Here is a 56,603-nt window from a genome sequence, read left to right on the forward strand (position 1 = left end):
CAAGTGAATATCACATAGTATATATGCATCACATGTTATAATAATTTTTTGTGCTGAAGTATAGCTAAAATTGTTAAATAGTTTGTACTTTCACAAGTATAATTCAGCTTGCTTTTTTTATTCAAATCCAGCTTCAAACACTCACTAACTATGTGACCCAGGACAAATCATTTAACCTCTGTCTCAGTTTCAACTCTAAAATGGGAATAATACCAGCATCTACCTCACATGTTTACTATAAGGATCAAATTAAATAATATTTGTAAAAACTGATCAGCACAGCACAGACTAGGCCCTATATAAATGCTTGTTCCCTCCTCCCCCCTCTATTCAATTAGATTTCCTCTATGACCCCAATGAACTTATGGAAATTTAAACACTTCCTTCTTGTTTAGTCATTTATGCTTACTCATGTGCAATTTCCTTTTTCTCCTCTTGATTCCTCTTCTTAAATTTCAGAGTTTCTTCTCAGTTCTGACCTTTTTTTCAGGAATGCTTGAAAGTACTCTATTTTATTAATAGCTTATCTTTTCCCTCTATAAGATTGTAATTTTTCCAGGTGAGTTATATTCTTAGTTGTAAATATATATTTTGCCTCTACTTAGAATATCACATTCCAAGCTCTCTCTTTTCCTTATTAAGGGTGGCTATTAAATCTTGTATGATGTTGCTTATGTCCCCTTATTGCTTGAATTCTTTATTTCTGATTGCTTGCAGTATTTTTTTTTGACAGAGAAAGTTTGGATTTTGGATATCATATTCCCTGGAGTTTTCATTTTGGGGTTAGGACATGATGGTAAATCTTTTCTATTTTCATTTTCATAGTTCTAAGAAAACTATAAAGTTTTACTTAGTGATTTCTTGAAATATGATGTCTAGGCCTTTATTTAAGTTAAAATTTTCTGGTAGTTCAATAAGTCTCAAATTATTTTTACTTGATCTGTTGATTTGTTATTGTTATTATATGTAAGATTCCTTATATTTTTTCTTCTATTATTTTAGCCTTTGGTTTTATTTTTAATATTTTTGTTGTAACATTTAACTTCTATTTAGTCATTCTGATTTTCAACAAGTCTATTGTTTGTGTAAGGTTTTCTACCTTTTGTGACAAGCTGTTAATTATCTTTCCAAATCATTCTTTCATTTTTCATTTCTTTTATAATTCTTTCTTCTAAATACTCTCATTTTGTTTTTAAAAAATAATTTTTTTCACTTAACTTTTGCTTCATTTTTTTAGGAATTCTAGTTTAATTTGTGCTCAAGATGTGTTTTTCTTTGAGGCTTTGCTTGTGAATATTTTGGAGTTCTCTTTTCTGGGTTTGAGTCATGGGTCTTATTTTGTGTCCTTTAAAGTCCTAACACTGCTTTCTTGAGGTGGTGGTAGGTTATGTTCTTTACAGATCCCAGGGTCAATGCAAAATGGGAATCAGTAAATTTTCAGTGTGCCCTAAGCAGTTTAATACAGAACATAGTCTAATTGCTGTCTTCCTCTTCTTAGTTTTGCAAGCTCCCAACTTGAATTTGGGCCTGAACAACACAATTGTGGTCTTGTTCTTGGTTGGAATTCTAATAAACTTTTGTAATACTCTGTTACCATAAGCTATCTAGAAAGCTTTGAATGTTCAGAGCAACAGAATTATAAATTCCCCTTTAATCTGAACTCCCTTCCCTGGTTATTTCACTACAGTCTTCATACTGGTCTGGAGGTTGGATCTGAAAACCCTTACTGGAATCACAGAGCTGCTTTTCACTTCTATTCCTTGCAGCATCCTTGCCCTGGTCCAAATACCCTTGTCTCTGGAGGAGGATTCCAGATGGTACCTATTCTTGCTTCCTATACAGTATCAGACTTCTCTGTCTAGGACCAAGGACCCCTTCTGGTCTTGTTGCATGATCACATTCAATTTCTGTACTGGAAGGCTCCAAGTAGCCTGCTCTGACTAGACCCCACTCAATGTCCACAGACCTCTCTATCTCCCTGTGTGAAATTGGAACAGAAAAATAACTCACTGTGATATTTTTTATCTTGGATTTCCTAGGAGTTGTTATGGAACAGCAACCTAACTCAGTTCTGAGAAGCAACCTCAGCTCAGCAGTTGATCAACCAGATGAATGAAACACTGTGTCCTATATACAAGGAAACAATTTTTTAGTGGTCAGAATATACTTGGATGTAAATTTGGTGGGGCAAATTTTGGCTGCAAGCACTTAAGTTTGAACCCATTCCTTTCACCCATGGGTCCAGGAGACACTGTGTCCCTAGTTTTTTGGGGGGATATCTGTTTGTACTTTTATTCTTGCTTATTCTCAGTAAATATTCCTTTGCAAAAGCTAATTGATATTAAGTGCCTATGGATGATATCAAACTTGACCTTAACCAGTTACATATTATTGAGGAGATATTGACACATACCAAATTATATTGGGGAATTAATCATTCATGATTCATATTATGGGAACACCTACCAGAGTGGGCTTGAGCCATAATACTAGAGGAAAGCCATAAACTTTTAGGGTACACCTATAATCCCAAGTGGGAAGCAGTGGCCAAGCTCTTGCAACTTGGTTCACCAGTGCTATTGGGAGTTAGAGGAGGAAACCCATATCCAGTAATTCCCTATATTATGTAAAGTGTTTTGCAAACCTAGAAGTGCTATAAACATGTTAGTTATTATTATTATTATTATTATTATTATTATTAAAAATCAAAACTAGCTTAGAGGAATTGAGCCCCCTGTGCAAAAAGACCATTATTTGCTATTTGTCTAAATCCAGTAAATATTGACAATATAAGAAATTTGTAACAAAGACCAAATAGGAAGAAAAGAAAGCCAAGAGATTCAAATAAAAAATCACAGGGTAAATAAAGATACTGACAATGGGACAAGGCACCAGGCAAGAGGAGATTCTAGAAGAGAAAGATGGGAATTTTTTTTTAAGGAATTGGTTTCTTGGGACAACAGAAAGATGACATTTCCTTGTATTCCCAAGAACTAAAATAATCCTTGTTGACTGACTAAATTGAAAGGGGGGAAGTAAGGACATTTGTGAATCATTGATGATTCCTTCCTAGGCTCTGAGCTGGCAACAAAGTGGAAATGGAGGCCCACAGTGTCAGAAACATGCACTCAAAGGAGTGGTGATCAGGGTCCAAAGGTCTAGAATAGTAAATTTGGCTTACAAACCAATAGTTTATTCCAGATTCTCAGATTCATTCTGTGGGTCATTAGATAATGGAGTTTTCTCTGCTCTATAGGAGTATATTTATTGAGCGTCTACTATTTGCAAGGCACCGAGGAAACAAAAAAGTCCTGACTCCTTCTAATCAGGTTATCTTGAAACTAAAGAGCAGTGCTGAATTTCAATAATGTCAGTTCCCTTCCAATGTTCGTATCAGGATCAGTCTAATAAGAAAACTTTTCAAGGATTGCTCTTGTCACTCTTCAGTCACAGCCCAACCCAGGCAGGAAGTGAGCAAAGAGAGAGAGTCTTAGAAACTCAACCAGGATGTTCAGCTAATACCCTTCAGGAAAAAAGATGTATTCTCTAAAAGTCCTCTCAAAGGTCCTTGCTCTTTCCATAGACATGGGCTCTTTTTCATTGTCCCTACAGATGGATCTCATCACTTCCTATCCCCAAAGCTGAGACCTTGAGGTTACACTAGATTTATCTCTGCTGATGGTAGCAATAAAGTGTGTACAGGAGTTATCTAGAATTAGTTCTTGAAACTGGATTTCCTATGTTTATTTTATTCTAAAGCTATAATCATCAGTGTCACCTGCAGAAGAGAAGGTAATCTTGTATTTGCCAAGAAAACCCTATATGGGGGTCACCAAGATTTGGACATGATTGAGCATCTTTGGGCAGCTCAGTGGCAGGGTGGAGAGAGTACTGGGCCTGGAGACAAGAAAACACCTTTTCTGGAGCTCAAATCTGGCCTCAGATACTAAGTAATCATCAATAATTCCAATGGCTTAGAATTCCCTGGCATACAGCCCAAAGTAATTGAGAGTGAAATTTTCTTGTACCCTCAAATAATGAGGATGGACTGAGCAGGGCCTTGCCTAGAGGATCAGTAAATGAAAAAGAGTCAGGGTCAAATAAGCAGCTTTTTTTTAAGTTTTTGCAAGGCAAACAGGGTTAAGTGGCTTGCCCAAGGCCACACAGCTAGGTAATTATTAAGTGTCTGAGACCGAATTTGAACCCAGGTATTCCTGACTCCAGGGCCAGTGCTTATCCACTACAGGGCCAGTGCTTTATCCACTACGCCACTTAGCCACCCCAATAAACAGCTTTCAAGAGGAAAAATCAAGTAGACTTAACTCTGTTCTCCAGTAGAGAAGACTGAGATGTGAAGAAGAGGGGTGTATGTGTGTGTGAATCATAGTCTATCTTCCCTTCCCCAAGATCAGTTTGATTTGCTTGTTGATTCAACTTCCACACAGTAATAGTTGAGCATTGTGATTTAATGGCCTTAGGAAGCCCCTGCTACCTAAAAATGTCAACCCTAGACTACCTTACATTCTATCACATAACAGGTGTTATCAAGCAAATGGTGGAGTATTATGTTGTTTATGGCATAGCAATCGTTCACACCTCAGTATGAAATCAGAGGAATTGAAAGTAGTGGAAAAGTGACAGGTTATTTTGGATCAGAGATGAGAGGCTGATAAAGGAGAATGTAGATAGAGCAGAAAGGGATAGTCTTTAGAGGAGGCTTGATGGAGATCAACTACTTAAGCTGTATAAGAAATCGGTAGCAAGTAGGTATAGGGGCCAGGCAGAGGAAAGAGTGAGAATGAGTATGGTAATTAGTGAAGGGACTAAGGGTTGAAGTTTTGGAAGATAAGGTCTAAAAAAGAGAATATGGCCTGATTAAAGAAGATCTTTAATGGCAGGCAGAGTTTAGATCTGTAAAGGAAACATTTGGGGATTTTAAGCCAGGAACTGATATTTTAGGAAGCTTAATCTATCTCCTAAATGCTAGATGCTTGAAGAGAGGGCAAAAATAGGAGACTAAAAGATCCTGACTATGCTGGTGGCAGAGGAAATGCAGAGAAATAGGCAAACAAGAGTCAACAGAAACTGGTAACCAATGGAAATAAAAGCAACAAGTCATTCATTTATTACACAAATATTTATTGAACATCCAATATTTGCAAGGCACTGAGGGGAAAAAAAAGTCCTGACTCCTTCTAATCAGATTATCTTGAAACTAAAGAGCAATGCAGTGGACTTGGAGTCATCTGTCTGATATTAAAATACTATATTGCCCTTTTTTTTTTTTTTTTTTTTTTTTAGTTTTTGCAAGGCAATGGGGTTAAGTGGCTTGCCCAAGGCCACACAGCTAGGTAATTATTATGTGTCTGAGGCCACATTTCAACTCAGGTACTCCCGACTCCAAGGCCAGTGCTCTATCCACTGCGCCACCTAGCCACCTAGCTGCCCCATATTGCCTTTTACTTAGCCTGATACAGTCTTGGTGCTTACCTCAGTTTCCTCATCTGTAAAATGAAGGGATTGGACTAGATGGCCTTGAAGGTTTTTCTAGCTCCAAATCTTTGATCTTCTGTATAAAAATAACTAAAAAAGAGCACTTATTTATACAATATTTTAGAGTTTTATATACTTACTTGAGCTTCATTGTTCTATGAAGTAAATAATATTACCTTTCTCCCCCAATTTTAGAGATGAGCAAACTTGAGGTTCAAAGAAGTGACTTATGTATGACTACTCATTCAGCAAATAGAAAAGGAACAAAGGCAAGATTCAAATCCAGACCTTCTTCAAGTACAAGTACTCTGCCACACTGCCTCTAGGAGGAATTGTACAAATAAAGCTTTTTCAATATAAATGAAGGCAGGAATAGTGCAAGAAAAGAGAGAGACAATTTACTTGAAGGTGAAGAAATCAAGAAGGGCTTTATTGAGAGATGGAACTTGAGGTGAGTCTTAGAGTAGTAGGATTTTAGTGGGCAAAGGTAGGATGATAAGAACAATCCAGGCAACATCTGCTCCTTGAGTCAGGAATCAGAGAAACAGTGCAAAGAGGAGAGGGTCAGGGGTTAACAGGGAGTTCTGGTTGGAGGAGGAATCAAGCCAGGTAAGTACAGTGAAACCAGACTGTGGAGATGCTTGAATAGTTAGGCTGAGTTTGGACTTAATCCTATTGGCAGAGAAGACCTGATGAAATTTTTGAACCAGAATGAGAAACATTAACCTAGCAGCAGATGCAAATGGACTGAATAAGAGCCTCAAGGTAAAGAAAAGGAAAGCCCCAATAGAAGGGGTATGAGGGAATAAGAAATTTAGAAAAAAGTTCATTGGTATGGAAGGAATGGATATGAAAGGAAATGTAAAGGAAAAAGATTGGCCCTCATCCAAATGATTTCAGGTTTTGGATTGGACATGATGGAAATGGGTTATTTGGGAAGTAAAACTGATTTGGCTTTTGATGTTCTTAGTTAATAATGAAATGAAATAGCTGGTGTTTGAGGCAAGACAGCTTATCTCCAATACATACTAGTTTCATGACTCAGGATGTATATTGAACTTCTTGGTGTTCAAGGGGCAGCTAGGTGGCACATCTGATAGAGTACCACTAGAGTCAGGCAAACCTGAGTTCAAATGGTCTCAGACACTTGGGAGCTGAGTTACCTTGGGCAAGTCACGTTACTTGTCTCAGCTTCCTTATCTGTAAAATAAAGATAATGGCACATCCTCCTTTGATTGTTATGAGGCTTGAGATATTTGTAAAGCACTCTGTAAATCTCAGAATGCTACCTAAAAGCTAGCTATAATTTCTATAAGTTTGAGTTTAGTCTAGTAGTAGTTGTCTCATCAAGTAATTCCCTATTCCAGTGAAATCTAGATCTTAGTCTTCTAAGTTTAAAGTGATAGAGGAACAACCAAATTAAGATTCAGCTCAGGTAGCTGGCATAAATTGACACAGCACATGTGAGAGATTAAGAAAGCAGACTGTAAAGACTTAGATTCTTAATCACAAATCCTTTAAGATACCAGAAGAAGGAACGACTGCCATTCTATCTTGCCAAGTTAATAGAAGGCCACAAATGCCCTGGTCCTATCATATCATGCCAACTTATATCAGTCATGAAGAACTAAGAACATTCCTCAAACACTTGCCTTCACATTCATGGATATGCTCACTTATCCCCTTAGATTAAGCATCTTTGTGACCTTTGCATCCTACACTTGGCCAAAACTCATTATAATTGCATGGAAACAAACTCAAACTTTGGTGCAGCCCCAGCTTTCAGTAAGACTGGCTGTGTTGATTGCAGTGGTTGCCTAGCTAAATGAATCTCTTAACTTCCAGGTTTACCAGGTTTTATAGCAGGATTCCAACATCACTGAAGAATTGATAACAAGAAACACAATAATACAACTGAAATCATTAAGTGGCTTCTCCTAAAGGAGAAATTTGGAGGGATGAAACCAAGGGCCAGTCTTTAGAGAAAAACTTGCTATAAGCAAGTATATAATTGGTGGGAGGCATGAAAAAGTGAGGTTGTAATATTATGGAAACATAGGAGAGTTTAAAAGCAGCAGTCAAAAGTATCATATGGAGTAGAAAGGCAGTAGGTAATGAATAAAAGGCTATTGAATTTTGATGGAAGAAAACCACAAGTAACCTTTGAGAAGAGTTTCAGTAGAAGATAAAGGATTAAGATGTGAATGGGTAATGAGAAAGTATAGGCAAGAGGTAGGTTCAATTGTAATAGAGAACGGTGAGGCTGGTATCACATCTGTCAAGAGTAGAAAGCCAACACTTAATAAGCCTAGAAGCAAGAGTAATTGAAGCTAATAGATAGTGGATCAGAAATAGTAAGTTAGGTCTGAAAGCTAGAGTTTATGATAACTGAAGTTTAGAAAGGCCAAAGTCCAAGAAAACCTAAGAATCAGGGTATAGAAGTCCCAAGTCAGAAGTGAAGAGCCAGATCTCAGGCAAGTTGGTAAGTGGCACAGAATGGAGTCAAAAGTAGAGTTGGAAGGCTTATGTGTTGACTGTTGAAAGTATTTACAGCCCTGCTATCAAGGTTTCCAGGTTCTTAAAGGGTTGATGCTTTTTGGTTTAGGTAGAGGGTTCCACAGGCTTGAGAGTCTAAACCTTCAACTAGTGTGGGGCCCAATACAAATTATCACATAAGGGAATATGTATGTATGTCCATGAGGCAATTGGGATTTTCTTTCAATATCTTCAATATCTTTTCAATATCTTTCAATATCCCCTCCCATATTCCCCTTTATGATGAGCCCTAACAATGACTAGGGAATATTGGTTTTAATGGTGTTCTTAGACCTACATTTTGCTTTTATGATGCCTGACTAAATTTTTATGGTACCTATTGGCCTTTTGTTCAAGGAATTAGGAAGCAAAAGAAAGGGGGGGGATAGAATAGCAGCTAAAAATGGTAGCAGATTTAAGAAACATGTTAGCTAGACTTCCCCATTTTAATATTTTAATGGGGTCTCATCCCATCTTAAATATTGGCAATAGAATAAAGTTAAAAGGATAAATGAAATTCTCCACAAATTCATAATATTCCCAGAGTTACTCTTTGGCATAACGTCGTTGATGCTGGATAACAGATGATTTGCTACTGAAAACCTTTCCACATACACTACATTCATAGGGTTTTTCTCCAGTATGGGTTCTCTGATGTCGATTCAGGTGACTTCTTTGATTGAAGGCTTTCCCACATTCATTGCACTCAAAGGGTTTCTCTTTACTATGAATTTTCTGGTGTTGAGTAAGGGATGAACGGTCAAAAAAGGCTTTCCCACATTCATTACATTTAAAGGGAGTCTCTCCAGTATGAGTCCTCTGATGTCGAATAAGGGATGAGAGGCCAAAGAATGCTTTTTCACATTCATTACACTCATAAGGCTTCTCTCCAGTATGTGTTAGCTGGTGTCGAGTAAGTATGCTTTTTTGACTAAAGGCTTTCCCACATTCATTACATTCATAGGGACTCTCACCAGTATGAATCCTTTGATGTCGAGTGAGAGATGATCTGTCAAAGAAAGCTTTCCCACATTCATCACATTCATAAGGCTTCTCTCCAGTATGAATTCTCTCATGGACAGCAAGGGACGAACGGTCATAGAAAGCTTTCCTACATTCACTACATTCATAGGGACTCTCTCCTGTATGGGTCATCTCATGTCTCCTAAGACTGCTGCTGTGGCTGAAGGCTTTCCCACATTCTTTACATTCATAGGGCTTTTCTCCAGTATGAGTTCTCTGATGTCGATTAAGGGAAGAACGATCAAAAAAGGATTTCCTGCACTGGTTACATTCATGGTCTCTCTCTTTAGTGCTTTTTTTGGTAAGATTTATTGATATTTGCTTGAAACCTCTCTCATGAAAAAGAGATTTTTCTCTTGTTCTCCCTACAGAGTTTTGCCTCTGCTTCTCCACTTTGTCCTGAGGTACAGAAATCTCCCCTCTGATTCTTTCTGTTAATGTGCCTGGTAATCCTTCTTCTTCAGAAATATTCTGCTTTCGAATTGTTTCCTGGATTTCAGGGATATACTCCCAGTCTGAAACCAAGAGAACATACAAATGTAATTTGTGATAAGGACAGAATATTCTCTTTCTGGAAAAAAAATAAAATGGTGTAGTGGAAAAAAGGAGACAAACTACAAATAAGAAGTGCTGAGTAGTCATGTTCTTGGCTAGATCTCTATTGTCCAGCAAGTCTTGTAAACTGTGGAAAGTCAAGGAAATAGGAAAAGGAAGGGGAACAAAGGACAGAGCCAGTGAGTGATTATCAATGTGAGCAGAAAACATCAGAGAATCCCCATCTAGGACTATGGTAGCATATTATTGTGGTCATCTTTAAGTGGAGGGGAAGGTAATGAGTAGAAATATCAAGGAAAGAATAAGAATTAGAATGGAGTAGGAAGATACAAAAGTATTAAATAAGGAAGAGTGGTCTTTGGAAAAGATGAAGAAAAGGAAAGAGCTGGAATACCATGAAAAGAGAAGCACAAGAATGACAACTGAGGGAAAAAAGAGACTCTCCACCACCACCCCCTAAGTCATAAAATGTATGAAAACTCTGCTATCTGGGTCCATTACAATAGCAATCTTATTGACCCTTGGGATAACAGAAGAAATCTCTCTCATTAAACATCTGGGCTGCTATTTCCACTAAGTCCTATCTGTCTGGTTCACTTGCACAGGCATCTGGTGGCACAGCTGTAATATTTGAGTTTGGAGACAGGAAGACCTGAGTTCAAATCCAGTCTCAGACACCTACTAGTTAAATAATCCTGGCAAGTCACTTAATTGCTATCTGCCTCAGTTTCCTCCACTATAAAATGAAGATAATAATAGCACCTACTTCACAGGCATGTTATAAGCATAAAATGAAATATTTGTAGAAAAGTGATTGATATAGTGCCTGGCACATTAGTAGGGCTCTAATAAATACTTATTCCTTTCCTTTTCTCCCTTTAATTTACTTACCCAGAGAAGTATTTCTTGGGGCTGCTTTTTCTTCAGTTCCATGCAAATCAAGTGTCCATGGTTCTTGCCCTTGCTCCAACTGGAAAATCACATCAGGTTTAGAAATTGGAAGCCCTGTTTATAGAGAAGGGAATAGAATCTGTCCCCAAAGTCTGATATATACCCTTTTTTTGCAAGGAAAGACAAGGCAAATACAGACTTACACTGACAAGAATTTGAAAGACCTATACAACATCTAGACCATGTTCCTCTTATAGGTCATGAAAAATCACAGGGAATGACCGAAAAAATGTAGAAGTAGTAGCAGAGCTTTTTGAAGAAAACTTAGGCTTGTGTTTCTAGGGTTTTAAAGAGGTATAATGAACTACCTGTTTTCAATTCTATGAACTGAAGAACTTTAATTTTATAAATAGGAACAGAAATACCTAGTCTCAAAGGCTAAAAAAGAATTGAAATTTTTGACCCGAATGACACGTCAAAACTCCAAATAACCAAGTTTGAGGCTCCACAGCCATTACCAGTTTTTAAGCTATAACTCTACCCAATAAGCAGGTGATGTGGTGGCCCTTCCTTTCTCTAAATAACTACTCTCTAGACCCTTCCTGGTCTCCTTTGTGCCTGGTGTTTTATTATCCTCGTTTACAGGTACAATTACTCATACTTTATTTAGTCTAGCTTTCATTTGACCAAAAACTTGGTCACACTGCTTTTCTATAATATGCCCTTCTCCCTTCTTCCCTCCTATTTGGTTTTAAATAGAAGGTTTCTCTTCTATTTTTAAGGTCCAGGTTTCCCCAAAAACTGCAAGGAGGAAACAGACACTTTGGCTACTTCTATCTTTTCTCACTATCACTGGTCTCAGAAAATTCTATTTTTTTCTACTATATTATCTCATCATAGATTTTTACATACTTTCTGCATTTTCCCTCCAAGGTCCATTGTATATTATTACACATTTTTGTCTGTCTAGTTCAAATTTGAGGAATTTGAGGGAACTATTGATGTCTGTAGAGCCATGATAAAATTTCACCTGTGTCTCTTCCCAGCTCTGGATTCCTTGCTAACTTTCACCCACTTCTTAATTTGTGTGCTTTTCCTACCATGTTGTTGTTGTTTAATCATTCTAGTAATGCCCAATTCTTTGTGACTCCATTTTAGGATTTTCTTTGCAAAAATTCTGGAGTTAATTGTCATTTCCTTCTCCAGATCATTTTACAGATGAGGAAATTGAGGCAAATAGGGTTAAGTGCCTTGCCCAAGGTCACACAGCTAGTGAGTGGCTAAGACTTTGAGGATTTGAATTCAGGTCCTGACTTCCTGACTCTATCCACTGTATCACCTGGTTGCCCTTTTCTCCCATAACAGGGTACCTAATCCTCCTGTTATCACTTTTAAAGCATTCACATCTTTTGAGATCCTTGTACTCTCCAGGACCCTATTCTTTACCTATTCTTTGTGTAACAATAGGATTTGTAACCTTCATGGATAGATAACAGTCAAGTAGTTCAAAACATTTCCTCTGCAAAACAAAATTAACTTTAGTTAATGTAGATTAATCTATATACTATATAACTGGTATACCTGGTATATATCAAGACCAGTCCTGGAATATATAGCAAGCAGGCCACCTTCTGATCCCCATTCAGGTGCTCCCAGGTGTTACTGCTCTCCCCCTCCTCAAATTATCTGGTATTTCCCTCTTTGTGTTCGGGCTGTACCCCATTCTCCTAGTGGCTGCTTTTTGCTTTTGCCTTTGTTATCCCTATTGCCTTGCCTACATTAAGCACTTAGTGAATCTTTACTGAATTAAATGTACTTACTTCCATTTAATGAAGAGCTGTATTTTCTTACTACAGGGCAGATTTTGAATCACAGGGTAAAGCCATCCTTACCCAGTGAGATGAGGTTTCTATAGTTCTCCAGCATCACATCCCTGTAGAGGTCCCTCTGTGCAGGGTTCAGTTGCTGCCACTCCTCTTGTGTGAAGTTCACAGCCACATCCTTGAACGTGACTGATTCCTGAAACAAACAGATTCTGGTTCATTTTGGAACCCCACACTCCTAGGGGAAGGGAGTCAATTAAAAGTATGTAGATAGTTTAGACATATGAGTGGTTTTGATGAGGATAAAGACAAGTCTTGGGTCCTGTGGAATAAGGTAGAGGCATGTGACCCAAAACAAAAAAGTCCTTGTCCTCAGGTCATTGTGCTTCATTAAGGAAGAGCACCATAGCAAAGAACCCTTCTTAGAATGTGCCCAGTTACTAGGAATGAATACCTGGGGGTTCTGATCCTTGGATGGACTACAGCTGGTTGGAGAAAATTACTGATGAGGGAAGGGAAAATATATACGCTCAGGAAAAAGGGCTGAATTTCAAGAGGGAAAAAAGTCCAATTCACCTGGGACCTGGCTGTCAGGAACATGGGAGCCATTTCTTCTTTTTCTTCCTCTTCTAGATCTACCTCTTAAATAAAAGGCACACTTGAGAAAGCAGGGCTGGGGAAAAAGAAAGAGGATATGAGGGAGCTGGTCTTGACTAAAACTCAACAGGCCAGAAATCTCAGGTGAGGAGCAGCTAGGTGGTACAGTGGATAGAGCACCGGCCCTGGAGTCAGGAGTACCTGGGTTCAAATGTGGCCTAAGACACTTAATAATTACCTAGCTGTGTGGCTTTGGGCAAGCCACTGAACCCCATTGTCTTGTAAAAAATAAATAAATACTAAAAAAAAAAAAAAAAGAAATCGCAGGTGAATGTGACTTTCTTACCTTTTCCATGCCCTATAAAAATGGAGGTCAGACAGAGCATAGGAGTGGGCTGCATCATCTTCTCTTGAGATCATAGAAAAGAGTCAAGAATATTAATACCTGGTACTTTGACTCTTTGTCTATGCTTACAATATGCTTCAGGGGAAGAAGCTGTTTCTGAGTTAGAACATAGGGCTGATATGTAACAAGACTAGATCTTTCTGTGTCTCAGTCACTTTCAAGGGAAAGTATTCCTACTCTCTTCCCTGTTTCAAATGAGACACAAGGAATAAATGTTTTGACTTCTCCAGATGCCTCATGGCTATATGATATGAGCATCAAAGAGTAGAATAAGAACAACGCAGAATTAAGAATCAGGACACAGCTCTGCATGTGTAGGGATGTGATTTCAGGTAAAACACAACTTCTCTTCTATATTTAAATTGGGGATGACAGTACAACATGTGGTTAAAAAAATGAGTATTCCTGCAACCAATTCATCAAAATCATTGTTAATATTCTTCTTAGGAATGCTTCATATCAGAGAATCTCAGAAACCCCTGAATCTAATCTGGACCTGAACAAGAACCCACTCAACCACACACTTGACAGGGTTTATCTGATTTATGTCTGAGAATTGTATTAAGGGGAAACTATCCTAGCTCTCCAAGATGCCCATTTCACTCTTGCATAGGCTCTCATGAACTTTTCTCTTCCTTTTTCTGAGGCCAAGACCTTATCTGCTCAATTTCCTTACATTCCTCTGAGTCCTGCCTCCTGGGTCCTAGCAAAACCAGCTAATGCTTTTCTAGAGAACAGTTCTTCATGTTTTACTAAAGACTTCAGCTCCAGGCTGAGTCCTTCCCCAATTCCTTCCAGCAATCCCTACCTCACAGGTTTTCCGGAAAGCTCTCCTTATTGTGTTTCTTGTTCTCCTAGACAGATTCCAGTTTATTTAAGTTGTGTACCTAGAACCTAATAAAGAACTTCATATATCTTGACCACATGGTTTGCCTCTCTGGGGACTTTGCCTATTCTGTTGCTATTAATGTTGCATAGGATAGCATTAGCTTTTCGGGAGATGTCATCCAGTGGGCCCACTTGAGCTTGCACTAGAAAGCTTCTCTACTTTAGGCTTTTGTACAGTGCCCCCTTCCTGCACATGGACAGTTGATTTTGGGAACTTAAGTGAAGAACTTTATTTTGTCTGTATTAAATATGATCTTATTAAATATAAGCCACTGTTGTAAGTATTCAAGGTCTTTTTGGTTTCTGACTGTCATTCTTCATGTAAGCTATCCCTCTATAAATTAACATGCAAACCTCTTATTCCTTAGTCAAGTTATTGGCACAAATATAGACTAGCACAAGGTTAAGTACAAATAATGAGCATCTCATTAGAGAACTTCACATAAGTTGATATTGGCCTATTAGACTACTCATTGGCCTGTCAGCCAGTCCCAAATCCATATCTACCATCATCTAGCCCATATTTCTCCATTTTATTTACAAACCCAGCATGAGAGATTTTATTAGATGTTGTGCTAAAATTTCAGCATATATAAAATAGCTGTTTGATCAAACATTCTTTTTGATAAAGCAAAGAATAGAATTATACACTTGTAATTTCATCTGTATAAAGAATGCCTGGTATATAAACACATTCCAGTAATTCAAGTGATTTGTCCAAGATCATAGAGTTAGAATATTTCAGAAATAGGATTTGAACCTAGATCTTCCTAAAGATGGTCCTATTCATTATACCATTTGGCCAGAGTTATCCTGATGAAAAGGAAATGAGATTAAGTTGTCATGAACCCAATGAACACTGTTTCCCTAAGTAGTCTCATATCATTTGCTTTATCTAAATTCTAGAGTTTTTACCAGGAATCAAAGTCAAACTCACTTCTCTACAGTCTGCAAAATCCATCCTTTCCTCTTTTTTTTTGGAAAATTGAGACATTTATCCTCCAATTCTCCAAGATTTTCTAAAGATCCACAATGAGGAATCACTCAGTCTAGATTTTTATTTTGAATCATTTTTTGTTGGATTTCCAGTCCAAAGATTGTCCTCCTTAGAAAAATGGTGAGAAAGAGTTGAGTAGTCCAATTTTCTTGCTTTTGTCTGTTATTCTACCCTTCCAGAGGTTCTTTCCTTCTTTGAACTCCCTCTTGCCTGCAACATTACTGGGGGAGGGGGGGATCTTTTATGTGGTTCTTAGCCTCATTTCACTCAGGGACTTACTGCTCTTGCCACAGTTCTTTTGTTATCATCCTTGTCTTCAAAATTTCATAATTTTTTTTAAGTTTTGTTTTTTTTTTTAGATTTTTGCAAGGCAAATGGGGTTAAGTGGCTTGCCCAAGGACACACAGCTAGGTAATTATTAAGTGTCTGAGGCTGGATTTGAACTCAGGCACTCCGGACTCCAGGGCTGGTGTTCTATCCACTGCACCACCTAGCCACCCCCATAATTTCTTTTTTAAGATGCCTTTTCAACATGACAGACAATTCTTCAACTACTGTGAAAACATAACTCTTCCTTCTTCTAGGATCAATATCTCATCCCTTCAACAAATCTTCCTATGGCTTGGTAGCCCTCTGGTTGGACACATCCCATTTTATCAATTTTCTTTCTTTTTTTTTTTTATTTTTGCAAGGCAATGGGGGTAAAGTGACTTGCCCAGGGTTCCACAGCTAGATAATTATTAAGTTTTTGAGGTCGAATTTGAACTCGAGTCCTCCTGACTCGGGGGCTGATGCTCTAACTACTGCATCACCTAGCTACCCTTTTATTAATTTTCTTATTAAATGGGGTGCTCAGAACTGAACAGAATAGTCCAGATGCGAACGAACCAGGGCAGAAGCCAGTGTGACGCTCACTTCCCTCATGACAGTGCCAATGTACTAGAATTGAAGGATTCGGGGGCGCCCTGCCCACCAAATCGCATTGTCCGCCTAGGGCTGGGCGTTGCTCCCCTCGTCCGGCAGCCCGCCGGGCGCGCTCTGGCTGGCATCAGGCGGCGGGCTGGCACCAGGCGGGGGAGGGCACGGAGCGGATGCTGGCATTCTCACAGTGACCATCGGCTCCCCCGCGGGCAGCGGGCGCCATGCACCGGGGCAGAGACACGCGGACCCGTTACTTTATGCGCCAAGCACGTGACGTGCTTGTCCTAGCTTCGGGGAGGCGCTGGCACGGCGGGTGCCCGCTCGGGTCCGCGGGGCCCCGGGGCGGGGCAGGCAGGGGAGGGAGCCGCCGGGCAGCCCGGGCCCGCTCTGGGCACGCCGGGCGGGCACCCGCGCGTCTCGGCGGCGCCGCTGCCCGGGCACTGCGGCTTCAGTGACTCGGCAGGAGGGGCCGGCGCGCTCCCGCGGGGCTCCGGCTGCCCACGCCCCGCACGCTCCCCGCAATCGGGGCGCGCTCCGCGAAGGCCGCCTCCCGCGAGGACCCACGGACGGCCGCCCGGGAGGGGCCACCCCGCCCCGCGCCCCGCGCCCCGCGCCCCGCCGCCCGCCGCGCTTCCTCTCCCGCACCTACGCAAGCGCGCGCCGGCCCAGCGGCCTTTACCTCCAGACCAAGGCTGGGCCAAAGTCCTACACTGCGGCTCCGACACGCTACTGCGCCTGCGCGCCCGGCGCCTCGGGCCGCCCCGCGATGGCTCCCCGGACTCCATTTCCCCCAGGGCGCTAGGCCCCGGGTGAATTCTGGGAAATCGGATCTGACTGGGAAACGCGGCCCGGTGCATTCTGGGAGGTGTAGTCCTGTCCCGCTGCGCGCGGAGAGGCCTTCCTGTGAGGATGGGGGAGAGCAGCACGTGTTTCTGCTTCACAGGTCGCATTGAAGGCCCTACGACAGCTTGGAGATTCTTTAAGGAGGGAGGGAGGTTGGGAATGGAAGAGCCTCAAATGTGAAGGACTACCGCTGCAGCCGCAACACCACTACCAAGACGAGCCTTAACTTTCTTTGGCTAGACAATTAAAAAAGTTTACCATCAAAAAACCTATGTCCAGTCAACCAACGTAAGCCTTGCCTTGAACTAAGATTGTTTTTTATCTTTGGATGAAAGAAGACTGATATCAGGAAGGGGATGTCATGACAAGCTTGTGAACTGGATTTGAGTGAGCGGGCCTGTACTAGGTCACCAGTCTCACCTTCTCCTCCAGAACCATACGGGTTCAGCAGCCAGAGATGAAACAGGACAAAAGCAGACAGCCCTGGACGGGAGGCAATCGGGGTTAAGTGACTTGTCCAAGGTTACACCGCTAGATGCATCAAGTGTCGGAGACTGGAATCAAACTCCCACTCCAAGGCCAGTGCTCTTATCCAGTTCATTTAGAGGAGATAATCCAAGAAGGGCAAAGATGGTCCCTTTCTCAAATAACTTACAATGTAAGGAAGGAGACAATATGCAAAATATTATGTACCAAAATGATATATAGAGGATAACTTGGGTATAATTTCAGAGAGAAAACACTGGCATTTAGCACCCTATGAAAGACTTCTTGAAAAAGATAGAATTTGAACTGAGACTCAAAAGAAGCCAGAGGAGCCAGAAGTTGGAAATGAGAGGCAATCCATATCACTGAACAATGAAGAATACAGTATAAGAAAACTGAAAGTGGGCTGATTTTTTTTAATTTGTCACAGGTTAACTATTTTTATTAAAGATTTTATTTGAGTCTTACAATTTTTCCCCAATTTACTTCCCTCCCCCACCCCCAACAGAAAGCAATCTGTCAGTCTTCACTTTCCATGTTGTACCTTGATCCAAATTGGGTGTGATGAGAGAGAAATCATATCCTTAAGGAAGAAACAAAAAAGTATACAAGATAACTAGATCAGACAATAAAATATCTGTCTTTGTTTTTCTAAATTAAAGGGAATAGTCCTTGAACTTTGTTCAAACTCCACAGTTTTTCTCTGGCTACAAATGGTATTCTCCATTGAAGACAGCCCAAAATTGAACCTGATTGTTGCACTGATGGAATGAGTGAGTCCCTCAAGGTTGATCATCACCCCCATGTTGCTGTGAGGGTGTACAGTGTTTTTCTGGTTCTGCTCATCTCACTCAGCATCAGTTCATGCAAATCCCTCCAGGCTTCCCTGAAATCCCATCCCTCCTGGTTTCTAATAGAACAATAGTGTTCCATCACATACATATACCACAGTTTGCTAAGCCATTCCCCAATTGAAGGACATTTACTTGCTTTCCAATACTTTGCCACCACAAAAAGGGCTGTTATGAATATTTTTGTACAAGTGGTTTTTACCCCTTTTCGTCATCTCTTCAGGGTAGTGGTTTACTAGATCAAAGGGTATGCATATATTTGTTGCCCTTTGGGAATAGATCCAAATTTCTCTCCAGAAAGGTTGGATGAATTCACAGCTCCAGCAACAGTGTAATAGTGTCCCAGATTTCCCACAACCCTTCCAACAATGATCACCATCCTTTCTGGTCATATTGGCCAGTCTGAGAGGTGTGGGGTGGTACCTCAGAGAAGCTTTAATTTGCATTTCTCTAATAAGCAATGATTTAGAGCATTTTTTTCATATGGCTATGGATTGCTTTGATCTGCTTATCTGTAAATAGCCTTTGCATATCCTTTGACCATTTGTCAATTGGGGAATGGCGTTTTTGTACAAAAAAATATGACAGTTCTCTGTATATTTTAGAAATGAGTCCTTTGTCAGAATCATTAGTTGTAAAGATTGTTTCTCAATTTACTAAATTTCTTTTGATCTTGGTTACAGTGGTTTTATCTGTGCAAAAGCTTTTTAATTTTAATGTAATAGAAATCATCTAGTTGGTTTTTGGTGATGTTCTCTAACTCTTCCTTAGTCATAAACTGCTCCCCTTTCTATAGATCTGACAGGTAAACTAGTCTTTGATCTTCTAATTTGCTTATAGTGTTATTTTTTATGTCTAAATCCTGCAGCCATTTGGATCTTATCTTGGCAAAGGGTGTTAGGTGTTGGTCTAATCTAAGTTTCTTCCATACTAACTTCCAATTTTCCCAGTAGTTTTTATCAAAGAGGGAGTTTTTATCCCAATAGCTGGACTCTTTGGGTTTATCAAACAGCAGATTACTATAATCATTTCCTGCTATTGCACCTAGTCTATTTCACTGGTCCACCACTCCATTTCTTAGCCAATACCAAACAGTTTTGATGACTGATGCTTCATAATATAATTTTAGATCAGGTAGGGCTAAGCCCCCTTCTTTTGTACTTTTTTTCATTAATTCCTGGAAATTCGTGACTTTTTATTTCTCCATATGAATTTACTTACAATTTTTTCTAACTCATTAATTTTTTTGGAATTTTGATTGGTAGGAAACTAAACAGGTAATTTAGTTTTGATAGAATTATCATTTCTATTATAATAACTCTCCCTATCCATGAGCAGTTGCTATTTGCCCAGTTATGTAAATCTGATTTAATTTGTGTGAGAAGTGTTTTATAATTGTTTTCAAAAAGTTTCTGAGTCTGTCTTGGCAAATAGACTCCCAGATATTTTATATTGTCTGAGGTTACTTTGAATGGGATTTCTCTTTCTAGCTTTACCTGCTATATCTTGCTAGACATATATAGAAAAGTTGAGGATTTATGAGGATTTATTTTATAATCTGTAACTTTGCTAAAATTACTGTTTCCAGTAGTTTTTTTGGATGATTTCTTGGGATTCTCTAGGTAGACCATCATCTCATCTGCAAAGAGAGTTTTGTCTCTTCCCAATTCTAATTCCTTCAATTTCTTTGTCTCCTCTAATTGCTGACGCTAACATTTCTAATATGATATTGAATAGTAGTGGTGATAATGGGCACCCTTGTTTCATCCCTGATCTCATTGGGAATGCCTCTAGCCTCTCCCCATTGAATATAATGCTTGTTGATGGTTTCAGATAGACACTGCTAATTATTCTAAGGAACAGTCCATTTATTCCTACACTCTCTAGTGTTTTTAATAGGAATGGATGCTGTATTTTGTCAAAAGTTTTTTCAGCATCTATTGATATGATCATATGATTTCTGATAGGTTTGTTATTGATATAATTGAGTATACTAACAGTTTTCCTAATATTGAACCATCCCTGCATTCCTGGAATAAATCCTACTTGATCATAATGTATTATCCTAGTGATGACTTGTTGTAGTCGTTTTGCTAAGATTTTATTTAGGATTTTTGCATCTATATTCATCAGGGAAATATGTCTATGATTTTCTTTCTCTGTTTTAACTCTTCCTGGTTTAGGTAACAGTACCATATTGGTTTCATAGAAAGAGTTAGGCAGAGTTCCATCTTTCCCTATTTTTCCAAAGAGTTTATATAGGATTGGAACCAATTGTTCCTTAAATGTTTGGTAGAATTCACTTGTGAATCCATCAGGCCCTGGAGATTTTTTTTTAGGGAGTTCAATAATGGCTTGTTGAATTTCTTTTTTCTGACATAGGGTTGTTTAGGTATTTCATCTCTTCATTTAACCTAAACAACTTATATTTTTGTAAATATTCATCCATTTCACTTAGATTATCTAATTTATTGGCACAGAGTTGGGCAAAATAATTTCAAATTATTACTTTAATTTCCTCCTCATTGGTGGTGAGTTCACCTTTTTCATTTATGATACTAGCAATTTGGCTTTCTTCTTTTTTTTTAATCAAGTTGACCAGATATTTATCAATTTTATTGTTTTTTTTCCCATAAACCAACTTTGGGTTTTATTTATTAATTCAATAATTTTTTCACTTTCGATTTCATTGATTTATCCTTTAAGTTTTAGCATTTCTAATTTGGTATTTAATTGGGGATTTTTAATTTGTTCTCTATTTTTTTTAGCTACATGGTTAGTTCATTGATTTCCTCTTTCTCTAATTTATTCATGTAAGCATTTAAAGATATAATATATCCCCTGAGAGCCACTTTGAGTGAATCCCATGTTTTGGTATGTTGTTTCATTATTGTTATTATCTAGGATAAAATGATTAATTCTTTCTATACTTTGTTTTTTGGTCCACTCATTCTTTAAAATGAGGTTATTCAGTTTCCAATTGGTTCTGGGTATATATCTCCTTGGCCCAATATCGCATATGGCTTTTATTGCATTGTGATCTGAGAAAGATGTATTCACTATCTCTGCCTTGCTGCAGTTGATCATTAGATTTTTATGTCCTAGCACATGGTCAATTTTTGTATAAGTTCCATGTACTGCAGAGAAAAAGGTATATTCCTTTCTATCCCCATTCAATTTCCTCCATTAGTCTACCATATCTAGTTTTCCTTCCAATCTATTTACCTGCTTAACTTCTTTCTTGTTTATTTTATGATTCGGTTTATCTAGATCTGAGTGTGGGAGGTTGAGGTCTCCCACTAGTAGTTTTGCTGTCTTCCTATAGTTCTTTCAGCTTCTTCTCTAAGAATTTGGATGCTATCCCATTGGGTGCATATATATATATATATATATATATATATATATATATATATATATATATATATAGATAGATATATATATATAGATATATAGATATAGATATAGATATAGATATAGATATAGATAGATATATAGATATAGATATATAGATATAGATATATATATACCCACATATATTCAGTATTGAAATAACTTTATTGTCTATGGTACCTTTTAGGAGGATAAAGTTTCCTTCTTTATCTCTTTTAACACTATCTATTTTTGCAGCTGCTTTGTCTGAGATAAGGATTTCTACCCTACTTTTTTCACTTCATCTGAAGCAAAATATATTTTGCTCCAACCTTTTACCTTTATATGTATCTCTCTGCTTCAAATGAATTTCTTTTAAGCAGCATATTGTAGAATTTTGGTTTTTAATCCACTCTGCTATTTGCTTCTGTTTTAAGGGAGAGTTCATCCCATTCACATTCAAAGTTATAATTACTAATTCTTTATTGCCTTCCATGCTTTCTTCCCTCTGTTTGTATTTTTCCCCTTCCCCCCCCTTTATCCGTATTCCCGAGTATTTTGTTTCTGAATACCACCCCCTTCCGTGTGTTTACCCTCCTATATCACCCCCTCCCCTTTCTTTCCCCTTTCCCTTTTTCCCTTTTCCCTTCCCTTCCTTTTGTTAGTTCCTCTTTTCCCCCCTCCCTCTCCCTATCTCTGTCCCCCCTCCCCTTTTCCCCTTTTAATACTTGAAAGATTATGTTTTTTAAGTTAACTGAGTATGTGTAAATTGACTTTAAGCCAAATCTTATGAGAAGATTCAGTTGTTTCTCATCTCCTCCCTTCTTCCCCTCTATTACCATAAGTATTTTGTACCTCTTAGTGTAATGAGATTTACCCCATTCAATCCTCTCCCTCCTCCTGTCTCTTTCCTGTCCCCCTTTTTAAGGAGGTTGTGTTTTTAAAATGATTCTGAGTGATCCATCACTTCTAGCTAAGTACATTCTATCTAATTGAGTTAACATTATTGAGAGTTATTAGAGTCTTTCTCCCAAGTGGGGTTATAGCCAGTTTCATCCCATTGGATAGCAGTCTCACGGATAGGTCATGAAGGTCCATCACTTCTGGCTAGGTATATTCCCCATGCTGGATTATAGCCAGTTTCAACTTATTGGATAGCAGTTTTTTTTCTTTTACTGCCCCCCCCTTTTTTTACCTTTTCATGTGTCTCTTGAACCTCCTGTTTGATGTCCAAATTTTCTATTTAGCTCTGGTCTTTTCATCAGAAATTTTTGGAATTCTTCCATTTTGTTAAATGTCCATCTTTTTCCCTGGAAGAGAAGCCTCAGCTTTGCGGGATAGTGGATTTTTGGCTGCATTCCAAGCTCCCTTGGTCTTCGAAATATCTCGTTCCAGGCCCTTCGATCCCTTAATGTTGATGCAGCCAGGTCCTGGGTAATCCTTACTGTGGCTCCTTGATATTTAAATTGTTTCATTCTTGCTGCTTGCAGGATTTTCTCTTTTATCTGATAGTTTTGGAATTTGCCCACAACATTCCTTGGTGTTTTCATTTTAGGATCTTTTTTTCTGGAGGGGATCAATATATATATTTTTAGGGGTTTTTTTTTTGCAAGGCAAATGGGGTTAAGTGGCTTGTATAAGGCCACACAGCTAGGTAATTATTAAGTGTCTGAGACCGGATTTGAACCCAGGTACTCCTGACTCCAAGGCCAGTGCTTTATCCACTATGCCACCTAGTAACCCCCGCAATCAATATATTCTTTCAATAACTACTTTGCCCTCTAGTTCCATGATATCAGGGCAATTTTCCATCACTAGATCCTATAATATTAATCTAGTTCCATGATATCAGGGCAATTTTCCATCACTAGATCCTATAAGATTAAGTCCAGGCTTTTTTTCTTTTCAATGTTTTCAGGAAGACCTATAATTCTCAGGTTTCCCCTCCTTGACCTATTCTGGAGGTCAGTGGTTTTGCTGATGAGGTATTTTACATTTTCTTCTATTTTTTCAGTTTGTTGATTTTGTTTAACTGGCTCTTGCTTGTCTCATAAAGTCATTAGTTTCTGCAGACTCCATTCTTTTTTTAGGAAGGAGTTTTCTTCATTAACCTTTTGCAACTCCTTTCCAATTGGTCAATTCTACTTTTGAAAGAGCTTTCCATTTGACCAATTGAGGTTCTGAGAGAATTATTTTCTTTTTGCATTTGCCCAATTGAGGATATGAGAGAATTATTCTCATTTTGTATTTGTCCAGTTAATGATGTGAGAGATTTATTCTCATTTTTTATTTGTCCAATTGATGATCTGAGAGATTTATTCTCATTTTGTATTTAATTGGGGATCTGAGAGATTTGTCATTTTGTATATGACCAATTGTATTTTCTAAGGATTTGTTTTCTTGTTGCAAGGTATTAATTGTCTATCCCAAATTTTCCAGTTGATTTTTAAACTCGTTCCTTATTTCTTCAAGGAAGTCTTTCTGTACTGGAGACTAGATCATATTCTCCTCAGAGGTTCTAGGTCTCTCTGAGTTAGGGTCTTTTCCTTCCAAGAATTTTTCTATGGATCCACCTTTCTGCTGACCCTTCTTCATTTTGCTAAGACCTTGCTTGGGGAGGGGCTGGTTCACATGGGTTTGGGATTGCTAGAAGCTTTACTCACTGAATGCAATTCCTCTGTCTGGCCAGTAGGAGGTGCTGATTGCTTTCTCTTGAGTGTCTATGACCTTGGTCTCAATCAGAAGGTCTCAACCAGACCTTCTCCCTTAGCTTGAAGGGAAGGGTTGAAGCTATTGAATCCTTTTGCCTTCAGTCAAAGGTGGGCTTTACCCTGGGGTGAGGTCATCCCCCTCCCCATTTTCAGCTGGGATGCTTCTGCTCACACACCTGAGCCTGATGCAGAAATAGTCTGTAATTGTGTTTGTTCTGGGAAGAGGCCTCAGCTGCAATGGAGGCATGAGACCAGAGGAGCCCAGGGATGGTGTCTGCAGCTCTCCTGCACTGAAACTCTTCCCCCAGCCCTGTCTACAAGTTCCAGAGTGTCAGCCCCAACACTAGTGCTTCTGCTTCCTTGACTCAAGCCCCCGAGGTCTAGCCCCACTGCTGATCAAGCTCTTGGGCCCTCAGGCTCCCCAGCTGCAATTCAGCTGCTAATCTGGCTGATCCAGAGCTGATCTGCCCTCTGTGCCTGGATTTACCTGCCCGGACTCACCCATGGCTGCAGAAGAAAAATCCTGAGGTAGATGTTCTTTCTCCTAGCTTTTCTTTCTGGGTTTTGTGGGTCGGATTTCTGTTAAGAGGTTTGTTTGATACCATAGATGGGGAAAGATCAGGAGACTTTAGAATTGTGCCTGTCTTCTCTCTGCCATCTTGGCCAGAAGTCCCAGGGGGCTGGATTTTAAAAGAATTTAAATGCTGAAATAGGACTAGCCCAGCCTATTTGCCCATGAAGCTTCCATCTGACTTGAGGTGCATGTTCTAGGGCTAATAAGAACTCCCTCCAACTAAACCAACTGTCCTTCCAATAACCCCCATCCAGCCGATTGCTTCACTCAGTTCCTTATTTAGCTGAAAAGGTAATTTCCTGGGACCTTTCTTTTTATGCCCTGAATTCATGTCACTTCCTTTTGCTCCTGTATGTTTTAGAAATGGGAGGTGCAGTTGTTAGTTCAGGCTGATGCAGAGAATTCATGAACAGTGAGAAGTAGGTTGACTCAACAGGATGGAGCCAGATTATGGGAACACTCAAAGGCTGGGCTGAGGAAGTTGTACTTGACCCTAGTGGCTAACAGGAGAATGGAACCAAAAGCAGCATTACTCTGGTAGTCCCACTGGCCCCCACCTAAAAAGTCTTTTTTAATTCAGAGCTATAAACTATTTAATTAAATAGGAGAATAGTACATAATCAACATTCACTCAAATTCCCTCAGTTGTCAAGACAGAATTTTCTCAAACATAGTCTAATCATGTCACTTCCCTGCTCTCTCCCTTCAGGATTAAATATATATGTAAAGTTCTACATATAAACAAGATTGTATTGTGCAATCCATATCAGATGACTCACTGTCATGGGAAGGGAGAAGGGAGGGGTGGAGGCAGAAAAATGTGAAACTCGAAAGCTTACAAAAAGATAAACACTGAAAACTATCCTTGTGTGAAATTGAAAAAAAATAAACTTTAAACAAAAAAAAAGCTCTCCACAATTCTTCCCCTAAAGTCTTCCTCCATTTTACTCTCCTCTATATCAGCTCCACTGTCCTTCCTGTTCTCTTCTACCCTGGGCTTTTGCAATGGTGGCCCCCCATACCTGGGATGCTTTCTACCTCCCTTGATTCTGCCTCCTTATTTCCCTAGATTCCTTCAAGTCAGTTCAAATCCTAACTTCAGGAGGTCTTTCTTGGGTCTCCCAGCTTCTGGTGCCTTCCCCACTTCCATCTCCTCTATATAATATCTTGGACATACCTATAATGTCTCCCATCAGAATATAAGCTCCTAGAGAGCAGAAGTTGATTTTGTCTTTCTCGGCCAATATCCACAGTGCCTAGAACAAAGTAAGAACACAATAAATGCTTGTTGATTGATTCTACCTTATATGAGATATCAAGCTGGCCCCAACCTTAGAATTAAGGTTATCCACTAGAAAAACTTGACCTACCTGGACATCTTGCCAAAGAAGATATATATATTTTAGGAAGATAAGGAGACTTTAAATTTCCTCTTGAGTATTTGGGTCCCCTTGATTGAGGCCCAATAAGATCAAAGAAGCCCATTTTTTGGAAAGATTTTCACTTCATTTTATACTTAAGAGTATCTGACACTAGGTTCATAATATACTACCCACAGATCACTTGCTCTTTGGTGTAGCAGCAAAAGAAGGGAGGAAAAATTAAATAGCAAGCAGATATAGTAGTATGTTTAAACAATAGGTTTATTTAAAATAAGGGAGATTAATTATAAGTTTTTACGTGGTCTCTTATCATGCCTAGATTATTGAGCATTTAAAAAGTGACAAATTTGGCTGAAATTTTCCCAAAATTCATGATATTTCCAGGATTATTCTTTGGCATAACGTCGTTGATGTTGAATTACAGATGATTTGTGACTAAAAATTTTCCCACATACACCACATTCATAGGGTTTCTCTCCAGTATGAGTTATCTGATGTCTTTTAAGGTTCCTTTTCTGGATGAAGGTTTTTCCACATTCATTGCATTCATATGGCTTCTCTTTACTATGAATTTTCTGATGCTGAGTAAGAGATGAGCGGTCAAAGAAGGCTTTCCCACACTGATCACATTCATAGGGTTTTTCCCCAGTATGAATTCTCTGATGTCGATTAAGATGTGAGCGGTCAAAGAAGGCTTTTCCACATTCCTCACATTCATAGGGCTTCTCTCCAGTATGAATTCTTTCATGAATAGTAAGAGAAGAACAATCAAAGAAAGCTTTCCCACATTCATTACATTCATAGGGTCTTTCTCCTGTGTGAGTAATTTGATGTCTCCGAAGGCTACTTATGTGTCTGAATGTTTTCCCACATATATTACATTCAGAGTCTTTCTCCTTACTAGAATTTTTGGAGGTATTGATTGAAACTTTCTTGAAACTTCTCTTTTGGGAAAGAGATTTTTCCAATGTCTTCCCTTCAGAGTTTTCTCTTTTCTTCTCCAATCTAAGCTCAGGTACAGTAATATCTCTCATGGATCTTTCTGTTAATATCTCTGGTGATTTTATTTCTTCTGAAATATTTTGCTTTGAAAGTGATTTATAGTTTTTGAACTTTTTCTCCCAACCTGAAACTAAGAGAAAATAATATAAGTTAATATTGTAATAATAAACATAATGATACAAATTAATATTTTCTCTGTGCTGTTTAAAAGGAAAATAATCTGGTAGAATATGGACAGTGATACTATAAATACATACTGAATCATCCATTTTATAAGGAAAATATCAACAGTATTGAAATTAAGGAACTAAAGTAGTACAAAGAGGAAGGAATTAGGGAGAGAGGAAAGTAATCAGCAAGATAAAATTCTATACAGGAACAAAAGATAAAAAACCTCTCAGCACCCTTAAAAGTAGAGGATACTGGGGCAGAACCAAAATGGCGGTGTGAAGGCAGGAATTCCCAGAAACTTTCCCCCCCCCAAAAAACGCCAAAAGCCATCAAATTATGACTCTAGCCAAAATTTAGAGGGGCAGAACCCACAGAAAGACTGAGTAACACAATTTCCCAGTCCAAGCCAACTTCATTTTTTAAGAAATAATACAACAAAATTGTCTGGAGATCCTAGAAGCAGAGGGTAAAAATAGAAATTGAGGGAATTCACTGATCACCTCCTGAGATTCCCAAAAGAAAAACTTAAAGGAATATTATAGTCAAATTCCCAAACTCCCAAGTCAAAGAGAAAATACTAAAAGCTCCAGGAACAAACAATTCAACTACCTTGGCTCTATAGTCAGGATTACACAGGATCTGGCAGCACCTACATCAGGGGTTCGTAGGATTTGGAATATGATATTCCAGAAGGGCAAAAGATCTTGGTTTACAACCAAGAATCAACTATCCAGCAAAACTGAACATCCTCTTTCAGAGAAAAAGATGGACTCTCAATGAAACAGGGGACTTTCAAACTTTCCTACTGAAACAACCAGAGGTGAACAGAAAGTTTGATCTCCAAGTACAGGACTCTGGTGAACCATTGAGGGGGGTGGATGAGAAGGACTAAAGGACTAACTATGAGGAATTTAATGATGTTGCACTGTTTATATTCCTGCATGGGAAGAAGATACTGATAACTCATGAACTTTCTCATTTATAAGAGCAGTTAGAAGGAGCATATATAGACAAGGCACAGGAAGGAGGTAAATATGATGGTAGATTATAGTAAAAACATGGAATCAATGGGTGATAAAGAAAAATACTGGGAAGAAGAGAAAGAGGAAGAAGGGATTAAGATATTTCAGATAAGAGTCAAGAAAAAGCTTTTACAATGGAGTGGAATGGGGGAAGGTGAGGGGGAATGAGTGAGTCTTCATTCTCATCAGAAATGGCTTGGAGAGGAAATAATATATACACTTAATAGGGTATAGAAACCTATCTTACCCTAGAGAACAATGAGAAAAAAGGGATGGGATAAGGGGGAATGAGGGAAGGGGGAGGGATAGGTGATAGAAGAGAAGGAAGATTGTGGGAGAGGATACTCAGATACAACACACTTTTGAATAGGAACAGGGTGAAAGGAGAGAGAATAGAGTGGAGGTAGATACAGCTTGGAATAGCAACTGTGGGAAAAATAATGAAGCAACTTCTTTGGTGGACTTATGATAAAGAAGGCAACTCATCCCAGAGACAGAGCCATTGAAATATGAACACAGACTGAAGTACATCTTTTTTCTCTCACTGTTCTTGAGGTTTCTCATCTTCTTGGGGGGTTATGTTTACTCTTATAACAAGATTATTGTATTAATATAAGTAAACGAAAAGTAGAGGACACTGATGAGTAAGAATAACAAAGAATACAAAAAAAGTTAGGATAGAATTTGGATTTCAAGGAGTAATGAAGGAGAATCTCTAGATAATGTGTAGAGAGGTAAAGGGTATGCATTAAAAAATTAAAAGGGAATAAGAAGCAACACAGTTAAGAAAAAAACAGATTTCCCATTCCCACTAATACAACATGGGGAAAAAGCATCCTTGAATGCATCCATGACAACACTCATCTCAACAGGTCTCAGGGTCAATGAGAATGCACTTTCACTAGATACCAGGGCTATTATTTTCTTTAAGTCACTGGCAGTCTGTCTCTTACTCACCCAAAGAGACTACTTTCCCTTCAGTTCCTTTCACATCAAGCATCCAAGGTTCTTGCCCTTGCTCCAATTGAAAGATCACATCAGGTTTGGAAACAGAAAGTCCTGTTTATAGAGAAGGGAATGAGACTTAGCAGTTTGTCCTGGAGACACAGAATTGTCACAGAAGTCAATTCCAGCCCTTCTTCTGCAAAGAAAAGGGAAATATTTTTATCTAATGTGAAAATTACTGTATCATCTAGTACAGTTACATTTTACATGTGAGGAAACAGATTCTTTTTTTTTAAAGTTTTTGCAAGGCAATGAGGTTAAATGGCTTGCCCAAGACCACACAGCTAGGTAATTATTAAGTGTCTGAGACCGGATTTGAACCCTGACTCCAAGGCCAGTGCTTTATCCACTACGCCACCTAGCCACCCCGAGGAAACAGATTCTTAAGGAAAGTAATTTATGTTCTTAAGATCTTAGGGCTAATAAGTAAAAGAGCTAACTAGGACAAATCACTTTCTTCTGACTCCTCCCACTTTCCACTATTATATATCATCAATCTACTCGGTTAGGACAACATAGCAACACCAGGAGTTGAACAGGCTTCTGAAGAAGGTTCAAGGCTTATTTTTAGTCTCTGGGAATGGAGGATAGGAAACTAACAACTTGAGCCAAGGGGATGAGATAACAGATGAGACCACTTATTTTCAACTCTATTCATAGTAGAACTTTCAAAAAGGATTAGAAATCTCTGACTGAATCACAAGGCAAAATTCAGTAGTTGAAAAGCTGAACAGCTCTTAACAATTTCCTCTGTTACATCTGCATCATTAGGGCTGTCAAAGTGGTGGACCCTTCCTATGGTGGCACCACCTATGATTCTGACTCTTAGGGTGAAATTATCCTTACCCACTGAGATGAGGTTTCTATAATTCTCCATCATCACATCTCTATACAACTCCCTCTGGGCAGGGTTCAGCTGACCCCACTCTTCCTGGGTGAAGTTCACAGCCACATCCTTGAATGTAACTGAGTCCTGAAACAAATACACTCTTGTTCCAACATGGACTCTTCTCTCCTGGGAAAAGGAGTTGATACAAAACACTTAAAAGAGATAGAAGGGATAGACAGGAGGTGGGTCTGATGATGGTAAAAGCTTTCAGTACTGTGTACTGTGGTATAAGAACAAGAAAGCATTTTTGTCTCCACTCTTGTCACTGTGTCTATCACATTGAGAGAAGGCAACAGAAGAGGAAACATTCCTCACAATCTATCATGCACCAAGACAGGATCAGTTTTCTAGGGACGAAAAATTGGGTGTTCTTGTTTCAGGAAGGGATGGAGTTGGCAGAGGAGCTCCATGATGAAGAAAAGGGAAGTACACTCTGGAAATTGTGACTGCATTTCAGGAAAGATCAATTCACCTGGGATCTGGCAGCCAGGAACACAGGAGCCATTTCCTCTTGGAAATGTATTCCTCCTTGGAGAAAAGTAAAGTCCAGAGAATGCAGGCCTGGGGAAGAAAAAGAGTACAAGAGATAGTCTGATTTTGCTTGCAACTCACAGACTCCAAATGCTAAAAACTCTAGAACACTTTGGGGTGATTTTTCCCATATGTTTTATGTCACATAGAGGTAAGTAAAATGAGCCCAGACACAGTTGTCCTGCCCTTACCTTGGGGAAGAAACAAGGATCCAGGGTATTGTGACCTGATACCTTTAAGTTCCTGTGCTTGGAGAGTTGTTTCTGAGATAGGAAACATGTCCTGAATTGAGATATCTTGTATCAACTGGCTATCTCAATTCAGGCAATAGGTCATAGAACACAGTGTTGCTAATCTCTTTTTACCTGAGGGAAAGTAATTCTCATTCACTTCACTGTTTTACACTTGTATTGAGAGATTGACTTCTAAAGTGGCTACATGGACACATGGCATTAGAATCAAAGAAAAAAATAGGGTAGTTGTGCCAGGATTATTTATATTACCAAAGGCAAATCATTGCTTCTTATTTGTTATTTATCTATAAAATGCAACTACAAAATAATAGGAGTGATTACTAGAAACCACTCACCAAAAGCTATTTCATTTACTAATACTTCATATCAGAGAAACACTGAATCTCAGAGCTAGAAAAAGAAGTTGAGAGGCCATCCATTCCTGCTTGTACTTGAACAAAAGTCCCTTTAATATTAGAGGTAACAGGCAAACATACAGATTGTGAGAACTTCTGGTAAGGGGTAACTTGTTCTCTCTTAAAGCAGCCCATTCTACTTCTGGATAGATAATTCTGATCACTGGAATTTTGTCCTGTATATCAGAACTAAATCTGCCTCTTCACAACTCCCATCCCACTATTCTTTGGCCTTTGCAAAGAGAATGAATCTAATCCTTTCCCACCTAGGAGTTTTTGATGCTTCCTAAATTTCTCCTTCAAACTAAACAAAAAGTTACTGATTGTTCTTTGTACAGCATGTTTTCTAGTCTTTTGTGGATACAATAAGCAAATGTCTGACTAAAACTCCCTCTCTGCTTCCATCATACTTTCTAATCTGATTTTTCTTGTGATTATTGAATTTTTCTCTTTTCCCAATCCTGAACCTGCAAGATGGGCTTGAAGCAGAGACCCTCACTAAAGAAATCCTGGGGGCAAAGGGTCTGGACATTGGCTCATTCTATATCACTGAGAGTTACCTATCTTATTTAGATGTCTCCAGACTAGGGTTTTCCAAAAAAGACCCTAGTTGGACTATCCCAAGATTGGCTTACATATTATCTCCTAAATACTTCTCTACAGGAGCACTTGTAGTAAAAGTTCAATTTAGTGAGGAAGATCAAAAAGATGCTCCTGTGGTTGAAGGGAAAGATGATGACAATGATGAAGATATTGGGACCATTCATTGAGATCAGACTTATATCAAGTGATAAATCAGCATCTGAAGCACTGTTTGCTTCAATGTGAGAGTATTAAGCTTTCCATCCAGACCTGAAGATAAAGATTCTGATGATCATATTGGAAAATATGATGAGCCAGGACAGAGGATTATTAGTTCTGCAGTTCATATCTATCAAGGACTATCTCATTTTAACTATAGAAGAACATACAACTGCATACAAACCCACAAATCTTTACTATATGTAGCTTGGAATTTTTCTATGGATTTCTTTTTTTTTTAGGTTTTTTTGCAAGGCAAATGGGGTTAAGTGGCTTGCCCAAGGCCACACAGCTAGGTTAATTATTAAGTGTCTGAGACCAGATTTGAACCCAGGCACTCCTGACTCCAGGGCCAGTGCTTATCCACTGTGCCACCTAGCCACCCCGATTTCTTCTTTTTTAAAATACATTTTTATTAATGTCTTTTGTATATATCACTAGTTTTCTTCAGTATTCTTCTTCTGTCACTCCTAATGAGCTTCCCCATGAAATACATTTTTCACGTGTGTAGAGGTTGAAGGATAGAGGAAATCTAACACAGAAAATAAAGGAGAACCAAGAAATATACCACTAAGTATGGAACTGGGTAATAGGCATGAAGCTATCCCTAAAGAGGGATTTGGATCATCACTGAAAGATGCAACGTCTGCTCCCAGAAATGATGAAAAAGAAAGAAAAATTAGTGTAACTGACCAATATATCAAAAACTCTAAAAATATGTGAACTACTTGTGGATCCTCCATCTTGGCTCTAGGATCAAATAGTCTATATTTGGAAAAAATACTTTGACAGCTATAAGGAGAAGGAATTAGAGGGATGAAAACTAAGATAGGGAGTCAAATTAACAGGCCACTGTAACAATCCAAGCAAGATGTAATGAGGGTCTAAACTAGGGTGGGAGCCCTTTGAATGGAGAAAAGGGAAAATAATAACATGATCTGGTAAATGAATGAATATGAGGAATGAACATTCCAAGTTAACATAAAGGTTACAAACCTCACTAGAAGGATGCCTGATGTCCTTTAGAGATGTATGGAAGCTCTGAAGAGGGATAGCTTAGGGACAACCTCTGAGTTAAATAATGAGTTCAATTTTAGACATGTTGATTTTGAGATACCTATGGAATATCAAGTTGGAAATGACTCGCGAGCAAATGGAAATGTACAACTGAATTTTGGGAGACCAGGATTAGATAGATTTGGGAGACATAAATACATACATACATATATTTATATGTATACACACACAAATAGAGAAATTATCATTAAACTCATGCTCTGTCATGTGCTACATAAATGCTCCTGGAAAACAGCAAATCTTTCTGATACTTAATATATACATTTGTTGCTTTGGTAATCCTCAACAGATTATCATCTACCACCACTATTACCTTCTTTTTCTCATCATTACTAGTTGACTTTCCATTTGAAGGCACCTATAGATCTATTTCATCATTTCTGGGAGCAGATGTTGCATCTCCCAGTGATGATCCAAATCCCTTTAGGGATAGCTTCATGCCTATTACCCAGTTCCATACTTAGTGGTATTCTTCTTGGTGCTCCTTCTTCCTTTCTTTATTTTGTGTTAGATTTCATCTATCCTTCAACGTCTATACACATGAAATTTTCCTTTTTTCTCACAATTTTTAAAATTTCTTCAATGAGTATTTATTCTTATTTAAGAAACATTTAATTCAATCTGTTAACCTACACATTAGAAACAAGTTCCTCTAACCCTTTCACATTAAAGGAAAGATTCATATGCACAAAAAATTCTTACAGCAACCCATTTCATAGTAACCAAAAACTGGAAACCAAGGAGATACCCATCTATAGGGAGTGACTAAACAAATTGTAGTATATGACAGTAATGGAAACTTGGATTATATTATGTGGCACTAGAAGACTGTCAACACAAAACTATTCATGAAGAATATATCAAAATTCTCCATGTCTTCCATATGTATATGAAGCAAATCCCAGGATCTCCTATCTTCCCTTTAAAAGCTATTGCAAATAGTTTGTGAGTAAGATTAGGACTGCAAATATAATCAGATCTAGTTATTCATGTTATGCTGTTGCTTTCCAGAACATTTCCTTTACTTTTGTGGAAGTCAGGCATTCTGACTTTATTTGGTGTTTAAGGTATAATTTATTTAGTAGAAAGAAATACACAAGACAAATAAATACAAGGGATATGAAAAAAAATGATTGTTTAATGAGAACTGTATACTTTGTCTCCAGAATCTTCTACTTCCTTGGGCCCAGTGTTCTTCTAAGGGTCATATGAGGTAAAAGGGTCAGAAGAAATCTTATAATTGTTTAGTCTAATTCTCAAAACCAATGAGCTACGAAGGAAACAACCAATGAGTTGGGGACAATTTCTGAGTACAAGGGAATAAACAGATGGTGCTTTTAATAGTAATGACCAAAGGAGAAGGCTTTCATCTTTCCTTTTGATTCTGTGTTGATACACACAAAGAAACTAAAAGAACATGATTTCTTAAAAATTTTATTATGTCTCTCTTTGGTAGTCAGTGTGTTGAAACCCTTAAGTTTTCGAATGCATAAAATACATAGGGTTACAATGGAAACAAATTATTCTAAAATATAGACTACTAAGTGGTACAGTAGATAGAACATGGACCTAGGGTCAGAAAAATTTGCCTGACTCTCGTTAGCTTTGTGACCCTAGACAAGCCACTTGATTTGGTTGCCTCACTTTCCTCAATTGTAAAATGAGGACAATAATAGTACCTATCTCTCAGAGTTGCTCCAAGGATTAAATGAAATGATAATTGTGAAGCACAATGGCTGGCATATAGTAATATGCAAATATTTAATTATTATTATTATTATTATTATCATCAAAATATTTTTTTAAAAAACACATTTATGGCCACAGGGCAAAGAACACCTGAAACAGAGAATTTGAGATATTGCAACTGGATCTTGAGCACCTAAGTGAGAAAAGGGGATGGCCCTAAGTGGGATAGGATGTTCTTCCCCCTCAACTCTAAAATGTTTTGAACCTTTGCACTAATCTACCAACATTTAGGCCAAAATTTCCACCCAGGTTTCTTGTCCTCTTGTTTTCTTCCTAAGTGTACCTTGTGTAAACTCCAGACCTGAGTGACTCCTTTCAGTGGTTTTCTCTGATCATACTCGTGAGCTGCTGAAGGATCCTAAGAGGGTTTGCTGATTGAGTTCATTACCTAGTTATGTTATCCAATCTCCAGTTGGTCCTCACTGCTGCATAGGAATCCTTTTATTCCTACTGATTGACAGTCTACCACACTCTACAATGACTACTAGTCCAATTTTCATTTCAGATCCTCTCATTATTTCCTGTCAACTCTCTTATGATAAGGACCCCATCACCTATTTTACTGACTCAAGAGGTATAGATTTTGAGTTCCTTCTTCTTTCCATCTCTGTACCTTAAAGTTTCTCCTCATCATTCTCCCATTCTTATTTTCTTTCCTCCATTATCTATAGAAAAGGTAAAGTTTTGTCTAGGCAGGGCTAACCCCTCTACTTGGGTTCTTGGTATTCACCCTTTCTTTGTATCCTCTGAGCATTTGTACCCTCTCATCACTCCCTTTCATCTTCAGTCTTTGCTAGTTCACTAATTCCTTCCATGATCCCAATAAATATGCCTGGGTCTCCTTTGAACATTAAAAACTTTCACTTGACCTTTGCCCCTTCTTTTTTTTAAGGTCATCAAAACATAACAAGAACCACTCCAATTAGACTAAGTGGGTCCCTTTATAATTCCTCATTATGATAGGATTCAGAGAAAAGGTGTATTACTGACTCATGTTAAAATGTAGACAGTTTATCCTTGTTTAGTTTTTTAACATTATTTTTTATAGCATATAAAATTTAAAGTTCTCTATTCCTTTACAATATGGCTGCTAAATCATGTGTGATCACAACTAGGGCTCCTCACTAACTCAATTCTTTCTTTCTGGATGCTTGCAGAATTTTTTCCCCCCTTTGATCTGAAAACTCTTTGTTTTGATATAATGTTCCTGGGAGTTTTCACTTGGAAATTTCTTTTGCAAGGTGACTGATAGATTTTTTTTCTATTTCCATTTTTCCCCTCTGGTTCCAAGAGATGAAGGCAGTTTTCTTTTAATATTTCTTGAATATATATATATATATATATATATATATATATATATATATATATATATACGCTCTTTTTTTGGTCATGGCATTCAAGTAATCCAAAGATTCTTAAATTTTTTTCAACCTTTTGTCTTTTAACTTTTTTTTTGTCTCATGGAGTCATTACCTTGTATTTAGTCCATTGGTATTTTGAGGGAGTTTGTTCCTTGGGTAAGGTTTTGTATCTCTTGTTGATTTCCTTTTTTTTGTAAGGATTTTTTGCAAGGCAATGGGACTAAGTGGCTTGCCCAAGGCCATACAGCTAGGTAATTATTAAGTGTCTGAGGTCCAACCTGAACTCAGGTACTCCTGACTCCAGGGCCGGTGCTCTATCCACTGCACCACCTAGCCTCCCCAGTTAATTCCCTTTTGGCTTCTTTTTTCCATTGCTCTCTATTTCTTTTTTCTATTTTCCCTCTAGTGCTCTTATTTCACTGATTTAAAAAAAAAGTAAAACTCTTTTAATGTCTAGCTTCATCTCTACCTGAAATGAATTTGTGCATAAGCTATTTTGTTTTTTTGAGACTTTGCTTGTAGATATATTGAAGTCATTTTCTTCTTCTAGATTTGTGTCTTTAACATCTCTCTTGAGGCTGCTAAATGGTGCGGTGGATAGAGGCCCTGGAGTCAGAAGACCTGAGTTCAAAGCTGGCCTCAGACATATTAATTACCTAGATGTGTGAACATGGCCAAGTCACTTAACCCCATTAACCCCTAAACATCTCTATTGTATTGTTTTTCATGATGAGATTTTTGTTTGATCAATCTGATTTGATGTTAGGGTCAATCACTTTTAACTGAAATTTAGAATTTCCTTTAATTATTTAAAAAACATTAATTCTGAAAAATCCAAAGGCTTCACCAGATTCTCAAAGGGGTCCGTGACACAAATAAGTTAAAAACTCCTGATCTATACGTTCAAGGTGACTGGGCCCTAGTGGGAATGAATGAAGAGGATTAAGGAAAGATAGAGGGGATTTCATGAGGGGAGGAAATTCCTTCTACCAACGCATATTAGTACTTTCTCTGCAATTTCCAATCTTTGCATTACCTAGAGTACAGATAGATTACGGTAGTTTTGCCAAGCATCACATTAGAGACGGGACTTGACCCCCTGATCTTCCAACTTTCATAATGCCCATTCTCTATCCATTATACCAACCTAGCTCTGGCGGTAAGGAAAACAGATCAGTTGAGAGTACTTACTAAAGAATAACAATAATACGGTGTGGCCTTGGCCAAGCCCCTTGACCGCACTGTCTTGCAAAAAAGCCCAACTTAAAACAGTAATAATAATGATAATGATAATAATAATAATGATAATAATAATAATAATGATAATAAACAACACAGGATGGGGCCGTCTGTCTACTCGGGCTCATCCTCCATCCATCTGTCCAAGGCCTCGACACTCTAAGTCTTCTCCCACAAGGAGCTCCAAGCCCGCGGTGTCTGCCCGCCTCACCCACGACCCCCCAGGGGCAGGCCCGCAGGACTCCCGCTCTGCCCGCCCTCCGCGCCGGGCACGCAGCAGGCGCGTCACGGGCCTTCACTGACTAAGGGCGGGGCACAGGGGCCGGGGGCGCTGAAGCCCCCCGCGGCGGGAGGCCGGCATCTCCTCCAGCGCCGAGGGAGGGGGCGGCCGGGGCTCGCTGCCGCCCCGCGGGGAGGCCCGCTGCGAGGGCCAAGCAGGCCCGGTGCCCGCGGCCCCACGCGGCCCACGGAGAACGGACTTTACCTCCAGCACAGACCGGTCGGAGGCCGGAGGACCGACTGCACCTGCCGCGCCGCTTCCGCTTCGGAAGTCATCGGGCGAAAGGGATTCTGGGAAGCCACCGCTGAGGGATGCTGGGAAATGTAGTCCCCTGGCGGTGAGGAACCCTTGCCTAGCTCTGGTTTGTTCTGTGCCTTTGCTGGAGGGGATTCAGAAGGGCTGGGGAAGGTGTGAGCATGGGGGGCGGGGTGGAGAAGGAGGGAAGAAGAAGTGTATTCTATCAAAAGAATGTAGATCCAAAGAGCGATATAGCAGGGCTGGAGAGGGGATGGTGATGGACCAAAGGGAACGAAGAGCCAGTGAAGCATGTAAAGAATACGTAAACAACCTCCTTTTAACTGTCAGTTCAATGATCTTTCTGCTGTCAGTTTTGTTCACCATTTCTTTGATTTTTAGGATTGAGGTAGGGGCTTTTCTTTTGTTACTTTCCCAAGGGGGCTGGGTGGTTGGTTTGGGGTTTGGGGTGGTATACCCAGTTCATTGACCTGTTCTTTCTTGGGTTGAGAACTGCTTTCACATAGCCCAGAGTTCTTGTAGATTGCGGTGGGTTTTTTGTTTTTCTTTTTTTTAGTTTTTTTTAAAGTTTTTTGCAAGGCAATGGGGCTAAGTGACTTGTCCAAGGCCACACAGCTAGGTATTTGAAGTGGATTTGAACTCAGGTCCTCCTAACACCAGAGCCGGTGTTCTATCCACTACATCACCTAGACCCCTGTCTTCAAGAATTTGTAGTTTGTCATTGGGTAGAATATACTTAACCTATTTCTCACCATACAGCAGAATATAGATTACAGAAGTCAAATGGACTTCTATTTAAATTTTTTTCCTTTTCCTTTTCTTGAAATATACTTTTTCTTTCAGGTTTTTTCTCTCTTCAAACTGTCTACTCCTTTCTAAAATATAGAGAGAACTGAGCCAAATTTATAAGAATATAAGTTATATCCAAACTGGTAAATAGTCAAAGCATATGACAGTTTTCAGAAGAAGAAATTAAAGATATACATATCTGTGTGTGTGTATGTGTGTATAGTCATATGAAAAGATGGTGCTGCCATATATCAATCAGATTGACTAATATGAGAGAAAAGGAAAATGACAAATGTTGAAGGGGATGTAGGAAAATTGGGACACTAATGCACAGTTGGTGGAGTTGTGAACTGATCCATTTGGAGTTTTATATTTTTATGTTATTTATTTAAGGTAACGGGGCTAAGTGACTTGCCCAAGGTCACACAGCTAGGCAATTATTAAGTGTCTGAGGTCAAATTTGAACTCAAGTCCTCCTGACTACAGGGCCAGTGCTCTATCCACTGCACCACCTAGCTACCCAAACTAATCCATTTTGGAGAGGAATTTGAAATTATGTCCAAGGAGCTATAAAACTGCACATACTATTTGACCCAACAATATCATTATTAGGTCTGTATTCCAAAGATTTTTTTTTAAAAGGAGAAAGACCTTTTTTAACTTTATTGCAGTTCTTTTTGTTGTGGCAAAAAATTGGAAATTGATAGTGTGCCCATCAGTTGGGGGATAGCTGATGAAGTTGTGTTAGATGATTGTTACAAAATACTATTGTACTTTAAGAAATGATGAGATGTTTGCTTTCAGGAAAAACCTGGAAAGACTTATATGAAGTGATGCAAAGTGAAGTGAGTAGAACCAGGAAAACATTGTTCAAAGTAACAACAATATTGTACAATGATCAAGTGTAAATGACTTAGCAATTCTCAGCAATATAAAGATTCAAGACAATTCTGAAGGATTTGCAATGAAAAAATGTGTTAGCTGAGTAATATGCTTTTCACATTTGTTGCATTCATAATGCTTCTCTCTAGTGTGAATTCTTTACTGTATAAAAAGGGAGGAAAGATTAAAGAAGAATTTCCCATCTTATTATGTTCATATTTCTCTTCAGTATATGGTAGCTGATGTTGAATGAATTATTTTCTGTCTGAAGGCTTGTTCACATTCATTATATTCAAAAGGACTTGCCTCAGTGGTAGGATTTAGTCTGACATAATTTTATGTTGAGTTAGTGAACCAGTTGTTAAAATGACATTTGTATTCAGGGTTCTCTCTAAGATGAGCTTGAGCAGCCAAACAATGCAGAAATCACAAATTTACATTATTTACTATATTTGAATGTTCATATTCAACAATGTTTTCTAAGTGAGCATAGTAATGTTCATTCTGTCCATTGATGAAAAAAAAAACTACAAAAGTATGCTTGTAATATTTATTTATTCTTTTTTTTTTAGGTTTTTGCAAGGCAAATGGGGCTAAGTTACTTGCCCAAGGCCACACAGCTAGGTAATTATTAAGTGTCTGAGACTGGATTTGAACCCAAGTACTCCTGACTCCAGGGCCGGTGCTTTATCCACTACACCACCTAGCCGCCCATATTTATTCTTTTCTTAAAACTTATTATACCATTGAAGAAATACTACATTTTAATTCCATCATTTTTGTTACTTCAGTAAACAAACATATAACATAAAGTGAAAAAGAGCCAAACAACAGGGGAAGTGGGGGGGGGGGGGACAAGCTTTCAATTGTTTCCACTATGTGTTACACCTCAAATTCCCCTGAGATGTTATGAGTGCACTGGCATTCCCAGAGCAATGAAACCAATAGGAGCTGGGACATATTGAACCCATAGAAATATAGATTTCAAGGGTATCATCTCTCATTTTGGAAACCATGGAAAGAGAAGAAAATAAGAGTTAGAATAGGGAGAATGAGTTTTGGTTCTGTATATGTTCAATACTAGCTGCTGTGGTCCTGTGGCTGCTTTCATTCCATAAGGATACATTTGTTTACTGTGAATAATATAACATAATCCAGTTTTATGTACCTCTTTTATTGTTCTTATCTGAGTACTTGTGTGTAATATTAAACTCCCATTTGGTATATTTTTTTGTATACTTAAAACAGTCATTAGAACAGAGAACTAGTTGTTAATTTATTTGAAAAAGGATATGCAAAAGCAGTTTACAGATGAAGAAATCAAAGTGATCCATAGTCATATGAAAAATTGCTCTAAATCACTACTTATTAGAGAAATGCAAATTAAAGCATCTCTGAGGTACCATCTCACACCTCTCATACTGGCCATTATGTCCAGAAAGGATAATGATCAATGTTGGAAGGGATGTGGGAAATCTGGGACACTAATACATTGTTGGTGGACCTGTAAACTCATCCAACCTTTCTGGAGCACAATTTGGAATTACACACAAAGGGCAAAAAAAATGTGCATACCCTTTGATCCAGCAATACCACTACTGGGTCTATACCCTGAAGAGATGATGAAAATGGGTAAAAACATCACTTGTACAAAAATATCCATAGCAGCCCTGTTTGTGGTGGCAAAGAATTGGAAATCAAGTGAATGTCCATCAATTGGGGAATGTGTCATGGAACACTATTGTTCTATTAGAAACCAGGAGGGATGGGAATTCAGGAAAACCTGGAAGGATTTTCATGAACTGATGCCGAGCAAGATGAGCAGAACCAAAAGAACATTGTACACATAATAGCAACATGGGGGTGATGATCAACCTTAATGGACTCGCTCATTCCGTCAGTACAACAATCAGGGACAATTTTGGGAAATTATCACTGGAGAATATCATCTGTATCCAGAGGAAGAATTGCAGAGTTTGAATAGAGACCAAAGTCTGTTATCTTTAATTTTTAAAAAAAATCTTTATCTTATCTAATTTTGCTATGTCTTATATTTTATTTTTCTTCCTTAAGGATATGATTTCTCTCTCATCACACTCAACTTAGATCAATGTATACCATGGAAATAATGTAAAGATTAACAGACTGCCTTCTGTGGGGGATGGGGGAGGGAAGTGAGATTGTAGGGGGAAATGTAAAATTCAAAATAAATAATTTTTTTAAAAAAGGTATCATGGGCAATGAAAGTATATCAATATTGAACATATATGCACCAAGTGCTATAGCATCAAAATTCTTAGAGAAGAAGCTAAATGAGTTATAGACAGCAAAACTATATTAGTGGGAAACCCAAGCACCCTCTGTCAGACTTAGGTAAATCTAACCACAAAATAAACAAGAAAGAAGTTAAGAAAGTGAATGGAATTTTAGAAAAGTTAGATATAATAGACCTCTGGAGAAGATAGAATGGGAATAGAAAGGAGCATATTATTTCTCAGTGTCTACACAAAAAAATTGAATATGTATTAGGACATAAAAACCTCACAAAGAAATGCAGAAAGACAGAAATATTAAATTCATCCTTTTCACATCATGATGTAATAAATTTACATGTAATGAAGGGTCATGAAAAGATAGACTAAAAATTACTTGGAAATTAAATAACTTAATTTTATAGAATGAGTGGATCAAACAACAAATCTTTGCAATAATCGATAATTCATCCAAGACAAGGATGATAATGAGATATCATAGCAAAACTTATCCAAAACAGTTTTTAAGGGAAATTTTATATCTCTAAATGTTTACATGAATAAAATGGAAAAAGAGGAGAGCAATGAATTGGCCATGCAACTAAAAAAGCTAGAAAAAGAACAAATTAAAAATCACCAATTAAAAAATAAATTAGAAATTCTAAAAATGAAAGTAGAAATTAATAAAATTGAAAGGCAGAAAACTATTAAACTAATGAATAAAACTGAAATACTGTTTTATGAAAAAATAATAAAAGAGATAAACCTGTGGTTAATTTGTTTTTTTAAAAAGAATGGAAAAAAAACATATTACCAGCATCAAAAATTAAAAGAGTATACCATGCACATCCAGAGAAAAAACAATGAAGTCTGAATACAGAGCAGAGCTTACTATTTTTTACTTTAAAACTTCATTTATGGTTTTTCTTTCTTTCTCATCATTTTTTCCCTTTTAGTTCTAATTTTCTTCTTTCACGTGAACAATATGGATAGATATATGTTAAAAATACAATTGTACATGTTCAACCTATATCAGATTACTTGCTACCATTGGGAGGGAAGAGAGTAAGAAGGATAGTAGAAAAATGTGAAACTCAAAAACTTAAAAAATGATGAATGTTAAAAACTATGCATATAATTGTAAAAAAATAAAATAACAGAACAGAACATAAAAATGAAAAGGGTGAATTCACCATCAATGAGGAAGAAATTCAAGTAATATGCTGTTTTGCCCAACCGTATGCCAATAAATCTGACAATCTAAATGAAATGGATGAATATTTACAAAAATATCAATTGCCCTGATTAACAGAGTAAATAAAATATTTAAATAACCCCATTTCAGAAAAAGAATTTGACAAGACATCAATGAACTCCCTGAGAAAAAAAATCTCCAGAGTTTTCCAGAAATAGCTCGAGGGGCACCTGGGTCCCTGGGAGCACAGGCTAGTGACAGAGGTGGTATCCAGACTTCCCAACCCAGGAATCACTAAGCACATTTGGAAGATCAGTGGGGGAAACCTCTGCCACAGTAAGTGGGGATCCAACGTGCTCCTCAGCACAGCCAGGCCCTCAGCGCAGCCCATGTGGGAAACAGAAGCAGGCCTGCAGAGTCATCCAGCTGGGAGCCACCTAGCAGCTGTTTCCAGAGTGCTCAGACTAAGGAAGGTAAGGGGATGGAGGGAGACTGTTGAGGTCTCTCCTCTATTCCTGGGACAGAACTCTGTTACTTTATCCACATTCAGACCCTGTTTGCATTCTAGGGCCTCCCATTGCCACAGAGCAGGGACCCTCCACATAGCGCCAGGACAGAGGGATGTGCTTGTGGTCATCCACAGATCAGAGCACAGGCCAGGAGGGCAGTCAAAACCTCTCAAAATACCTTGGAGAAACTGAGATCCTTGTGGGAATGTCCTAATAACACTAAAAAAGCTTAGGAAGCACCTCAAAATCAGAGCACAGGCTGGGGAAATGAGTAAGTAGGGAAAAAAAGAACTTTACCATAGATAATTACTTTGGTCCCACAGAGGATCAAAACACACAATCAGGGGGCAGCTAGATGGCACAGTGGATAGAGCACTAGACCTAGAGTTAGGAGGACCTGAGTTCAAATCCAACCTCAGAAACTAATAATTGCTTAACTGTGTGACCTTGGGCAAATCACTTAACTCCATTGCCTTAAATAAAATAAATTAATGAATGGATAAATAAATAAATACACACACTCAGAAGATGACAAACTTTAAGCTTCTGCATCCAAAGCCTCCAAGAAAAAGGAGTTGGTCTCAGGCTATGATAGAGCTCAAAAAAGATTTTGAAAATCAAGTAATAGAGGTCGAGGAAAAATTGGGAAGAGAAATGAGAGCAATTCAGGAAAAACATGAAGACCAAATCAGTAGTTTGGTGAATTAGATGCAAAAAATTCTGACAAAATAACATGTTAAAAACCAGTTTAGGTCAAATGGAAAAAGCAGTTCAAAAAGTTAATAAAGAGAAGAATACTTTAAAAAGCAAAATTGGCCAGATGGAAAGGGAGATACCAAAACTCTCTGAAGAAACTAATTCCTTCAAATATGGAATGTAACTAAAGGAAGCTGATGCCTTTGTAAAGAAACAAGAAACAATAAAACAAAACCAAAAGAATGAAAAAATAGGGAAAAAGTGAAATATCTCATTGGAAAAAAACAACTGACCTGGAAAACGGATCCAAGAGAGATAATTTAAAAATTATTGTGCTACCTGAAAGTCATGATCAGAAAAAGAGCCTTTACTTCATTTTTAAAGAATTTCTATAGGAAAATTGCCCTAAATCCTAAAAACAGAGTATAGAATAGAAATTGAAGAGATCCACTGATCTCCTCCTGAAAGCTATCCAAAAAAATAACTCCTAGGAATATCATAGCCAAATTCCAGAATTCCCAAGACAAAGAAGAAATATTACAAGCAGCCAGAAGGAAACAATTCAAATATTGTGGAGCTACAGTCAGGATTACACAGGACTTAGTAGCATCCACATTAAGGGCTCGTAGGGCTTGGAATATGATATTGCAGAAGGCAAAGGAGTTTGGAATGCAACCCAAGAACCAACTACCCAGAAAAACTGAAGTCTTCTTCCAGGAGAAACAATGGACATTCAATGAAATAGGGGAATTTCAAACATTACTGTTGAAACAATTAGAACTGAAGAGAAAGTTTGATCTCCAAGCACAGGACTGAGGTGAAGCATAGAGAGGGTGGACAGGAAGAGCAAATTATGAAGGAGTTAATAATGTTGTATGGCTTATATTTCTGCATGGGAAGATGATACTGATGACTCATATGAACCTTCTCAATAGAGCAGTTAGGAGGAGCATATTTAGACAAGGCATAGGAGAGAGCTGAATATGAAGGTATATTATAAAAATGGAGTCAGTGGGTGAAAAGGGAATGTCCTGGGAGAAAGGAAAAGGAGAGATAGAATGGGCTGAGATATCTCATGTAAAAAACATCAAGAAAAAGCTTGAGGGGAAGGTGAGGGGAAATGAGTGAGCCTTCATTCTCGTCAGAAATGGCTCAGAGAGGAAACAACATACATGCATCACACACACTTAATATGTTATAGAAATTTCTTACCTTAGAGGAAAAAGGAGAGAAACAGGAGTGGGGGAAAAGGGGCCAGGGGTGGGCAGTATAGGTGACAGAGGAGAGGGTAGATCATGGGAAAGAGTAGTCAGATACAACACTTTTTTTGTTTCTTTGCAGAGTAGTGAGATAGGATGACCTGCACGGGACCACACAGCTGGGTGGTTCTTCAGTGTCTGGGGTGGGATGTGGGCTCCAATCTTCCTGACTCCAGGGCAGATGCCCTGTCTGCTGCACCAATCAGCTGCCCCAAAGCACACTTTTGAGGAGGGACAAAGTGAAAGAGAGAAAATAGAATAAATGGGAGTGGGGAGGGAGGAATGGATGGAGGGAATTACAATCAGCAATAACAACTGTGGGGAAAAATATGGAAGCAACTTCTCTGATGGATTTATGAATAATGTGATCCACCCAGAGACAGAGCTGATGGAATCTGAAGACAGACTGAAGTACAATATTTTTCTCTTTCTTTCACTTTCTTTTTCATGAGGTTTTTCTTTTTTATGTGGGAGGAGAGAAGATTATGCTTACTTTTACAACAAGACTATTTTAGGGAGGCAGCTAGGTGGTGCAGTGGATAGAGAACCAGCCCTGAAGTTAGGAGGACCTGAGTTCAAATGTGGCCTCAGACACTTAATAATTGTCTAGCAGTGTGATCTTGGGCAAGTCACTTAACCCCATTGCCATAAATAAAATTTAAAAAAATTATTTTAGTAATGTGTAAATAAATTTTAAAAATTTAAAAAAGAGATAATAACAACTGAATAATTTCTTGAAATTTTTATTTTTCCAATTTATAATAAACAACCAAGCTACATTTAAATAAATAAATAAATGAAAAAATCTCCAGGGCCAAATAGATTTACAAGAGAATTCTACCAAACTTGTAAATTACAATTAATTCCAATTCTATATAAACTATTTCAAAAAATAGTTCTGTCAAATTCTTTTTACATAGCAATGTGCTGCTGATACATAAACCAGGAGGAGCCAAAACAGACAAAATTATAGCTCAATTTCTCTGATGAATATTGATGAAATTTTTTAAATAAAATATTAGCAAAAATATCATAGAAATTGTCTCTATGATATACACTATGATAAGGATTTATATCAGGAATGTAGATATGGTTCATATTGGGAAAACAATCAGTATAATTGACTACATCAGTAACAAATCCAAAAGAAATCATAGAATTATACTGAACAAAATTTTGACAAAATATAGCACCCATTCCCATATTAAAACACTATGGAACCTAGGTATAAATGGATTTTCCCCTAAAATGATAAGCAGTATCTATCTGAAACCATCAGCAAGCATTATGTATGTAATGGGGACAAACTAGAAATATTCTCAATATGATCAGAGGAGGAGCAAGGATGCTCATTATCACCACTATTATTCAATATCATATTAGAAATATTAGTTTTAGGAATAAGAGAAGAAAAAAGAAATTGAATGAATTAGAATTGGCAATGAGGAAGAAAAATTTTCACCCTTTGCAGATAATATAATGGTATATTTAGCAAATCCTAGAATATGAAATAAAAAAACTACTTGAAACAACAACTTTAGCAAAGTTGCAAGATATACAATAAACTTATATAAATCAACATTTCTGTATATTACCAACAAAGCCCAGCAGCAAGAGATAGAGAAATTCCATTTAAAATAACTGTAGTTTTTTTTTTTTTTGGCTCCAGCTCGTGGTGATGAAGGTGCAACTTCTTTCGGTCATCCTGAATCCGGGTTCATCCGACACCGGCAACCACCCCATACCATTGAGACCGAGCCTCCACCTTCTTCGCCGCCATGCCTCCCAAGTTTGATCCTAATAAAATCAAAGTCGTGTTTTTAAGGTGCACTGGTGGTGAAGTTGGTCCCACATCAGCTCTGGCCCCAAAAATTGGTCCCTTGGGTTTGTCTCCAAGAAAGGTTGGTGATGACATTGCCAGGGCAACTGGTGACTGGAAAGGGTTTAGGATTACAGTGAAACTTACCATTCAGAACAGACAGGCCCAGATTGAGGTGGTGCCTTCTGCCTCAGCCTTGATCATCAAAGCTCTAAAGGAACCTCCTCGAGACAGAAAGAAGCAGAAAAATATTAAACACAGTGGAAACATCACTTTTGATGAGATTGTCAACATTTCTAGACAGATGAGGCACCGATCTTTGGCAAGAGAATCCTTGGAACAGCCCAGTCTGTGGGCTGCAACATTGATGGCAGACATCCTCATGATGTCATTGATGACATCAATAGTGGAGCAGTGGAATGCCCAGCATTATGAAGATTCATCACTTCAAAGCTGGAAATTGTGGAGGTTGTGACAAATCTGATCAATGGATAGAGTTTGGGCAACTGTCCTGGATTTGAGCTCCTCGGATAATTTATTGATTTGTTATATTTATTTATTATATACTCTGTGTTGTCACTTTGATATGTGTGATTTTTACATTGAATCATGGGAGTTACAACTGATTTCACACACTGATTTAAAAGTGAAATACATAAAGTTCAAAATCTCTTTACGGTCATCACCATAATTGAATGCAATGAAAATAAGAAGGTCCATACATTTTAAAATGTCCTTTTTTTAACTTGAAGTTTCAGATATTAGAATGCTTAAAATGCTACCAATTGTGATGGTTACCTTTCCACAAAATATTAAAATAAACTAATGTTTATCAGAATTTAAGTAGAAAAAAATAAAATAAAATAAAATAACTGTAGACAATAAAATACTTGGGAATCCACCTGTCAAAATAAACTCAGAAGCTATATGAACACAATTACAAAACACTTTTCACCCAAGTAAAGTCATAAATATCATTGGAAAAATGACTCTTGCTCATGGGTAGGTTGAGCTAATATAATAAAAATGACAGTTCTACCTAAATTAAATTATGTATTCAGTGCCATACCAATCAAACTACCAAAAATTATTTTATAGATCTAGAAAAAAATAGTAACAAAATTCATCTGGAGGAATATAAAAGATCAAGAATATCACAGGAATTAAGGAAAAATGCAAAACCATATTGTAAAGCAACAATCATCAAAATTGTTTGGTACTGGCAATGAAGTAATGTGGTGGATCAGTGGAATAGATTAGATACAAAAGAAACAGTAGTAAATGACTACAGTTATTTACTGCTTAATAAACCCAAATATTCCAGCTTCTGAGATATGAACTCACTATTTGACAAAAACTGCAGGAATTCTAACAGCTAATGTTTCTGATAAAGGACTCATTTCTAAACTATATAGAGAATGGATTCAAATTTTTTTTCAGAACAAAAATGATTATCTTTTATTGTTAAACAAAGAATAACATTTTGCAAATTCAATAGACTTAGGAAGCATATCCAGGTATCGAATTTTACTTCTACTATGATGTTAGCTGATTATTCAAAAACCAATCCCCATTGTTCCATCCAACATATACCTGAAAACACATAGCAGCATGATTCAGTTAAATAAACTTACAAATATTAGTACTTGTAATAAAATACAAAATACAAAGTATCCTTTTCCCAAATATTAGTCTTTGAATGCTTCATATGTCCTTTGGTTTCAAACCCATAAAATGCATTATTACATTGTAGATTTAGCATTGAGACAAAACACTGTACATTTGAAGAGAAAGAGGGAAGCATCACAGGATACCAAAGGACATTTTAGAAAGTAAACATTAAAGCAAAAATATTTTTGAATATATAAACACTGTATATTATGTAAACAAACATTCAGAAAAATAAGAATCAACATGGGCCAAAGTATTGTTTCCTAGGCAAACAGATTATAACATCTTTTTAACAATGCAATTTTAGGATGTTATTTATTAAGAAAAAATGGAGCCTATTTTTATATTCTGTGCTTAAGTATCTTAGAGATTAGATAGCAATTTTTACATTCATAGGCTAATGTGGGGCAGCTAGGTGGCATAGTAGATAAAGTAGATAAAGTAGATAAAGCACCAGCCTTGGAGTCAGGAGTACCTGGGTTCAAATCCGGTCTCAGACACTTAATAATTACCTAGCTGTGTGGCCTTGGGCAAGCCACCTAACCCCATTTGCCTTGCAAAAACCTAAAATAAAAAGGTTTATCCTTTATTTAGCTGGCTGGCTGTTGCAAATAGGATACATAAAACTATTCTAATCCCTGTCATTTAGCACAATACTAGATAAATTATATATAATTAATTCATTTTTATCAATTTGCACTAGTATAAATAGTTTAAGCAATTTCAAAGTTTGTGCAGGGGAAACTGGTTAATGATTTGTTCTCTGTAAGGCTAGTAGCAAAATAATCACTACAAATTCAGTCCAAGCTAATATTGAACCCCTGATTTAGCAAGCTGGATGAAAATTGTAGAGAATTAATAGAATGCCAATTTTATTAGGTAAAGTCTAGAATTCCATATGGTGCTGGATGCATTAAAGCTCTGCATTTTTATAATAAAATACCGTTTTGTTTTCAAAATGCAGAAGTAGTATTACAAAGAAATCTAAATGCATTCATGATCTATATCACAAAGCAAGGGCTGTCACATTCCCTAGGTGGAAAAGAAGTAACAAGAAGAGTTTATTATTAATACTGCTTGGAATGAGAAGCCTATGTGAAGCAAGCAGTAATGATGAAAAACAAATTAAAAATTATTTTATATTATATTCATTAGCAAGAATTTAGGTTCTAAATGTAAAAGTTTCCAGCAGCAAACCTAACAGAAAATCAGTTTATAATGTAAAATAAATTATGACTGTCCATCCTGTTTCAAAGCTTCCAGTCTTCTTAGGAGTGTATTTCCAAATGCTTCTTGGTATGCTGGACTAAGGGTATCCAACAGAGTACACTGTCTCATGGTAGGGAGTTTATAAATTATCATCCACCTGGTCAAAAGCATATCCCACCACCCTAAGCCCTGCTTCTGAGAGTTCCAGGCAGTATTTATTCCTTTCTCTTGTTTCCACATTGACATATGCAACATCATCTGAACACGGCAGGCTTTTGGAGACAAATATGTTGCTAATAGCAAAAAAGAACATCATTCACAACTGCTTCGGCTTCTAATCTCATGTCTTTTACATCTGTTCTTTCAAAATCTTGAAATTCAGAATCTTCAATTTCTCTGTTATTGCTAAGCTCCATGTGACTATAGTCTGTTTCCATTCTGCGCTTCAAAGCGCGCGACCTCCTCTCCCTCCCTCCACCGCGCTCTGAGTAGCAGCCGGAGGAGCTTCGTGCTTCCCATTCCCCTCCCACCTCCGCCCCACCCGAATCCCACGGATTCAAATTTCTAGGAATACAAGTCATTCTCTTTTTTAAATTTTATTTTTTTAAATGCATTTATTAATTTTCATCCATTTGTACATGGATATTTCCAAGTTATAAAATTTCCCTCCACCTTCCCTTCCCACCTCCCTCCCCTCAGTAGGGAACAATCAGGTTATCATTATATATATATATATATATATATATATATATATATATATATATATATATATATATATATATACATATATACACATACATATTTCATTAAACACATTTACAAATTAATAATTTTTGGCATGAGGATTAGGATTAAGGGAAAGAGATACATAAGAGGTAATTTTTATGAAGTGCTCATCAGATTCCATAGCAGTGTTTTTTTTTCTGTGTGTTTTGTTTTATTTTGTTTTTCTTCCTCTGGTTGGGGACTGTGGAGAGGAGTTGCTCCCATCAAGGTTGTTCATCTCATAATGTTGTTGATGTGTACATTGTTCTCTTGGCTCTATCCCTTTCACTCAGCATCAAATCCTGTAAGTCATTCCATGCTTCTCTAGAGTCCGTCCATATATGGTTTCTTATAAAACAATAATATTACGTAGTATTCATGTATCATAACTTGTTTAGCCATTCCCCAATTGATGGGCATCCCCTCGATTTGCAATTCTTTGCCACTACAAAGAGAGCTGCTATGAATATTTTGGAACATGTAGGACTTTTCCCATTTTTTGCAATTTTTTCTGGTTATAGTGCTAGAATTGGAATTGCTGGGGCAAAGGATATGAACACTTTTATTGCTTTTTGGGCATAGTTCCATATTGCTGTCCAGAAAGGTTGGATCTGTTCACAACTCCACCAGCAATGCATCAATGTCCCAATCCTCCCACAACCTTTCCACCAGTGATCATCTTCCCTTTTTCTCATCTTGGCTAATCTAATGAGTATGAGATGTTACCTCATTGTTGTTTTAATTTGCATTTCTCTAATCAATAGTGATTTGGAGCATTTTTTCATATGATTATATATAGCTTTAATTTATTCATTTGAAAACTGTTCATGTCCTTTGACCATTTATCAATTGGGGGAATGACTTGTGATCGTATAAATTTGATGTAATTCTCTATGTATTTTAGAAATTAGACCTTTATCAGAACTCCTGGTTGCGAAGATTGTTTCCCAGCTTTCTACTTTTCTTCTAATTTTGGTGGCATTGATTTTATTAGTGCAAAACCTTTTTAATTTAATAGAGTCAAAATCATTCATTTTGCTAATTCTTGTTTGGTCATAAATTTATCCCTTTTCCATAGATCAGATAGATAGAGTATGTTTTGGTGTATTAATTTAGCTGTGGTATGTTCTTTATGTCTAAATCCTGTACCCATTTTGACCTTATTTTGGAATAGAGCATGAGATATGGATCTATGCCTAGTTTTTGCCATACTATTTTCCAGTTTTCCCAACTTTTTGTCAAATAATGAAGTTGATGTCTTTGGGTTTATCAAATAGTAGATTTCTGTAGTCATTTACTGCACTTTCTTTTGAACCTATCCTAATCCACTGATCCATTACTCTCTTAACCAGTACTAGGCAGTTTTTATGACTGCTGCTTTATAGTGTAGATTTAGATTTGCTGGAGCTAGGCCACCTTCCTTTGCTTTTTTTTATCAGTTCCCTTGTTATTCTTGCCCTTTTGTTACTCCAGATGAATTTTTTTACTATTTTTTCTAGTTTGGTAAAGTAGTTATTTGGTGTTTTGATTGGTATGGCATTGAATAAGTAATTTAATTTGGGTAGAATTGTCATTTTTATTATATTAGCTTGACCTGACCATGGACATTTGATATTTTTCTAATTTGATATTTTTCCAATCTGACTTTATTTGGGTGAGGAGAGCTTTGTAATTGTGTTCATACAATTTTTGGGTTTGTCTTGGGATGTAGATTCCCAAGTATTTAATGTTGTCTACAGTTACTTTAAATGGAATTTCTCTTTCTATCGTTTGTTCTTGGGCTCTGTTGTTGATATATAGAAATGCTGATGATTTATGTGGGTTTACTTTATATCCTGCTACTTTGCTGAATTTATTGTTTTAAGGAATATTTTAGATAATTTTCTTGGTCCTCTAGGTATCTGCAAAGAGAGAAAGTTTTGCTTACTTATTGCCTATTATGATTCCTTTAATTTCTTTTACTTCCCTTATTGCTACTGATAGCATTTGTAATACCATATTGAATCATAATGGTGATAATGGGCATCCTTGTTTTACACCTGAATTTATTGGAAATGCTCTGAGTTTATTCCCATTAAATATAACATTTGTTAATGGTTTTAGATAGATACTATTTATTATTTTAAGAAAAACTCCACTTATTCCTGTACTTTCTAGTGTTTTTAATAGGAATGGATGTTTATCAAAGGCTTTTTTTTTTAAGATTTTTGCAATGCAAATGGGGTTAAGTGGCTTTCCCAAGGCCACACAGCTAGGTAATTATTAAGTGTGTGAGGTCAGATTTGAACTCAGGTACTCCTGACTCCATGACCGGTGCTCTATCAACTACGCCACCTAGCTGCCCTGTATCAAAGGCTTTTTCAGCACCTATTGAGATAATCATATGATTTCTGTTGGTTTTACTGTTGATATATTTAATTATGTTGAGTGTTTTCCTAATGTTGAACCATCCATATCTGCCTTATATAAATCCAACCTGATCATGAAGTATTATCCTGGTAATAACTTGCTTTAGTCTCATTGCCAAAATTTTATTTAAGATTTTTGCATCAATATTCATTAGGGAGAGTGATCTATAATTTTCTTTGTCTGTTTTCTATCTTCCTGCCTTAGGTATCAGCACCTTGTTAGTGTTATAAAAGAAGATTGGCAGAACTCCTCCCTCTCCTATTTTTAAAAATAGTTTATGTAGAATAGGAATTAACTGTTCCTTAAATATTTGGTAGAATTCACTTGTAAATCCATCTAGACCTGGAGACTTTTTCTTAGGGCGTTTATTGATGGTTTCTTCAATTTCTTTTTCTGAAATGGGATTATTTAAATAATTATTTCCTCTTCTGTTAATCTGGGCAGTTCGTATTTTTGTAAATATTCTTCCATTTCACTCAAATTGCTCAGTTTATTGGCATACAGTTTAGCAAAGTAGTTCCAAATTATCTCTTTAATTTCTTCCTCATTGGTGGTTAGTTCAGCCTTTTCATTTTTGATAATCATAGTTTGGTTATCTTCTTCCTTTTTTTTAAAATTAGATTAACCAGAGGTTTGTCTATTTTATTGGTTGTTTCATAAAAACCAACTCTTAGTTTTATTTATGAGATCAATTTTTTTGCTATTTTATTAATCTCTCCCTTGATTTTCAGAATTTCTAATTTGGTATTTAATAGGGATGTTTAATTTGTTCTTTTTCTAACTTTTTTAGTTGCATACCCAATTTATTGATCTCTTCTTTCTCTATTTTATTTATTTATATAGGCATTTAGAGACATAAAGTTTCCCCTCAAAACTGCCTTGGTTGTATCCCATAAATTTTGATATGATGTCTCATTGTTATCATTTTCTTGGGTATATAATTATTGATTATTTCTATTATTTGCTGTTTGATCCTCCCATTATTTAAGATAAGGTTATTTAGTTTCCAGTTTGTTCTTGATTTATCTTTCCCTGTCATTCCCCAATTGATAAGTGGCCAAAGGATATGAACTGACAGTTTTCATATGAAGAAATTAAAGCTATTTTTAGTCATATGAAATAAATGCTCTAAATCATTGATTAGAGAGATTCAAATTAAAACAACTCAGAGGTACCACCTCATATCTATCACATTGGTTAAAATGAAAAAAAGGAATTTGGGGAAACTGGCATACTGTTGGTAGAGTTAAGAATTCCACTGGTTTGGTGTTTTCAGTGTCAGTGATGACCTCTATCCTAGACCTCCTTTCTCATTTCTTAACCCTGGTCTAGTCTAATTCAGCTTCATACATACTTGTGTGATTCTTTTCTCAAAAGCACTCAGTTAAGTGTTTGACATCTAATTAACATGTGTAGCAGAAAACATCTTTGTCTCTCTGATGGTAGCATTCTTTCATCATAATTCTGGGCCCTTTGGTTCCATATCATGGGACAAGAATAGTGTAGTCTTAGGTGTTAGTGTGAAGGAGACTGTACATTTTATCTTGTAAATACTTTAAATTATGACATTAGAGCAGTGGGCTTTACATGATCCAAGTAAAATTGGGAAGAGAACCAGATAAAACATAATCAGAGGCCACTGGCAGAATACAGTGATGCCAATTTTAAGGAGGTGAAGCAACTAATTCTTTTTTTTTAAGATTTTATTTGAGTTTTACAATTTTTCTCCCAATCTTACCTCCTTCCCCCCACCCCACCCCATGGAAAGGAATCTGTCAGTCTTTATTTTGTTTCCATGTTGGACACTGATCCAAATTGAGTGTGTTGAGAGAGAAATCATATTGTAGGGTTCTGTTTTTTAATCCACTCTGCTATTCGTTTACTTTTTTTTTTAGGTTTTTGCAAGGCAAATGGGGTTAAGTGGCTTGCCCAAGGCCACACAACTAGGTAATTATTAAGTGTCTGAGACTGGATTTTAACCCAGGTACTCCTGACTTGCAAGGTCAGTGCTTTATCCACTACGCCACCTAGCCACCCCTCTTTTACGTTTTAAGGGAGAGTTCATCCCATTCACATTCAAAGTTATGATTACTAATTCTTTATTGCCCTGCATGCCATCTTCCCTCTGTTTGTATTTTGCCCCTTCCCCCCCTTATCCATATTTCCTAGTTTTGTTTCTGAATATCACCCCCCTTCAATGTGTTTGGCCTCCTATATCCCCCTCCCCTTTCCCTTTCCCTTTTTCTCTTTTCCCTTCCCTTCCTTTTGTTAGTTCCCCTTTCCCCCCTCCCCCTCCCTTTCTCTGTCCCCACTACCCTTTTCCCCTTTTAATATCAGAAAGGTTAAAATTTTTTAAGTTAACTAAGTATGTGTAAATTGACTTTAAGCCAGGTCTGATGATACAGGTGTTTCTCATCTCCTCCCTTCTTCCCCTCTATTACTAGAGGTATTTTGTACCTCTTAATGTCATGAGATTTACCCCATTCAATCCCCTCCCTCCTCCCATCTCCTTCCCATCTACCTTTTTAAGGAGGTAGTGTTTTTAAAAAACATTCTATCCGAGTCATAGAAAATTCTGGGTATCTGTCACTTTTAGCTAAGTACATTCTGTCTAACAGAGTTAAAATTCTTGAGAGTTATTAGAGTCCTTCTCCCAAGTGGGGTTATAGCCAGTTATACCCCCATTGGATAGCAGTCTCATGGATAGGTCATGAATGTCCATCACTTCCAGCTAGGTATATTCTCTCTGTTAGAGTTACAATTCTCAAGATT

The 56,603-nt window shown here is 37.6% G+C and overlaps 1 protein-coding gene and 2 pseudogenes across 1 annotated transcript; 1 reads left to right on the forward strand and 2 right to left on the reverse strand.

The window, feature by feature from the left end:
• Positions 1 to 8,574: 8,574 nt before the first annotated feature.
• On the reverse strand, positions 8,575 to 38,386 carry LOC141517922 (uncharacterized). Its single transcript, XM_074229451.1, has 11 exons — positions 38,326 to 38,386; positions 30,907 to 30,995; positions 30,392 to 30,560; positions 29,498 to 29,599; positions 26,734 to 27,477; positions 26,141 to 26,219; positions 17,413 to 17,503; positions 16,809 to 17,030; positions 12,390 to 12,516; positions 10,498 to 10,611; positions 8,575 to 9,566 (listed from the first exon to the last, which is right to left on the reverse strand). Exons 2-11 carry the CDS (start codon positions 30,937 to 30,939, stop codon positions 8,575 to 8,577), a joined length of 2,673 nt encoding a protein of 890 aa, XP_074085552.1. The 5' UTR covers positions 30,940 to 30,995; positions 38,326 to 38,386.
• Positions 38,387 to 47,721: 9,335 nt separating this feature from the next.
• LOC141504317 (large ribosomal subunit protein uL11-like) lies at positions 47,722 to 48,323 on the forward strand (annotated as a pseudogene).
• Positions 48,324 to 50,678: 2,355 nt separating this feature from the next.
• On the reverse strand, positions 50,679 to 51,150 carry LOC141504318 (GSK3B-interacting protein pseudogene; annotated as a pseudogene).
• Positions 51,151 to 56,603: the final 5,453 nt, after the last annotated feature.

The sequence above is a fragment of the Macrotis lagotis genome, chromosome 1, assembly GCF_037893015.1.
Source record: "Macrotis lagotis isolate mMagLag1 chromosome 1, bilby.v1.9.chrom.fasta, whole genome shotgun sequence".
NCBI lineage: Eukaryota > Metazoa > Chordata > Mammalia > Peramelemorphia > Peramelidae > Macrotis > Macrotis lagotis.

Coding starts and splice junctions, on each gene's coding strand:
- LOC141517922 (XM_074229451.1), bottom strand. CDS start 30,939: ATGGCTCCTGTGTTCCTGGCTGCCAGATCCCAG. Junction 17,504..26,140: donor TCTGATGGGAGACATTATAG/GTATGTCCAAGA, acceptor TGATGCATCTAG/CGGTGTAACCTTGGACAAGT. Junction 9,567..10,497: donor CCCAAGAAATACTTCTCTGG/GTAAGTAAATTA, acceptor TCTTGGTTTCAG/ACTGGGAGTATATCCCTGAA.